This window comes from Falco rusticolus, chromosome W (genome assembly GCF_015220075.1).
Source record: "Falco rusticolus isolate bFalRus1 chromosome W, bFalRus1.pri, whole genome shotgun sequence".
NCBI lineage: Eukaryota > Metazoa > Chordata > Aves > Falconiformes > Falconidae > Falco > Falco rusticolus.
In genome coordinates, this window is record NC_051209.1 from 10,613,987 (window position 1) to 10,686,075 (window position 72,089).

The window sequence follows — 72,089 nt, forward strand, 5'->3', positions numbered from 1 at the left end:
TCTCAGCACAAGCCCACATTCCCACCTCTCATGAAATAACCATGCTTGAATGTCCCACCCGCTTGGCACCCCACGAGGTTTCCAAACTGAGATCCCTCTCTCAAATCCTGAATAAAATATATAAAGCATCCAAGAGCAGAACAAACCCCATGTTTGTTTACTGCATTTCACCCAGACTAGCTTGGGTGACTCTAATCAGCTGGTTTGGATTCCATCTTGAGGTTTTCTCTACATGGAATTAATATTAATTCTGGTTTATTTTCCAGGCACCAGTTTGATAAGAAGAATGCAGCTTCCTTCAGATGTGCTCAGCCTCTGCCAATTTCAGTCCTGACCTTCCACTGAAAGCCTCCTGGCTAGACCCTATGTCTATATAGGAAGCCAATTAAATTCTCAGCAAGTGCCTTAATATATTATGGGAAGTTCTGGAAAACAGAGGCCCCAATTTGAAATTCTCCCTTGCTGATATGGATTACAATTAGAATAGGCTAAGTGAATAAATAGCTCCATTTTAAAAAAATCACATCAAACCCTACACTAGAGTATCTTTAGACATAGCATCATAACTATTTAAACAAGGATCTCAAAAACTTAGTGCAGAATAGGTCAGAAGTCTTTAAAATTGTTACTGATTTCTGTTGCACACAGATATATGAAGAGGTATTCTGCTGCACTGACCAATAATAAATAGAGCACATTAGAGTGGTTTTATTTACTCAACTTTCACATGAAACCAATCCACACATACATTATTGATAAATAATGCACTCCTCTCCAGTTCACAGCATCTAAATTATGCAGAATTAGGAACAACTGACAAATCAATATACATAAATGCTTATCCTAGTAGATATCACTGTATTTGTTCCCAGCATACTTGGTGAACTTCAGTTTTGGGTAAAACCTATATAGGTGGAGACTTTTTTCCATAGATGCCACAATGTTTGGCATTCAGATCAATACTATTCTTATTACTCTTTTGCTCAGATAAAACGTATTAGAATTAACTTAAATATATACAGAAGCATCATTTGAAAGCAATAATAAAGTTTAGTGCTTTTAGTCAGCCTTATAAAAATAAAAAGTTTTGCAGTAGAGTATATTATTTTGTAGATGTTTCAACACTGTATTACACTACAGTTGTTCCATCAACAATAAATAATCTTCTACCAATGCTCACTCCTGTGTTTATTTTCATCTAGGAACTAAACTCAACATTGTCAAGCAACATTTTTCAACAATCATGAAGTATTTAGCACAATATTCACCCAAGAGCATTACCTAGCACAGATTTTCAAAGCAATAATCTCAGGTTACATTTTCATTTGGTTTCCAAGAGGAAGTATGATTTTTTCTATGCAGATACACAAGACCAAATTCACCTCATCAGTTCACTTAATTAATGTATAGAATTAATTTTTGCTATTCTCTATTCAACTGTGTTGAACTAGACTTTGCATAGTCAGCTTTATTTAAATGGAAGTAATTACTGAGAAAAGCCCCACAGAATATTAATCGTTTAATATTATAGTATTACAGATATGTAACACTATGTTATGAATTGTTCACCATAACTGGCATAGGTCCAACTACATGCATTGTGGGGTTTGGGGCTTTTTTGATCACTGAGGCAATACAAATATGAGACAAAAGCTTAAAACCCTAAAAGCAAGCCATTCTTCAAATACTGAAATCTAAATCCCATTTTATTATGCTGTTAATGAATTGCCAAGATTCTCCTTTGCTTGTTAACATGATAGCAGACAGATGAGAAGAAATAAAAAGTATTGGCCTGTGAAAGGCAAATCAAAAGGGGAGACTGAAGGGATTTCTCAAGTTACTCAAGTGAGTTTTTATGCCCCAGCCAGTGGTCAGAACGGCTCAGAACACTTAGATACAGTATACAGTTGTCTGCCCAAAAGGATGAGAATTTGCAGTTTCTTTGTAAGCTTACTGCACAACAAACAAAAGAAGGGCATTTGATACTAAACAGAGAATGAATAGTCAATAACATTGTATAAGCTTTTTCAAGTCACAAATCTTTATGCAACAGGAAAACTTTGCATGTTACTGGAGTCTTTTACTGCAAAGATTGCTTCTTTTGTTCCCTCCACTCATGTTTTTTAGGTGTAGAATATATTTTTCTAAAATTAAACCCTCATCTGTTGGCAGATAATGGCATCAAATCCCTAGCTTCTATGAAGGAAAGATAAACCATAGATTAAATAGACATTAAAGTAAATGAAGGAAACTGAGCACTACAATTACAGAGATACTTAAATATCCTGCAGAACTGCAAAATAATTATTTTATGACTTTCAACATGGGTGGCATAATGTTTATGAAATAAAAGATTCCAATAAAATAATGTATACTTCTTCCATTGTTGGATCTCTCATTCTTAAATTTGAAAAAGAACTTGGAATACCACAGCCAACATTTTGAATAAAAAATTAAAATATGTAACAAGTTCCATGCTATCATAACTCAACAACTATGAAATAGGGTGGCATGTGAAGAAGAAATACAGAGGACAAAATGCAAACACAATGATATTTGTACAATTTTAAGTGCAGCTGTCAAGTTTAAGTAATACCTTACATGCCCTTTTTGTAACTTGCGGAATTACCTTTATGAAACCCAACTGTTCAAAATAACTCCTGGACTAGCAGTGCCACCTAGCATCTTTAAAAAAAAATCCTGTGCATTTACAGAATTGGTAGGCTAGCATTTATTATGACTATCAATGTTCATAATAGATCTATGCATCAAGTCGTAACCCTCAAGTGAGCAGCAGGACATGTTTTGATAATCAGTGTATTACTAAATATAACATCTGTACACATCACAAATCATGTGGACAATAAAAGTGTAGGACAAAACTCTAGCCTTTGAAAAAGCTGAACTGAGACTGGGAAAGAGAGGGCTGCATTTACTCATGCAATGTTGGGTTATAATACATGGATAGCATAAAGCTGTGATAAAGATGGGAAGAAGGAACAGCAAGAGGTTTTCTTTCTTAAGCAATATAGAATACGTAGAATGCTTTAGATGACTAAAGAAAATATTTTCTTATGGCAATAAAGAGAAACATCTGCTTTGCATGGCTTAAATTCCCCATTCTGAAGTCTAAATAGACTTCTGCTTTGCACAGGTATATATTGACATGTAATAATGCATATGAAATATATTTATTTGCTCCTCTCTATATGGATTTAAAAGGCTTAAGATTTGCAAAAGTATAACAGTGAGCAAAAATTCACCCGTTTTTATCATTCTTTGAACAGAATGAATTGCTTGGCATTGCATAAGACAACATGAATACTGCCTCTCAGTGCCTACAGTAGAGAAGACAGGCTCTGAAATGACAGGATGTACTGGGAAGCCTTGAAACAGTCAATTATCATCACTGTTAGGAACAAGCCTTTAGGAAGAACTTAAGGGCAAACAAGGATGAAAAGGCACTGTAGCATAAGGAGCTGCAGAGAAAGAGAAGCGAGGGGAGTTATTACAAGCTCAGCCATAGCAGCCCCTTGGCACAACAGTGTAGAGATCTAGATATAGGCACATACCTTTGCCCCATAGCTAAGAATCATTTCTATATTGCATAAAACAAATACATTAATTATATCATAGGTATGGAAATTAGATTACAAATATTTCGGTTGAAAGCCCCCAAAGAACTGTTACATTGTGAAAAATTATGAACACCTTGGTGACTTTCAAACAGATTTCATCTTCCACTGTTTTCCCCTGTTCCTGTGCATTTTTGTGTGGATATTCCCTGAGAAAATTTTCACCGATTAGAACTGTATATTTAAGATACAGCTTGCAATATTCCAGATTATTCCATACCTTAAGGGTATATTTTACCTGAAGGTAAATTATACCCCAAAAGGTATATTTATTCATCCCCCTGCCCCCAAGAAAATTTTATTGGGATAGAAATAAAAATAACATGCAAAGATTTAAACAAATACCCCTGGAGCAAAATTAACCCCACTGAGTCTAGGCGCCCAGTCACCCAGTTCAGATAACCAATGTGACCAGTCTGTGACACATCACTAGTAAAGTTGGTTTCCACAGAAACATGCACAAAAACCAATCAAGAGACAGTTTAATATAACATTCTGCATCTGGCTTACATGGAAAAAAAATAAACTAACCTATGTCAATATAACTGTTTGGCAGCCACTGTAAAGTCACCTGTAACTATCTCAAAATTATTGTTCTGTTAGCAGCCTCAGTAGAAAATTACTAAAGGTAGATATTTATTTAGGTGATTCTCTTTCAGAGAACAAGTGACTTCTACCAATCAAAAGTCCCACTTTACTATTATCTACTTATAACAACTGGTATTATGTAACATTTTGTGAGTTTCAGCTACAGCACAGCATTCAGCAGAATTAGATACAAACACTAAATACATATCCATGATATTCTCATTTTCTATGTCAGGACTTGACCTGTGTGTTGGCAACACTAATTATGTATTTCTCCAAAATACTTTTTTCCCGTAGTGCAAAATGCTACTTCCCTGTAAGAATAGTTATTTTAAAAATATAACAGATTTGCAGTACTTTCAAAGAGACCAGCAGGTTTTACCTAGAGAATTAGAAAAGCAAAGTGTCAGTGCTTTAGTCTGATAAAATGTTTTCACCCTTGTTAAAAAAAAAATATATATATACACAAATGGTGGCAGCATGCCATGTTTTCCAGTAGTCACGCTAACTTTAAGCCTACCAACAGAAAGAAACAACATGCACTTTGAAAGAGAGTCCAAAGGAATGAGAGTCATTGGAATGGAGATATGACATGTTTTACCGAGCTCCTTTCTGCCTTCAGTTGCTTATTTCCAGTGCACTAGAATGGAAACACTAACAGGTGGTAGCCCAGAGAGAAAATATTTCTTTTTCAACTTTCTGTTTAAATGCAAGTTTATATCTTACCTTTTTGCTATGTTCCAATTAAGAAACTTGTATTTTCCCTTATTTTTCTTCTGTTATGGAAGGCTGGTGTGATTGGGAATTCATCCCTACTACATAAGTCTCTGCTTACAGATCTAGGGAGGCAAGGTACCTTATGCACACTAGTATAGCTATTTATGCAGACCACATCAGTTTATTCAAAAGACTTATATCCCTGCAGAAGTTCAGGGCTTGATATGATAGTGCTCTCATTTGTTAAGCATGAACCTTTTAATGCTTAAAGAGTAAGAATGTTTCCAAAGGAGAGCAGCAGCAGAGACTAAAATGCCCAATTAAAAAGTAGGGGAAAAATACATTCAAACCAGACACCCCACACTCTCACAACTAACCCACAGGCATAAAATTGACTAGCTGTCTAAGGCTGCTAAGAACAGAGACGCAGGATATCTTCCTAAAGGAAAAGGAGTCATTTCAACCTTTTAATTTACAAAGGGAAACCACACACCTAGGTGTTGCAGCTCTGCTCATGAGGAGCAATTAGAACATAATCTGGGTTGTTTATTTTTTTGTGTTAAGAGGTCCATGCTGAAAGATAAAAAAGACTTATAGTCATTCAGTAAGCTCTATGTCTGTGATGCTTTTCAACTGGCTTTTGTGTTGGTACTATCTGCTTTTTTTTTGTTGTTTGGAAAGAATAAACAATCTCTTTAAGTAGGTAATCTCACTTGGGTTAGTCTGCTACAAAAAAGCAAATTGTCCCTTCGTGTTAAAGTTGGATTTTAAAGGAAAAGAAACTCGAAAAGAAATCAGTGCCTGTACAGCGAGCAGCAGCCATTCAGTTAAAGGTATATTCTTAAAACTGATACAGCCAATCCTTTCTAGATGAATCCACTTTTATCAAATACTTTGTGACTTAAGGTATATTGTTATAAACAAACTTAGCAAAGAGGTTGATTTAGTATATTTAAAACTAGTAACAGACTTCAGAGGCTAGAACAATTCTGCTTGCTATCTAAAGAGAAGTATAAAAGAAAACATATAAGCCATCAATTACAACAGGTGCCTTGAGGGACTTTTATGGCCAATAGTGACACCAATGTCACAGTCAAAGTTGCACAATTACCTCTGCATCTTTCCTAGAATGAAGGAGTCAAGCTTGCATGGCTCTTCTGACCCAAACTGTGCCAGCATGGCAAAGAAAGTTGGGCAATATTTCAAACAAGCAATAAAAAAAATATTTCTCATGCTGTCAGCACAGAACCAGTAGTGAGAGAAATAGAATATGCTTTGGTGTTCCCAACTTCTGGTATCTTGAATCTCTCCAAAGATGTATAGGTGCTGTCCTAACAGTGCTGCTTGTTAGTGTGGTCTCGGGTTTGTTTAAAACAGTCCTAAACCATAGAAGGTGCACACAGTAGACCCCTTTGCCCATGACATTGGTTCAAGGATAAATCTGACTAACAATTTAAGTCAGTTGTGGGTTTTTTTAATAAAGGTGGAAGATAGTATTTAAAGAATGATTGCTTGTGTCATCCACCCAGGAAATGTAGGTCCCTCTGTGGGACAAGACCTATAATTTATTATATGGATATTCAACTTTTAGCATATTGTAAGGTCTTGGACAATCTTCAAGCAAGAGATTCTTCCCCTCTACTAAACTGCTTGGTAGTTGATCTGTCATCAGCTACCCACAAGAGAGAAGGAGGGTAAAAATAGCCATTCTTCACAACAAATTCTTTTCCAAATCTTTCAGATTCTCTGTCAATGCCTTTTCTGTGGCTACTGTTTTTGCAGCTACAGAGGACCTTGGTCAACAGGATGGCAGGCCAGCCATACAGTAGAAACTGTGAAACCTTGAGATTGGCACAGAAAGATGTTAAAACTTGCCAACAGAGTTATATTACTGCAATGACTAACAACAGACTGGGTTACTGCAATCTGGTCTCTACTCTTGCAAAGACTTGTATGCAACCTCAAATTAACACATTGTTAGCCTGATCCAGAAAAGACTGATATTAACGGAGACCTTTTTCCAGCTGATGTCACAGACCTTTGGCTCAGGAATTCTAAATGCATCTGTTGGTTATGAGCACAAATTAAGCTGAGTTTTTGGGGTTTTTTAACTGATGTAAAAGCTTTAAATCTCAAAAATATAGTAAGAGCAGAAAATAAAATATAGTAGTTTCTTCAATATTTCATCAAAAAATAAGTTTCCTGAACTTAAACACTATTTGCTTTACTTTTATATGACTGGAACATCTTTTCATTGTTTCAATTTTGATTTTGGGGAGGTAAGGCTATTGTATAGATTCATTAATTACTAGTCCCTAAGCCAATGGATGTCATACTTGGGACTTGTTCCTCCTCACACTGCTGACTAGCATCCACTGTTGGAGGCTTCTGGAAAGTTACTTTTAACCACAAGTTATTGTACTAGCTGCAGGAATTGTGTGGAAGATAGATATGAGAAAGAGGAGCCTTCTGTAGCATATATTAGAAAGCAAGTTGGATTTGATAGACATAATAGTTATTCCTGGCTCTAATGTTTGTGAAAAGAAACTTTAACAATAACGAATGTAAATTTTATTCCATATTTTAAAGAAAGCCTATCATGTACAAAGCTGCAGAGCTACAAATCTGGTAATAATTTAAAAAGAAAGGCAAGATGTAATTGAGAAATAGAGAAGCAAATTAAATAATTTATTTCTTCAAATTTTAAACTACATCAGATGATCAAAATAGAAAATGAACAAATAAGCAGATGAGCAAAATCTTATTTTGTCACCTATTTTACAATCCAAGGTAAGTGGACACTGCATGGGAAGAAAGTCTGCTGCATAGATGGAGTAGCAGACTAGGATTCTGGAGATTTGGCTCTTACCTCTTCTACTGGCCTTCTGGATTGCCTTCAGCAAGCCACTTCCACAGCTTGTACCTCTATGTCCTAGTATGTAATGTGGATTTCCTCTGTAAAGCATTCTAAGATCTCTTGGTAATACTCTCATAGTTAAATTGTATTATTTTCATATTTTAGAATCATAGAATATCTCAAGTTGGAAGGGACCCATAAGGATCATTGAGTCCAACTCCCTGTTCCTCGCAGGACTACCTAAAACTAAACCAACCATATGACTAAGAGCATTGTCTAAACATTCCTTGAACTCTGACAGGCTTGGTGCCATGCTCCCTGGGGAGACTGTTCCAGTGACTGACCACTCTCAGTGAAGAACCTTTTCCTAACGTCCAATCTGATCTTCCCCTGATGCAGCTTAATTCCATTTCCTCATGTCCTATCACTGGTCACCAGAGAGAGATCAGCACCTCCTTCTCCACTGGCCCTCCTTTGGACACACTCTAATAGTTTGATGTCCTTATATTGAGACACCCAAAACTGCATGAGAAGATCAGAAGAGTAAAAGTGAGAAAACTCTTGGGTTGAGATAAAGACAGTTTAATAGGTAAAGCAAAAGCCATGTACGCAAGCAAAGAAAAACAAGGAATTCATTCACCACTTCCCATGGGCAGGCAGGTGTTCAGCCATCCCCAGGAAAGCAGGGCTCCATCATGTGTAATGGTTGCTTGGGAAAACAAACACCATAATGCCAAATGTATCCCCCTTTCTTCTTCTTCCCCCAGTTTATATACTCAGCATGACATCATATGGTATGGAATACCTCTTTGGCTAGCTTGGGTCACCTGTCCTGGCTGTGTCCCCTCCCAACCTCTTGTGCCGCACCCCCAGCCTACTCACTGGTGGGGTGGGGTGAGAAGCAGAAAAGGCTTTGACTCTGTGTAAGCACTGCTCAGCAATAACGAAAACATCCCTGTATTATCAACACAGTTTCCAGCACAAATCCAAAACATAGCCCACAGTAACTATTATGAAGAAAATTAATTCTACCCCAGCCAAAACCAGCACAGATATAATTTATGCCACAGCACTACCCTTGGGCAAATAATATTAACAAAGGGTTATTTGCAGTATCCAAAATGGGATTTAATGCAGACAGGCATCTAATCAACTGAGCTTTTGAAAACATTTGTTCAGAGATTGTTTAAAGTTCATAGGAGCCTCAGGCTTCAACAAAGGTGCATTGGCAACTTCTAGTGTGTACACCTAAAGCACCTAAAACTGGACAGGACTAAGCAAGTCAGCACACCAGTGATTCCATATATCATAGTGTGAGCATATATCCTGCTGGAATCCTGAAACTAAATCTGCTTATTTTCATGAGGGATTCAATCCCCAGTGAGTGTTAACAATCATACCTGTGAGAAGAGACACTTGAATTTCAGTGCCTGTTAGAACTGCTGCTTATTTATTTTGCATTAGTCAGTCATAAAATACATAAACAGACCATGGAACACTGACTGAAACCCACGTCTTTATAAAGAGAAATGCTTTAATCCTAAGGTACTGTGTTACAGTTGATGTTTTTCTGGACACTAGTCCATGCAAAGTGGAAAAGCAACATTAGGATTGAGTAAGAAGAAAAAGAGAGCTTATTTCACCTAACATGGCTCAAGCACTTTGTTGGACTGGAGATGTGGACCTAAATCCTCTTCAGGCAGAGGGATTTGAACCAAAAAGTCCTATCACATTAGCAAGAACCTGTGGATGAAAGGCAATCTCCACTTGTGCTTTCACCTCTGTTTCACAGTACTGATTCTTACTTTGTTTAAACAAAGATTTACCTTCAGTGTCTATAAATTCAAAGGAGGAGAAGGCGGCATCTTCCTCTAGTACGGAAACAGCACTTAGGTTTCCAACAGAGTGATAACAAGGTCAGAATGTTTTCTCTTAGATATACAGACAACAATCTAGATGCAACAGGCTGTAGCTTCTTCTAGAGGAACCAAACATCTGATACTTAGGGATCATGATGATGAACATCACAGTGCCAAAATCCTTTTTTTATGAACAGATTCTCATGGCAGTTATATTGCACAGAAACAGGAGCTCATTTGTAGACATGATGATGTCTCCAGACACAGCAATTTCTGGCAGTTCTGACAGTGATTCAGTTCTGATTCCAACTTTGTATTGCATACATTTTCTCAGAAAAAAATATGTAGGAAGAATATTTTAGACATCTTGCACTTACCAGTAAGAAATAACATTCTGACAGTCACATAAAAACATAACCAGCAACTATTCTGACATGAATAAAACACTGTCCATGTCTATTTCATGTCCTTAGTACCTTAACCTGCTGACATATTTATTACAGGTAATTTCAAGAAAGTTGCAAAAAGCCATCAGTGAAAGGGTGGTGGTGGATTGGGGGGTATGGGAGGTGTATGAACATACATTTCTGAAGAGGTTGATTCACTCAGGATTTCTGGCAGTATAAATTAAAACTTCCAGAGTTTTTATTATTTAATTATTTATTTGAATGCCAACTAACAGAGGATATGATTCTTGGTAGAGTTCCCTGGGTTTCACATGTTTTATCTGTACAGAAAATACCACAAAATCTGGCTCAGTAAAAGAGAAAGACAAGACTACTTAAAACTGATGGAGTATTTAACTTTTTGACACAATTTAAAGCCAGCAGGAGCTCTGCAAGTAAACAGGCTGCAGAATCAGTCTAGGTCCGTTTAGAGGACGTGAATTTTTAACCTAGCCTTGAGCGACAAATAAACAGCATCACGACAGAATCACACAGCCTCTTTTGAGTCACACAGCCTCTCCTGACCTCCCCCTCCCCTTTTCTATAAAGAGTCATGATATCACCAGCAAAATATCCTTTCCTTTAACTCAGCACCAGAGGAGTAAGAGGAGTTTAGTCTACCTATTCTGTTACCACCGTCCCCAGCTAAATACCTTTTGAGCCAAGCACATGCACACATATCTCCTACTTACTGCTGCCATAGCAAACCAATGTCCAAAACACCAAAATAAGGGTAGCTGAAGAGGTCCTCTTTTTCTCAGCTGCAAAGATGCATTCTTCAGACTAATTGATTACAAATGTTCACTTAACAAGCAAAGTTGTTCATATATAACAGTCATGCAATAGTGAGTCTTGAAGACTTTAAATGTTGTTCACTTGTCTTTCTAAATCAAAATCACCCAGTAATTATTGTGAAAAAAAACAACATCCAGTACTTAAAGCAAATTTCATTTTTAATCTAGGGGAAATTTGTATCCCAGAATTTAATGGAGTTAGCATTCTTTTATTTTTCCTTTTCTTTTTTTTTTTAACAGAGAGCAAAGCCTCTATATGAATGCACAGCATAGCTAAAAAAATCAAGGATTAGAAATAAAAGTAGAAGCCTTTTGCTGCTATGCTATTGATTTTTTCACTCAGTTGTGATCAAATAGTCATACTGTCTGACAGGTAGTCAGTGCGCTGTGTAAAACAAACTGCTAAATCAAGCTCCTAGTAGATGTGCACGTGACACAAATATACTACACTGGAAAAACTATAGGTAGAATGAAAAAAATCAGCACACATTGAATGAGCATTAATTACTGTCTCCCTTAGTCTGCACTGGGAATTTCCAGGGAATTTCTAGAATTGCCATGCCCTGATGTATTTTCTGCAATTTGGTCAGTGCAGGAAAATCACATAGAATCCATTGAAGTCAGCTGCCCACACTCAACTGAAATTTGAGTCCTGTTTATTCTCTAATTTTTGAAGAATTAGTTTTAGAGAGAAAGGACCCTCATAAAAAGAAATGGAAAATAAATTATTGTGAAAGGATGAGAGAGCTTCTTGCTTAGTTTTGCAGATGTCAGTAATGCAAGCATTTTGTTAAGCTTTTAATCGAGATTTATTTAGTTTCTTCAAAATAATGAAAACTATAGAAAAAGACTTTGGTAATCATCTAAATTGATCCCTGCATCAGATCAGATCCACTGGCATTTGGCATTCCTTGACTCGTTTCTGGCAGAGCTGCCTCTCTGGCAGTGACATTCCTGGCCCAAATCTCTCTCAATGAAATCACTGGCAAATTTCCCAAAACCTTGAATAAAAACAGAATTTGGTCCCGTGACCAGAAGATGCATGTGCATCTCTCATCATACCATAAGCAGCAAATAGTCATGATTCCTATCTAGCAATCCAAACAGGGGCTGGTGACATCTGAGAGCGAGTTGATTACGTTAACAATCAAAGGCATAGACAGAACTTATTTACAACACCAGAAAAGATAATGACTTGCCTAAGGGAAATCATACAAGGCAAAATTTATTCTAACTACCTTAAAATATTCCTTCTCTGATTCTAGTCATCTACTAACCACAAGGGGGAAAAAAAACCAAAAGCAACTCAAAAACATCCCTCCTTGCTGATCAAAAGACAAAAACATTATATAAGCAATCACTAAAAGTATAAAAATTATTTTGTTCAGACTATTTTTCATTAAAATCCTCCTGTGTGATTTATTTCCCTGAACACTCTTTGGAAAGAAAAGAGCCCAAAAAGGAAATCCTTAAAATATATTTTCTATTTTTTGTACAGTTTTTAGAAAGGGTTTTCATTATTCTGGACAAGTCAATATAATTCAGCATTTATAAAACTTAGTGCAGGAAGCTTTTCACAAAATCTTAAAGCAGTAAGAGGCAAAACAGAAACACTGTTTTAGAAGCAGCAGGTACCATTTCTAATCTAGGACCTGTACTGAAGGTCAAACCTTCGCAATGGAACAATTAATAAAGGAACCCATTACGGTCTGATTGTTGCTCTTAAAAAGGAAGGTTGAATTTCAGGCCTCGATATAGAGATATAATCTACATTCATACATTTATGTTAGTGGTTCAAATCTATTGGGACAGACTGAATTCTGTTAAATAGTGCATCTTTCCCCCGGAACTTTTCTTAGGTTACCCGACAATACAAAATAGTGGGGTATTTAGGTATTCAACTGTGCTATAAAAGAAAGGCTATACAGAAAGTAGAAAAAAGAATTAGATATAATCTAAAAAGCTATGTCAGCTTTTCATTTGGACTCTGTTTTGTAAATGTCCTCCCTGTCATCACACAGGATTGAAAAGGACCCTATGTTGTAGTAGTTTTAAGTACTGCACTGAATATTCCACCTGCCAGAAGCAGATTTAATACAAAATTCTGGATATGTGGGGTTTGTTCTTAACCACAAGATCTTACAACCAACATACAGCCAATCACAAGCTAGAAATAGGTCTAAGCAGAACTCTTCTTGAGAACAATACATTCAAGACTACCTATTTTTTAAAGGATTAGGGGTTAAACGTATCTGTTTGACCCCCACACTGCTATTTTCTCCTGCCACCAGAGATCCTAAAATGCCAATTAATTGTATTTTCCAGCATTTGACAGGAAAAAGAGAAAAAATGAAAAGTTTATTCAGTGTATAGTTTTAAGACATGGTAATTATTTATGATTTAAGCTGTTGGAATCAAAACAACTTCAATTTTAGAAATAACATGTTGTGCCTTTCCTGACCTAGACAGCAAGCAAACACTGGCATCAGCTTTGCAGACATACATGTAAGCTGTCAGGCATTCATTGAAGAGTAGGCTTTTGCTTTTCATTTTGGTTTTATTTCTTATTTTATTAGTTGCCACAAAAGGAAAGCCTAAATCAGATTTACCAAAAATTTTCTGAAATGCTTTGTACTCAGTGCAAATACATGCAGAATAAATACTCTGAAGTACCATAAACATCATAAAACATTGATTCTAACATTAAATGGTTTCATATTTAAGGCTGTTTAAATGTCACCCTTCAGAAGCTGAACACATAAATTTAGGAGCTGTCTCTCTCCAGAATAAACACCATAACTGGAGAAAATAATTTCTAATTTCTGTTGTTAACAATATATTTAACACCCTAATCTAATGAATCAGTCTAATTTTAGAACTTCGTTCTTTGCTGCATTTTCTGTTGTTTAAGATTGACTCCAAATGCCAAATGTAATTGCATAGGCAGTTTTCCATTGCATTCCACTGATCTGTGTTATTAAATTGCCTCTACTTCAAAAAAGTTCTGGTTTTACGTATTGAGTAACTTACTGTGTTTCTGTACCACTTCTCCGCTACTCCATCCTCTTAGCAAACATTCTACCTACTTGCATTCCAAATCAGTTATTTTACAATACTAAATACTGAACCAAAATTTAATATCTTGCATGCTGCCCATATCCTGTCAGACCCTGATGCCTTATCTTGGTGTTAAAAGACAATATATCATATGGAAGATGCCTGTTAATTACTGGGAAAGTTGACAGTTCAGTGATGGGCCAGAAATATGAATATGTCATAACATTCAGTATGTGAAATGAGAAATCCATTAGGAAAGATGGAATAAAAGGAAAAAACCGACATATGCCCCTCTAGGAAAATAACAGCTTGAAAAATTGCTTTAAAATAGCCTTAAAAATGGGGAAAAAAGTTTTTTTTCTGGCAAAGGAAACTGTATTAGTTTAAAAAAAACCTCCAGATTTTATGGGGAAACCTTTGCAATGCAAAGCCCCTTTTGCTTTGAAGTCAGACCTGATTCAGTAAATTACTCATGTTAGCAATTAGAAAATGGTCATTTAGGGCCCTGATTTCTTTTGAGACAAGAATGGTGAGGGTGGGGAAAGACACAATAAATCTTTAGAGGCTTAAAAGGAAGAGCAGGCTAAAGCATGAACTTTTTATTTCAGCAACAGAAGTGAGAAATCAGTGATTCATTAAAAGAGGAAGAAAGACCTCCATGGAAGCTAGCAAAGAAGGAATAAGAGCTAATTACATCTCTTTTTACTCTCTATGACTAGCATATAATCTGCTTTTCCAGGGTCTGCCTGTAGCATATACATCTTTCCAACCTCTCCACCCAACCCCTCCTCCAGCGGGGTGGGGGTGGGAGAGGGGGGGAGATCTAGTAGGCAATAAGCTAGCTCCAGGTGACTTTCTCAAGCACTTCACTGCCAATAAAATCAAATCCTCCGCTAGAAAACAAGTTTCTTGGGGAGGGAGAAGGGAAATTAGTAACGCATAAGTCTCCAAGCCATGCTGGTGGCTGGTGCTCAGAGAAGAATGCGTTAGGAGCAATTAGCAACACAGCCACTGCCTTTGGCTTATCTGCGGCTGAGGAGGAGAGAGCATGAGCAACTCCTAAAGCTCTCTCAGCAACAGGCACCACTCACTCCGACTACAAAAGGATTTCAGATGTCCCACCCCTGCTTGACCCCACTGCAAATGAGGATTAACTAATAGAGCCATATCCCACCTCTGAATTGTAATTGCTGACATTTAGGCTACAGATTCCAACCTATTTACAACTAAAGGGGGAAGATAACTTGGGGTTTCTATTTCTCTCTCTCTCTTTTTTTTTTTTTTTTTTAATACCATTCTGAAGAATTCAAAGCAAAACAAAGAAGCTGTCTCCTCTAGGGTTGTCAGTGAGAAAGGATGAGTTGTGCAACTGGTTTGGGATTTGCAAAAAGGCAAGGAAGTGGGGATCAGCAGGTGTAAAGCCACAACGTGTGTGTGTGGGTAAAGGATGGGGGTGTGTGAAAAATCCCTTCCAACACAGTGTTCTGCTGGTTATTATTTATTTTTGTTGTTGTTGACTTTGCTGTCATCTGTTTTTTTCAGACCTTTTTGCATCTAAGATGGCGAAGAAAGGAGTGAGGAAGAGAATAAAATAACTAACTGGGAAGTCTCAAACCAAGTTGGGGAGTGTATGTGTGTATGGGGGGGGGGGGGGAGGAAAGAGAATTAACCACAACAACCCCTCCAAAAAACCCCTTCAAAACAACAGGTTTGGTGGTGTTTTTTTTTCTTGAGGGAGGACTCAAAGGCAGTAACTTCTGAGGCAATTTGTCCCCTGAGTTATGGATGTTGGTGCGCTTACTTCATGCCAGATCAGAGCTCAGAGGAATCTAACCAGAAACAGCAACCGCCGGCTCTCCACTTGCCTTTTACCAGGTTTTACCCTTCCAGTATGTTTCATTTGCTAAGACATTTTCCAGCGCCCAGAGTTTCAGTACAATGTGCAAATGGATACTGACAAATGGTGCCTTAGCCTTTTCCCACCTGCCTTGTTGCTGCTTGCTGCTGCTCTTCTTGGTGTCTTCTGTGCCTGTCACCTGCCATGACCGGGGTCAGGACATGCTGTCCCCGGAGGCCACCAATTCTTCATCATCATCCTCCTCTCCCTCCAGTGTGGGGAGACACGCGTGGAGCTATAGTCACCGCCAAGGAGACGTGCGCAAGAGGAAGCTCTACTCTTACATCAAGTACTTTCTCAAGATCGAGAAGAACGGCAAGGTCAGCGGCACGAAGGAGAACTGCCCCTTCAGTAAGTACGGTTTTGCCGCCGCGCTGCCGGGCGGCGGCTGCTGCCTCCCCCCCACCCCGAGTGCAGCAGCCCCGGGTCCAGAGCGTCTGAGACCTCTCGTTGGGGAGGGGTCGCGGGGCAGAAGCGAGATGTGGTGGGCTCGGCTTCTCCGGGATGTCGCTTCTTGCCAACCTGTATCTGCAAATGTCTCCGGTTACATTTGTTTTGCAAGTGGCTTAGCCCAGCACAGTTTGTTTCTTTGCCTGGCAGAAGAGCAAATTGGAAAGATTCGTAAGGATGTGGCGGGGGGTGGGAATTGTCTCCCGAATCTGAAAATTATTATCCCCTGTAATTAAAATGCCTTGACGAGAACACTATTGAAACAATACATCGATTTCTCCCCGAGCTGCACAAGAGTTATCTGCTCCGCGCTCCCTCCTCCCCGAGCCTGGAAAAAAGGGGATTTTCCTTCGGGCTGGGATTTTGCCTGGGTTTACTCTTCGCCGTGGGAGCGCCCAGCGGGCGCTGGAATCCGGTGCGCAGCCGCCCACGGTGAGGCTCGTGCCTGCCGCGTCCCTGGTGTGAGCGCCGCTCCTGGGTTGCGGCGCCGCTATACTACCTACTACTCACCCCATTGTAAACATATGGGACTGGATTCTCACAGAACTCACGCATTTCGTTGTCTTTTTTTTTTTTTTAAGATATTATTTCAAAATAAAAGTCGTATGGCAGTTTCTATGGCTTTAGTTTCAAACTTTTCTGTAGTACTAATTAGGCTTTTAGTAATAGCATGCTTCTGGTAATGTATTTTTGGCTGTTAGTGCTAGAAATGTACCTTTTATTATTTATTTATTTTCCTGCCTGTGCAATCTCAAAATGGAGTAACTGTAGTAAATCACAATATATTGTGCATTGTAATTTAAGTGACTGCATCCCACTATGAGAGTATGCTGAAAAAGTAAACTTTGTTATGGAAGTGTTGGAGGAACTTGCTTCACTGGTGGAGAACTGTTTTGGTTCTTGGACTGTCTTACATAAATCCAGGATAAACCTGGGAATAATTTTTCTATTAAATTAAAACAACTTAAAGTAACTTAAGTACATCCCTTGTTAGCTAATGTATAAAGTACTTCAGCAGGTTGCCATGCTGTATGATAGACGTTGTTAATTCCACTGTATTTTTATTAAATACCCATAATATAGGCTTGTAAACAGGGAGGAGAGGGCTGCTGTATCATATTGTCACTACTTTATTTGCTCCACCTTGCAACTTCATACTTTATTATGCACTTAACATTTGTAAAAGCTTTAGATGTCAAAGCAGCTGAATCTTAATACCTCCCTTTCTATATTTCATAGAAAGCCAAATTATTGAAAAACAGAGCTTCTCTTTGATGAATTTGTGTGGAACTCTGTCCTAGAACTGTATTTCTTAAATTAATTTGTGGAGGACAGTGTCATTCCCCTAAAATGGGATTCTGAAAGCTTTGGGTGCATCTCTGAGAACACCAAGCCATTCTATGTAGAATATCACTGCCAAAAAGGCTATAAGGGGCCCAATCTGACAACAGTGTATTCAGAGCAATAACTACTCATCTGAGCAGTCTCACTTAGCCAGCAGAACTGCTCAGTGACTAAAGTTGCACGTGTGCATGAGCTTCTGTGAGATTTTGCTAAGAGGTAGAATACACTGAAATGCACATATAAATCTTTCTACTCTCTCAGCCTAAGTGCAAGAACAACCTCCTGTAACTATAGGGTGTGATATATATTCCCTCCCCCCTAGTTTTCCAAGCAGTACATCAGAAAGAGAGTTGGCATTCTTGGTGATGTCACGGTTATTTTCACATCTTCAGAGTATCTACTGAAAGAGAGAAGAATGTAATTTTTTTTTCATATAAATGCAAACCAGTGCCATTAATATGCATACTTGTATTCTGTCCCTCAGGTTTATGTCCAGTGAAGAAGACTCCCATTGTCATAAAACTTACAATTTGCTAACCACGCTTATATCACGAGGTCAGACATAGTGTACAAATCTTTAAATACAAAACAATTAGATCTTCCTAGCAAAAGTTAGGTCCAACAGTTGTATGTTCTTTATCAGTCATTATAATTTGCAGTGGGGAATTGTTTTCTGTAAAAGCACATAAGCTGAGACCATTTAAGTAAATATTTACTGTGCCTTAATTTCAAGGGTGTCTGTGTAGCAAAATGTTGCAAGTGATTCACAAAATCTATGCTTTTCATAACCTCACATGTAGCTGTGCAATCAGAATGCTGCTGTAATCCCTAGCTGGACTGATTCCATACAAATATGTGGTATCATTAAGGTAGTAAAAAAAAAAATTACATGCAAACAAATTTCTGCCATGCATAAAGGGTTATTCAGTCAGCCCACTAAATTGTAGCTTGTTTAACATTAGAGGCTATTTAATCTCTAATAAAATTCCTCTTTCAAAACCATGCTTTCCTAAACAAATAATAGTGATTATTGACACACAAGACTTTGTTTGAAATATTCTAATTTGGGGGCTAATTTTCTTTTTTCTCATATTATAATGCTTAAAATCCATTTATGCTGCAGTAAAGCCTTATCTGTAGGGCTGTAAGATCATGATATGTTGTGTATTTAGACAATAGCTTTCATGGCTGGCTGCCAATTAAGCACTGTCAAGTAAGAAGAACAGTTGGAGAAAGAATAAACATTCAGAAAACATAATTTTGTCCCTGGCCCTTAAAATGGCTCAAGTAGCATTCATAGATTTGCTCTATAAATATTGTTTTGAGTGCACTGAATAAGTTTACTTTGGCCGATGTTTTCCAACTTGATTGCTTGGAACTATTCCATCAACCTTTCTCTACCTATAGGGTAATGGAAATAGAGGTGGCTTCTGACTGCTCTGTCAGGAGGCTGGGGGAACTTGCAGCATTTGGCATAGATGGAGGGTGTCTGTCACTAGGTAGAAGTAGGACACTTTTTAGTTTTGGGGTTTTTTTTAATTGTTCCTTACATTTGGAGTTTGTCCTCAAAATGCAACTACTCAGTACTAGTAGCTGAAGAACAGTAATGCAATATGCAATGCTTAATTAGCAGCAGCTAACCTGCAGTCTGTAGGGGGAGTTCTGCCTGAGTGAGGATTGCAGGATCAAGACATTATTTAAGTACGTGTTTAGGGAGTGGAGTCTGTGTCATTGAGCCTGGATATTAGTAAGAAGAATTGCTGGAGCGATTCCTGTGGGCTTTGGACCAAGCAGTGCTATGCAAAACCTACGGTAGATGGCGGCACAGCTACTGTCTGGTGTCACCTCTGCTCGAAGTAGGTGAACAAGAAGGGGCTGGAACCTCAGCTGTATGAGCTAATGTAGTTTAAGCAAAGCTAAAAGGCCTTACACCAGCTGAGAGCCTATTAATTTGCCTTCTGAGCATCCACAGTGGATTAATCCAAACAGTGCAAAGGCACTGCAATTGCAGAATGTGTGTTTACTGGGGGAGCTAGCATGAAATAATTAGCTGCTACTCACAAATTAAGCTATTCCAGGCTTTTCCCCTGAGTATGTGATTATCTTTTATACATATCTTTAGGACCTGCTGAAGTCCCTGATAGTCTTTGGTTTTGCTTTAGTTAGTGTGGTATCAGATTAACACCACAGTGGTTGTGTAGCAAGAGCCTTATTTTGTAGCCCAGAAGATTGTAAACAACCACTCTGCTAGAAATGCTGAACGTTACTACTGAGGGATTTAAGTGTGTGCGTATATATGTGACATAAATATAGATTTATACTGTGTATTGGGTTATATGCATAAAAATAGCATTAAAAGTGTTTTGATTAAATATACTTGGTTTGATACTCAGTTTTTGATTATACCTCAGGTGTAATAAAATCATAAAGCTTGATAGGTACATTAACCTTGGATGTGCAGCTCAAACCAGGTTAGAATATTTGGTAAGATATGTTCTTTTGCTACTGGTTTTTTGGTTTGTTTTTTTTTTAAGTTAGCTTTTTGTGGTTAATTGACTCTTTACAAGCTGGTGTTTGTAAATTAATGTGAGAACTTTTCTCTATTTTTCTAAAAACAGATTAGTGAGCGTATGTGTTTTGTTGGTTTACTCTCCATAGAGATCTAGTTTATTATTTTACTGATTAAAAAGACTTAAAATAGGAAATAATACTGACTTAGTGAAGTTATTTGAATCTTAGGTTCTTTAATATTAAATGCATATGTTTTTATGGAGATGATTTCTCACTTTAAGTCTTTTTTTTTTTTTTTCCTCTACCCTGTAGAACTCAGTTACTTTATAACCAGCAGTATACAACCTTAGGCATTTAGGATTTATGAATGTGGAAAGAATTGTACTATTTAATGTCTACGTGTGAAGAGGGTCCCCCGTGGAGAGTCAGCCAAGTCACGACAATCACACCAATATGGCTACATGCCATGCTCACTTTATTAAACAAACAGGTCATATTTATAACTTAAACCGCTCACCCGACTTTACACACAGGTGATTGGATAAAAGTTTCTGGTCACACGGGCAGGCGAGATCGGTGAGCATGCTGCAGGCACCTGATCAGAGTGTGCCGATGAGAGTGTGTTACCTGATCAGAGTGTGCCGATGAGAGTGTGTTGATTTTGCGGTTCCCAGGACTTGCTCTGCACCTGGCTTCTTGTTTGTGCATAGCTTGTTTTCCTTCTCCCACTGCTTGTTCCCAGGACAATTTAAAGCTGCTCTGCAGCTTCAACTAACAGGCCTGGGTTGTCCAACCCAGACAATGGTAACATATGTCCTCGGTCCTTTAAAAATCCCTCTACATATCCCCCTTTTTCTTTTTGGACAACCCATGTCTGTTTCACAATATACGTGATACTGTCCTGTTACCCTTACTGCAATTCCTGCCTTGTGGACCCTCCATGCTGGTACTGTAGCCCTATCATAAATCTGTTCAACATACAGTTACAAGAAGTCTTTTTGTCTTCATAAATCTAACTTATAGCCACTTGCAAAAAAGAGTTGGGGCAATTGGAAGTTTGTTCTTAAAACCACAGAAGAATGATACCAAGAGGCATACAGACTTATAAATGCCATGCTGCTGTTTTAGTGGGAGGGTTCTCAGGTAGTGGCTTGGTCAAAGCTTCCCTTGAAGATGGCATTAGCTGAGTGAGCACTATAGAATGTGCTTACACTTTTGAAACAGCTTGTATGCGTTTAGTCGTAGGATAAGATCCTCTGTTTTGAAATAAGGCATTTTAAGATGACTTTCAGATATTTTTGAACTGTGTGTGTGAATAGATGTCTTTTTACTTCAAATGAGAGTCAGATCAGGTCCTGTAATAGGGGACTTCCACAGAGCCTTTCATTTTGGAAAAGGAAAACCCCTTCTATAAGCAAGTCTTATTAACCTGTGTGTCTTAAGTTAAAAATAGCAGATACCTGTATGAACATAGGACATCTCCTCTCATGGAGGATTCCTGACTTTTCCTCTGAATAATAGAAACACAGCAGGAGGGTTCTAAATAGGGGAAAAAAAAAACCATTTTTGTAAGCAATATTGTATTGTTATTCTTAAGCTTAATATTTATGATGATAGAAATAGCATCAGCAAAGCAAAGAAATTATTTGGTCAGCTTGGGATTTGTTATAATGCTCCCTTCATGGCCTGTTTTTATTTGTTTTCTCAGTTTTCTGAAGAGCTTTCTGAATCAGGTTTTTAGTCCCTTCTTCCCCAAAATAGCACTGAGATTAAATTTCAGTTAGCATATTTTGAACACTTGCTACCATTGCTTGCAGTCACCGTAAGATGCTGAAGTACCTTATTGTAGTATTCTGGGGTTTGTCATCTAATGACCTCTTTGACACTTTGAACAGCACAAATAGTTTGAATGTTTATCAGCATTATCAACCAACATCAGCTTTTTGAGACTGCATGAAGAAGTAAGCTTTGCTTGCTTTGGGCTATAACCAAATTGTCAGAAATGGAGGATGCATTTAGTCAATGTGAGCGCATTTATGTTTCTTGGTCAGTGGGTATACTAGTACCTCTAGTCTAACTGTATGTACTTATCAAATTTTCCTCCTTTGGCTTCAACAACTTATTTTGATGCGTTATTTTAATATCTTGCAGCCTTTCATTGTTCAGATACTTTGAACGCAAAGAAGTAGTCAATGGTACTTGCAACCATTAGCTCTGTTAACTGGAAAGATCTTTTTCTAGCAGCATTAACTGCTTTTGTTGCTAGTGTCAATTTGTCTCTGTTAGTTACAACATAGTAAAAAGGAGACAGAAAATGCTGTTACATGAAATTTTGAAAAGTCAGCCTGGGAAAGCTCTCTGTGTTTATGAAGAAAACTAAAATATTCAAGGGGAGGAGTGAGGAGGAAGTGGCTTACACTTTAATCATTGAAATGATATTAAAATTAAATTTATTAGGCAAGTGGATTAATAAAACTGATTATGCTATTTCATGAGTACAGTGCAACAAATGGAAGTTGCAAGAGAAAAATGGTTACAAGTGAGCCAGGTCATGTGCTAAATAATGGCTTTAAAGACACTCTTTGCTTTTAAATTAGGTCCCTTGTGTTCTTTCTTTGAACATTCAGTTCTAATTGCAACAGTAAATCAAAGAATACATTCAAAGTAGGTTCCCATGTAAAGTGGACAACTGGACAGTGCTTTTCACTGATACTAACATGTGCATCCAATTACTGGGTTGATATACTCATAGTGTCAGCAGTAAAGCATTCCCCTGTTTTATAGTTAGCCTGAAAAATTATTAGCCTGTCCCTTTCACATTTACCTCTAAATAATCTCAGTAGTGTATATCTTCTACAGTTAAAGAGGAATTTTCACACACATCAAAGTTTATTTTAAAAAAGAAAATAATTAAAACTACACCAAAAAGTTTCATTCCTTTTCTTCCTTCTCTTTTCACAATATCTAATGTTGTGCAAGAGAGGAAAAGGCTACAGATTCTAGAAACATGAATGCTTATGAATTTTATATAAAAGCAAAAATCGGATCTTTCATAAACTTTGATTTAGTAAAGCAGTATGCTGCCTACTCCTTTTCATGGTGGAAAACATATGTGAAGGACAATAAACTTAGTTGTTTTTTGCAGTTCCCAATTCTTCATCCTACATAGGGAGCAGAGGTGAAAATGGGGGGCCTGAGGAGTCTAGTTGCTCTTCCTTCTTCTGCCACTGATATTAGAGGTTCAAAACATTGCCTAGAAATAAAGGAAATATAAGTTTTCTTTCAGGTTCCTGATGCACATCTGTGCAGTTGTAGTCAGTGTGTGTGTGAGTTGGGGAGGGAATGCTGAAGCATTCAGGATGTTGTTTAATTGTAATTAAGGCATTGTGCTAAGTGGAGGCTGGGTATAAATCAATGATATTGTGCCTGCATGAGAGGAAGGGGAAGTGTGACTAGTGCCAGAGCAACACTAGAAAGGATGATAAGAAAAAAATAGGGGCAGCATGTGTTATGAGTGGGAGAGAAGTGGGGAGAGGGGGAGAGTGTGGCCTACTCGTTTTGGCAGCAATGAACTGTCGGTGACTGAATTGTCCTGTCTCATCTCACTGCATCATCAGTTTGCTCACAGCCTGAACTTATGAACCCATGAAGGTGACTGTTAAATTTGTCTAAAAGTATGTAATTGGTGTTGGGATATAAACTCTTCCCACTCCCAACTTCGTTGTATCTTCTCTGACCCAATTCTAGAGATACTATTTGGTAAGTACTCTGGGATTCTCTTCTTCAGATTATCCTCTTCAAGAGGATTAATAACCGGCTTTATTCCTAATGTCAAAGTCAGTACAGACTACTTGCAAGCAGAAAGGTGGGCAAACTTGCCATTGGAAGTAATAAACTATTTTAACACATTTGCTTATAGTTGCTTGTCATGGTTTAACCCCGGCTGGCAACCAAGCACTATGCTCACTCACCCAGAGAGATGAGGAGGAGAATCAGAAAGGAATGTAAAACTCAAGGGTTGAGATAAGAACAATTTAATTGGTAAAGCAAAAGCTGTGCATGCAAGGAAAGCAAAACAAGGAATTCATTCACTACTTCCCATGGGCAGGCAGGTGTTCAGCCATCCCCAGGAAAGCCGGGCTCCATCATACATAACGGTTACTTGGGAAGACAAATGCCATAGTGCCAGATGTCCCCCCCTTCCTTCTTCTTCCCCCAGTTTATATACTCAGCGTGATGTCACATGGTATGGAATACCTCTTTGGCTAGCTTGGGTCCCCTGTACTGGCTGTGTCCCCTCCCAATTTCCCGTGAAATTTCCTGAGAAGAGGAGAGGAATGAAATCCAAAGGGAAGGGAGGAAAGAAAACAAGTGATGCACAATACAACTGCTCACCACCCACTGACTGATGCCCAGCCAGTCCCTGAGCAATGATCAGCAGGCTCTGGCCAACCCCACCCAGTTTATATACCCAGCATGACATCCCATGGTATGGAATACCTCTTTGACTAGTTTGGGTCAGCTGTCCTGGCTGTGTCCCCTCCCAATTTTTTGTGCCCCTCCAGCCTTCTTGCTGGAAGGCAAGGCCTGAGAAACTGAAAAGTCCTTGATTTAGTATAAACATTACCTAGCAGCAACTAAAAATATGTGTGCTATTCAACATTATTCTCACACCAAAGCCAAAACACATCACTGCACCAGCTACTAAGAAGAAAATTAACTCTATTCCAGCTGAAACCAGGACATTGCTTTAAGAAGAAAAAAGTTGGGGGGGGTTGTTTGTTTGGGTCTTCAATTTTTCACTACACTGGTACTGTCTACTATATCTGTTATGAGAAACATATACCTGAAGGACATCAAGATATCCTGAACTTATAAGGGTTTTAATCTTTTGGGTATGGAACAGGGTATTTTTATGATTGATATGTTTAGTGTTATCAAGTATGTAATTTTTTAAGCTTGTCTTTAAGTTTTGAAGTAGTTACATAGTTACAAGCTCATGTATTCAGTAACTGTTACTACAGTGAGCAAGGGAATATACACTCTAGACAAAGTGATTATTTAATATGAAGTGGATTTTATAAGACTGCGGGTTTAGTGCAGCCTTTTCATACATTTTTATGACATTTTAGGAGATGCTAAAGCTCCTGGTGTTCACTGAAACAATCTTTTTACTTCAACAGAACAAAGTTTGTTCTCTGTGTGTTTCCCAGATACTTTTTTTTTTCCCGTATGGTTTTCCTGGGGGTAAACATTAAAAGTGTAAACTATATTGATCTGAAAGTACCTTTCCCATCCACATGTAGTATTCTTAGTACCTGTGGCACCTGTTCCTTACAGGCAAAGGAAGGTAACAAAAACCTTACCCTGAACTGTCATCTTAGCTGACTTCAGTGTCTTCCTCCCCTGCCTCAGGGGAAGCAGTGGTGCACATGGCCCATGTTCTGACGACAGGACACCTTTCCTTTGTCAAAATGCTAGTGCTCATAACTGAAGTACAGAAATTGCATGCTCACTGAGGATTTGTAGCTGCAAAATTAAATAGTAACATGAAAAGAAGTAGCAGAGAGTCTAGAGCTAACCACATGAGCTGAGCTGTGGCTGCTTTTTGCTGGTCTGCTTCAAGGTCTAGTCCTGGTTGCTCAGCTAGCTCTCTAGATGCTGAAAAGATAACCTCCTCCTGTAAGAGATACATGTGTGGTTTTGGTGCTACCCTTACCAGGTATCTGGGTCAGCAGTAGATAATTTGGCCAAAGGGCTGTGCTTAAGGCACCACCATGTATAAACTGGAGCTGAAAGTATGAGCTGAGTTTCACCAGATGGTACAACCAGACATCCAAACCACTGCAAGCTCTTTAAATTATCAGTTTACCTGGTTCTGACAGAAATAGCTTGGAAAGTGAATAGCATGTAAGAAATGGAAAGAAATTGTGATTGTTTCAGCTTTTTTACTTGCAAGTGGAGATAGTGGGTGAAGGCACGTGTGCAAGTATGCTGATTATTAAAACAGTAACATTTACTGTCATGTCTGTTAGCTTTTATTCACAGACCAGCATCACCTCTGCTTCCAGACTGGTGAGTCCACACAAGCAATGAGTTACTTCTTAGGGCAATGCATAGTTTAAACCACTTGAGCAGCCAAAACAAAATTTACTGAAGTTAGCAGTGGGAGGTGCAAATGATGCCCTTTCTGAGCCCTAGAAGTGGGTTCAAGTGGTTTTGCCACTTCCCTTGGGTTTTGTTTTGTGGGCAGGCCAAGTCCTAGGCCAAGAAGGGTGGAGGGAGATGCTGAGATCTTGCAGACTGGCAATTCTATCCATCCTGGCAATGATGATGTTTCCTATTGCCAACATACTGTGGGAGATGCTGCAGGACAGGGGAAGGGGGACAATACTAACAAAAATCTCTGCTCCAAGTACTATGTAGAGAAATGAACCATTTTTTCTCAGCTTCACATGCCCAGATAACCTGAGGAGTGGTAATTGGAACCCAATCAGTACATCCCATGGCATTTAGACTATGTAACAGCTATATATTAGTTATTCTTTGGTACTTCCTTTTCTCATATGGCATAAACCAGTCAAGAACAGTGAGTGATGATTGCTTGAAAGCTGATGATAATTGCATATTAAGGAGCTACAAGACTGAACCCACTGACATTGCTAAAAACATTTTAAGGTTGCTGTATGCAAGACACACAAAGATTACTGTTAGTAAATGCAGTGTGTAAAATACCTTGCTTTAGGGCAGGGGTCCTCAAACTACAGCCTGTGGGCCAGATACGGCCCCCCAGGGTCCTCAATCCAGTCCCTGGTATTTAGAGAACGTGCCCCCCCCGCCAGGGGTTGGGGGGGAAAACCAAGCAGCTGCAGATGACTGCCTGCCACTTCATCCACACTGGCCCCCTGTTTAAAAAGTTTGAGGACCCCTGCTTTAGGGCTTTGAATGAGGAAATGCATTTCAGCTGGAGGATATACCTTACAGAACAGCTACCCCTTCAAGGCTGCAACTAAATTGCTTGGGAAAGAAAAGGTCCAACACCAGCATTCTTTGTAGAAGAGTTTGGGGATTTTTCGAACTTTAGAAAGGTTCTTAATGACCATGATGTATGATTTTTTTTTTCTTATCAAAACAAGACTGAAATGCATAAGGGCTGGAATAATGACCTGAGACTGTGGGGAAACTAAAGGCTCATGTCCTTCACCATGGGCTGTGAAGATATCATGAGCATAAAGGGAGCTGGGGGACTCTTCCAAGTTCTCCATGCTCCTCTGGCTGATGGTTAAGCAACACAGAGGAGGAATCTACTTAAAGGGAAAGGGAAGAAGTCTGAACAATTATGCACAAGGGTAGTCTGTGGGAACTAAACTTTGAGTATAGGAAGTGCCATAAAGTTTTAGGTATTATGAAATATTAGGACTATATATGTTTGATATCTGTTGTACCCCCCAAATTTATAAATGTATTTGGCTCTAATCTCTCTGACTCCTTGCTGCTTATAAAATGAGGATAGTAATACTTCCTACATGAGCACAGGTGTTATGAAAACAAATTGTTTATGAAACGCATCAGTAACACTGTGATGAATGCCAGAAAAAAAGCCCACCAGGAGAGTAATAATTCTCTTTTTACATAAAGGTTTGGTTATAAGGAATAGCAAGGGTAGTTTTGTCTTCTTTATAGAAACAGAAAGAGTAAGCTACTTCTTAACTCTTCTCTTCCCCCCCCCCCTCCTTTTTTAAAGGAAACAGACTAATTCACTTAAATATAATGAGAGCCATGCCTGCCGTAGCCTACTTTTTAAACAGTGTCAAGCTCAAGGAAGATCTGTCTCATTTCTTCATCTCCTTTTCTTGGCTCCAACAATTAAACACAAAGCTGAAAAATACAGGTTTTAATGACAGAGCTATTTCATATGTCAAATGAGAAACGGAGGCTGCCATTTTCATAACAGAAAAAAGTGTTAGGGCAGGGAAATTTTTCTTTTCCTTTGTGGCCCCCTTCTAAATTCTCATCAGCATCATGCAAAAGATAATGTTAAATAGGGAGACCAGATGTATGTCTAAACTCTTGCCCTCATTTTTCTAACTGGCTTTCATTAGGAACAAAAATTTAAAATACTTCTAAAAAATAACCAATATGGTAAGGTGAACTTTTCAACTAAATAAGAGCTCTTTATAAAAAGACAATATTAGAGATTCCTGTGTTAGGCCAACAGACTGTTTTACTGTAGTGATACATCTATACATGGAGCAGTAACTCCATGTTTACTTTTGATAAGTAGTGGCAGAAAGTTTGAGTTGCAGCAAAAATGAAAGTAACAAGCAGTCAAAATTCTCACTTGTTAAAGAAAATCTAGAAATACCATGCTACAGATCTTAGGTTTGCTGTCCAGTGTTAGGCTTTTTCATCTCTACAGACATTAGCCCAAACTTTAAAATATGGCTAGGTTATTTTCCCCTTTTTCAGAGACAGGGACTGAGGCAGAGAGTTTAAGGACCTGGATTTTATCTTTATTTAAGCTTATTCCACCATGAATCCCTGGATTGCTGATTCTACTCTGTTCCTTATTTTGTGTTCGCAACACAAAGGCTGACATTCATGTTCATAGTAGAAATGCATATTGAAGGGTAAAGCGTAATTCTGTTTATTTTGTATAGCAGAGTATGTCTCCAACATAGATGTATATGTATGATAGATTAAATGATTACTTTAATGCTAGTTAAAGATACAGAAAATAGAAGAAAAGTTTACAGATGTGATTGAAAATAGACAATATGCAATTCTGTCTAAATACAGAGGTATTGGAATGTGGCTCCTCTTGGTAAGACACCCTTCAGCCAGTGGAGTCAAGAAAATTAACACTGAAAATTAATTGTTCTTAATGAGCAAAGCTAGGAGCTGCTGGTAACCCATAAGCTATCCTTTGGAAGAGTTTGGGAACAGTTTGTTTTATCATGAAAGTTAAATGTTTTAAGTACTGTTAATATATTCACCACTGATACCAGCTGGAGAAAGCCTGTCCTTTAGGGAGTGCACAGTCTGAAAGCCAGCAGATTTTGCATATGGATTCTAAATTCATAATTTTAATTGCTTCCTTCTTACATTGTTCAGCTTTTATGGATGAATTAGTGTTTAGGAGAGTTTTAACTGAAGAAAAGGTATTCACTCAGGAACAAAATAAAAATCCCTACAGAAAGGCAGGAGAAACAGGTCTTACATTGGAAAAAATGAAGAGACTATTGCAATCAGGGATTCAGGGATTTGAGTAGATATTTGCAAAGACAATGAGAAATCTAAGGCTGTGGATGTCTCTACAAGAAGTGATACCTCTTCTGGAGGTTACTAAATCTCACCAGCTCATGTGAGCATTCTATGCAAAATCACCCAGATTAGCTTTACTAGCTTAAATACAAGATTTCAGCCATCCTTATTGATATTATCTAAAGTGTACACTGGAGTGTTTGAAGAGCAGCTAAGCTCCATCTGGGGGCAGTGACGAGCAGCTGGAGACAGGAGGCTGTTCTGCCAGTGCAGGAAAGAATGTTTTCATTCCTACTGAAATCAGGGACATTTGAATATCTGGATTTCTCAGTACTTGAGATGTAAAATTTTCTAGGGACACCGAGATCAGACTTCATCAGAGTGTATTCAGGAAGAATTTTAAAGCAGAATTTTTTAGTCCTTTGAAATATCTGGTACTGCCATTGAGAGAGGTAGGACATGAAATCATGTAAAGACTGGCTGGTATAGATTATTGGGTTTTTTTCCCTTTAGACGTGCTTCATAACAGATCTAGGATGTTTTAGAAGGAAAAAGAATTAAAGGGAGTGTTAAAAGGAGTGTTATTTGATACAAAATACTAAAATAATTTAGACTTTGAACAGAGGATGGAATTTTGACCCCAAAACCTAAGTGCAGCAGTCCAGGATCTCGGTTATGTATTCCTTGTATTTCTCTCAAACTGACAATGTAAAGTAGCCAATTTATTCACACTATCATTTTAATTTCTATCAAGAGTATCATTTCAGCACCTTATAAAAGTAATACTACCATAGAACCTAGTCCAGGAGAAAATACAAGTTGATTTTATGGATTGTGCCAATCCTGGAAAAAGTTGCAGATGTCAGTTTTACAGAAGACTGAAATAGCCAAAGGAAGAAGTCAGTTGTGGGATAAAGAGGAAAAGAAAATTTTAAAAGAATTCTTTGTACTGCTAGCTGCAATGGGGAGGCAGGAGCACTCTGAATTCATATAAGCTCCTCATTTTATGTGCCCTGCAACTACCTTATAAACTCCTCCTTTTATCTGCATAAATTTCAGAGCTAAAACACTAGTATTGGAACTGTTCCTACTGGATAGTTTCAGCAGACAGTTTCTGTGGAACAGCAGTCTATCAGTGGCATCTTTACTACATTTCCAGGATGCTCCCTCTTCCACAAGATGGGCACTTTCAGAGGGCCTCTCTCACCTACAGACATCCAGTCTGTGGCAGTTTGAGAGCTGTAGGTAGGCGTGGTTTGTAGCTCTTGGCCTAGAACAGGGAAGTCCTACAAAGCTATGTCACATGTAACCAGTGAACTTACGGTACAAAAAAAATAAGTCCCTACTCATTTTTCTCTGGCTGCTTCTTTTATCAGCTTTTGGTGGATCACTTCAAAGCGGTCAAGCAGGCCATGCATCCCAGGATCAGGAAGCAGCCAGTATTGCTGTGTGGCTTATGACTGAGGAGCTCTGCTGCATGCACAGCCTCACCATGGCCATTTGTTACACTTGACACTTGGTTGGTGTGTGTCCATTAATTAAAAATGTGTTAAGGCACAGGAAAACAGGACCGAAGAAAACCTTGTGGGAATCCTAATATAGCCCCTGTTATCACCAGTGCTCATCATACAAATTTGTTCAGAAGTTTATCAAGTTCAATTAAAACCAGGTAGGTTCTGCTCACCATACTACTTAGGTGAAGGCTGTTCCACAATCTCACTCCTCTAAGGGCTACAAGTAATTCTTATTTTCAGTCAAAATGCATTCATAGTCAGCACTACTCTTCCCACTCTTTTGCCAGTAGTGTCCTTCACTGCCCCACAGCTTTTCTTCTTTAGAGTTCATTACCACAATGTACATGTGGGGAACAGTTATATTATCTTCCTTTTTTTTTCTTCTGCTAAACTTAATATGCCAAGTTCATTGCTAAACAGAGAACAGTGGGGAAATGTAGCCCACCATCTTCCTGCTGGTTCTGGACACAAAGCAATGTAGCTACATCCACATAGGCTAATAAGCTATGCATCTTTGTGGAGCATATTAATTCCTATGTGACTCCCTGGAAACATAGCTGTCTTGCTTTCCAAACCCAAATTTAATATCTTTTGGGGGACAGTTTAACTTGAAGTATTTTTTTGTGGTTTTCTTGTTGGTTCTGTGTAGACATGCTCTTTTCTTGTAAGATAACACTTTCATTCTCCTGCCCTTCTAGAACTGCTTCTAGGTGCCTGGTATTAAACCAGAATTACACACCATGTCCCAGGCCTAAAAAGAAGAATTCTAAGACTGCCAAAACTAACAAATTCTCCAAACAAACCTTACATGTGCCACTTGTCAAAGGCCACCCTCTGCCCAGTAAGTAAAAGAAATGTGGACTATAGAAATGGGCCTGGTTTACAGTGTGTTTGACAGGGCAGAGTGTTGGAAAGGTTGAAGTACTCTGTTAAGAGTGATGGTCAGTATATAGCTGATGTAGACAAAGGTGAATTGAAACAATTTATCACATAATGTTTTACTTTCATTGGTTTCCATATGAGACTTCTCTTTAAATTTAAAAGAAGAGTATTGGTTTATGGGTGTTTTTGGGAAGGAACTAATTTTTCCCACTTTCTGAAAAATGTTGAAATGTCAAAGCATTTTTCAGAGTCAACATGAAATACTGAAACAGACTTTCCTACAAAATCAAAGTCCAAAATAATGTCACTTTAGAGTAAGCAGGGCATTTTGTGGGAATTAGAAATATATAATGAAAAATGTCAAAATTGAAATATTTCTTTACTATATTAATCTTAACAAGATGTTTCTATTTTTCTTTTTAAAAAGTAAGTATAAAAATAAATTTTATTATAATTTTTAGAAAATTAAATTCAAGATTTGGTTGAAACTCATTACTTCTATAGGAAAATAAAATTGAATGATATTTTCAAATGAAATAATGTTTGGTCTTAAAAGTTCTCTATATAGCTTACTAATTTCAAAATCAGAAAGGAATTGGTGAGTGAGCAAATAAATGCTCAGAAGAGAGTTATAGTATTCTTTGCCAAAATAATCAGGCTCTTCACTAACACGATGCTAAACAAAGAGAATGACTATATTTTGTTTTGCACAAGCCTGTGTCCAAGTCCTTGGTCCAGACAAGCAGTTTGACCGTCTGTAAATTGTCTGTTAATACTTGAGGCTCAAGGCACTGTTGTCTGTATGACTGAAGGAATAGACAGTTCCAGCCAGTCATTAGGTAGCTTCAGTCCCTAAGAGTTACTGAATTACTGAATTAGAAATACCAGAGAATTAGGGGGCGTACCCATAATGGCTTAACACTGCACACAGAACTGTTGCTTTCCATCAGAAACCTGCCCGTGCATCTTTGTCTTTCTATCTCACATGTAGAAAGGAACAGGCAGCACTCTACATTTACTTCCTTGGCTTCATTCCCCAGTATTATCAATGGGGTTAGGGTAAATGTTAGGAAATATGCTTGTTTTCTCCTCCCCAAGCAAAGCATTGCTTCTCCTGAATTTTTTCAGGAGTAGCAAGACAACTGCCATTTGTTCTGGATACAGTGCAAGCTGAGGAACCAGGACTTATTCATGAAGTTGTATCTTGTTTTATGCTAAACACACATTTGTATTTAGAAAAACACTTTAGGAAACAGTGTTTTATGTGTATTTGCATTTAATATAATCTACACCGTTCTCTTGCTTCTGTGTTGAGGAGGGGTGAAAAGAATGTGTTGACAATTTTTTTTTTCCATGTTGTAACAGATCTTTTCACTATAGTACTTCCTGATGCCTTTAGGTATAATTTCACTTGTTCCTGCCATTCTAAGGTAGATACACATAGATGCGGTGCTTAGGGACATGATTTAGTGATGGACTTGACAGTCCTGGGTTAACAGTTGGACTTGATGATCTCAAAGGTCTTTTCCAACCTAAATGATTCTATGATTTTATATATCAACCAAAGCTATTCTTAGCACTCCCCTGATGCATCAAGATGTCATAAGAGTGTGGACTGTTGCAGATGATATATGGAAATAATGGTCACCACAAGACAATTTTTTTTTCTGTTTTCCTTTTACTGTCTGTATGTCTGGCTTTAATCAGTGACTTCTCTGTGAAATGCTGAATGTGAAAAGCTCTTTCCTCTGATATGAGCCTGCAGATTATAGGTGAAACTGCATTAAGCTACTGTTCAGAAAGATATGCCAAATAATTTCACTCTGCTCACATATATTGCAACAAAATAGTTAGAAGTAGATAAGAAAGGCAAGACAAGGCCCAGAACAATAAGATAAGAGATGGGAGATCTGGTTATTTAAAATTATAAACAAAAATGTCATTGTTGACATGCATCTCATGAGTATTTTCTTAGCAAAACTATTTATATAAGATGACCAGGTCTGACTGCTCAGCTGTAGAAGAGCATTAGGTGACTTGCAGTGCTACAAGTGTAGTGAAACCATGAGAATTAAAAAGAATAGGAGTGTATGTGTGAGTGTGTGTTTACAAATAATAGATTAAATAACAGATCCTATCCCTGGAAGTGTTCAAGGCCAGGTTGGATGGGACTTTGAGCAACCTGGTCTAGTGGAAGGTGTCCCTGCCCATGGCAGGGGGGTTGGAACTAGATGATCTTTAAGGTCCCTTCCAACCCAAACCATTCTATTATTCTATGATCTTATTTTACTCAAGGTGATTTACTGAAAAATAACTTTTTGTTGTTTTGTTTTGGAGTGGTTTTTTAATTAATCATTTGGCTTGTTATCTAGCTGCCTGGTTTTGTTGTCATGGCTACAGTTGTTTTGCCTATATACACACATGCACGAACATACATTGTATGGGATTTGGAGGAAAGATTTAGAGTGGTTTATGGAATTTAGCCACGTGAAAGCAAGGGCATTCCTGTTAGAAACCTGGCTTCAGCTAGTGTCTGCCTAACCCACTGTTGAGTCTAATGAATAGCAATGGAGCCTGGTATTAAGAAGTGCAGGGAATCATCAAAGGTAATAAAATTGAGATTAGACCAAAGCAGCATCTGGGAGCGAAGTTTTAAGTAGCAGGCAGGAATGTGTACTAATTATTGCATTGTTAATATGTTACATGTGTTGGTTGAGTAGAGATTGTGTGACTAAGGGCAGGCAGTAGCACAGCCTGTAGCCCTGGATTTTATCTATCACAGATTCTGTAATAAATTTCCAGCTGCTTTATAACTTTCCTAATACGACATATTCCCATGCAAAACCTGACTGAGCACACCACTTCTTTCAGATGTTACCAAATTTATGTAACAACCATTTGGCTTCCTGCTAAACTGGATTGAAAGCTTTGAAGAGACAGATTGACATGTTTCACTGCTACTAAAATATTTACATTGTATACATCAGACACTCAAGTTTGTCAATGTGCTTTGATGGTTTCTTTCCTATATATACAGGAGGAACATTTAGTTGAGATGATGTTGCAGTGTTGCCTTCAAACACAGCATTCCAAGGTGTCTTTTATCCTTAGAGAAGACTGTTCTTCCTTTTTATAGATCAGGAGGCTTTGGAGACAGTATTGTTTTGTTTTCTGTACAAGGTGTACCAAAGAAATACATAGCAAGCACACTTCACCAGCTAAAAAATCCTCTTCATCCTGAATTTTACGTGTATATTTTCTGAAGTATCAAAGTTGTGAAATTAAGCATAATACTAATCAACCTGTTGAACAGAATAATATTTAGTGTTTGTCCTTCAAGTTTTCAGAGCTATAGCAACATTAGCTAATTAATGTTCTGGAAGCACAAGAAGCAATAAAAGTCCTGTAGTGCTTTGAATATGATGTAGCAGGATAACATAATCAGCTTACATGTCTGCATGAGAAATAGTCTTGAATATTAGCTGGAGTAATAGTGTAGTAAGTGAAACCATCATTTTTCTCTGTGAAGTCTTCCAAAATTGAGGCTTGATTTTGCCATTAATATCTGTTTAAAATGCAGAAAATTTACCTGTTATCATTATTGCTGTTTGCATCATTCTGTTTATGTCCTATTCTGCTCCCAAACTTCCTTGGGCTATCTTCTATCAATGAAAAATCATAAGATTATGCCAAGTGTCAAGGGAATTTGCCTCTCACACCTAGTAGCCTTGTGAAGCTCTTATGGAAAATTTTTATTTCTTATGTCAGTCTGAATGTTGCCTTAATGTTAGGGAAATATTTTAATTGTTTTTAAATTATACGAAATAGAATTTGTCTATCAAGATTATTTGTAGGTATCAAATACTTCATGGACAGTCTACTAATGTAGTTGTCAAGCCATTATGAAAACTTTTGGTTAAAGTGAGTGAAAAGTAGAGAAGCACTGAAGGACCTCACATCACCATCCCTTTGACCTGGGAATGGAATTGCATTTATGATTTGATCAAGAGCATATGTCAGGAACAGTCACATTTTGTTGTGTCTCCCATCACAGGACTATTGAGAAAGAAGGTAGCAGGGTACAGGCCACCAGCTTTATTATGGTGGTCTGGACGTGCCCTATGATATTTGGGATTTCCTTACCCCAATCTTAAGCTATCCAATGATCAGATGCTATTACACTAAAGAATTTACATTTGAAAAGAGAACAGAGAAGTATGCTGTAGCTCTTTTGGGCTTTGTCCATTCTCCTGTACATTATTTTTGCCAGGCTACTGGGACTCTGATTAGGTCTTTCCTATTCTCATTTTGCTCTCAGACTCTAGTAGTAAGAAAGTGTGATTTCTTTTCCCCAATTTTGTGGATTTTGAAACATATCTTGTCACTATCCATTTTGCTTTGTAACATATTTTAGACACAAATACCCATCTGATTTCAGTGGTAGCAGTGGCTTGGTCAGCCTCCTTGTTGCATAGTGGGAACACTTCTGAAATCTTGAAATGTTTCCTGGGCTAGAGAGATGGTTTCCCACCCAGCTCTTGCTAGCAGTCACATATTTATCCTTGGAATCCCCATATGGCTTTGTGGGTGGTAATGTGTAGAGGGTAGCTTTCCCACCACAGCAGTATTCCCCAATACAGATTTATTTAATACTATTTATTAGGGCAATGAAGCTGGTGAAGGGTCTGGAGCACAAGTCTTATGAGGAGCAGCTGAGGGAACTGAGGTTGTTTAGCCTGGAGAAAAGGAGACTCAGGGGGGACCTTATTGTTGTCTACAACTACCTGAAAGGGGAGGTAGGTCTCTTCTCCCAAGTAACAAACAACAGGACAAGAGGAAACGGCCTCAAGTTATGCCAGGGGAGGTTTAGATTGGATATTAGGAAAAATATCACAGAAAGAAAAGCTATAAACTCCAGCCATTTTGTACAGCCATTTTCAGATGCCACATTTCATAATTACATTTCACGATTCCTTTTCAGCAAAGCCAGCCAAATGTTTCATTGCAGTCTCTTTATTAATGAAACGTCCCAATACAGACCAATTTTTTCATGATGCATTGGTGATATATTTGCAGTCAGTCTGTGAGCATGTTGTGTGAATACATTTCAGCCCTATGCTGAAGCACACACTGCAATGTAGTCCATCAATTTCAGTTTTCATTTATTCTCTTTTCTGTCACTTGACAGTGTTTCTGCTTACTTACAGGATTAGTGGAAAATCATGCATTGGGATATATGGTAGAAAATTTCTGTGGCACGGAGAGTGATGCAAAATCAATTAGATTATTATTAGTAGATATTGTTATTTTTAGGGATATATGGATGTAAACATATGTTTTATCTGATGTCACCAAAAACAATCATGTTTTCCATAGATGTTAACTAAAAGTTGGCTAAACACAGCTGAGCTGAAAAGATACACATAATTAGTGAAAAGCTTTGAATACTTTCTGAAAGACATCCTTCTCTGGTTCTAGCTGTTACTTCTTTTGTTTTGCATGTCTCCAGATGGAAAATAGTTTAGACCAGATCCATCCATTAGACAACATTGACATCTGTCTTGTAGGTAGAAATATGAGAAGGGAAGATGAATGGTGCCTCATGCCTGTGCTGAAATATATAAAACTTAAGAGAAGCAAATTCACCGTGTGCCCTTGGACTACATGAAGTATTTACAAAAGGTCACTTTAATTTTGCCTGCATGTATGATCCTGTAAATTTTCTACATCTTTTTCTATATCAGAAATATTAATTACTAGCTAGTGTGCTTTATAAATGTTAAATATAATTTGAGAGTATGAACAATTTGATAGCTATGCAACAATTTGGCTTCTGATGGAAAATATACCAGGGATTTCACATCCAGTTATATGTACTGAAGAGTTTAGGAGTACATTTCTAAATTATATGTGAAATTCTTAATATATATGAAGCCTTCATAAACAGTATTTCAGTAGCTAACATCCATATGGTTGGATCTATATTTTTTCATCACAGACATAGTGAGGTACATATATATATGATGATATATTTAGTACATGTGGAATGGCTAGAAGACAACGGACATATTATGAGCAATCCAGACCAAGTAACTTTGTTGTAAGAGCAGGCTGAAGCTGTAACAAGCTGCAGGTGTTGTGAAGGTCATATGCAAGGCCAAGGAAGACAAAGAAACTGTGTATTCACAGAGAGATAAGAGAGTTGGACAGAAAGATGAGGAAAAACAGGATGCCTGCACAAGGGGGGAGCAGTGTGTGGGCACCACACCGGGACCAATCACAGGGGAGGTGGAAGTGTGTGAATGAGTAGTTTTAATCTATCACCTTTTACATAACAAAGCGTGCGTAGCGTATGTATTTTTAGCTGAGAGTATAAATTGGTGTGTGTCTATTAATAAAGTGGCAGTAACTTGACCACATTGGTCATATAAGTTGTGTCCGAACCTTCCGCATCAACAAGTGGTGCCCGAACAGGGACCCTCTCGTCCATGCTTCCAGGAGCGAAGAGGCAGCTCAGAGGGGGTGGAAGAAGCCGGCTGTAGTAGGCACTGCCCCGGTGCCTGGAAGATGCGCGCGCGCAACCTTTGGAATCTCGCCCTGATCAGGTGAGCGGTCGGGGAGGAGATGGGGTCCACGCTAAGCAAAGAAGAAGCAGCAGTGGTTAAGCTCCTCCAACATATCCTCTCTAAGAGAGGGCTATCTTATGATGAGGGAAGCCTGAGAAAGTTGCTGTCATGGGCTTGGCAGCGAGGACTGATCCCCTCAGTGAGCGCGGCTTTTGAGTTAACGACTTGGGATAAGATCGGTGCAGCACTGTGGGAGGACATTAGTTCAGGCTCTAAAGAAAGTGTAAAATTCTCCACAATGTGGAGGTTGATTTTAAAGACTTTGAAAGAAATGAAAGCGGTCAGCAGACGATTGTATGATGCTGCCACAGAGGGGAACTCCATGTCGGGAATGCATTTAGCACCTTGGTGGCAAATTCTGACTATTCTTTGCCAAGTGTGGACTAATTCTAATAATGGTGCTAAACCAGAGGAAGCTGTAAATTCCATGAACAGTGCGACTCTTCTCAACACACTGTCAATGATGGCGATTCCGTCCACACCTCCTCTACCCCCAAAGCTTCTGTCACTGATTGCAGCAACCCTCACAACACAGGAGCAAGCGCAGGAACAGGACAACTCGGACAATGATTCCATTGACACTGATAAACCTTTTGATCCAGGTCCTGTAGATCTGGAAAAGGAGCTAGACACCCACCACCCTGCATCTCCCCCGATGCATTGACTGTATTTTCAGGGAGGGTGAGGTCTGAGGGATTGGTGGCAGGAATGTAAGTGGGAAGCGCTTAAGCGAGGGGATTTGGGAGTCACTATGGCATGTTCAGTATTTTGTCAGACAAATCAACCTCGAGAGTGGCAGCCTTTGCAATACGAGGCTGTTAAGGAGTTAAGCAAAGCAGTGCAGGAAGGGAGGATTCATAGTACATTCGCTATGTCCCTTCTTGAAGTGATGGCAGAGCCTTATACGCTCACACTGCATGATTGGAAGTCATTGCTTTGTATGGTACTAACTCTGATACAGTATATGATGTGGTTATCTGATTTTTGTGAGCTATGTGTAGTGGCCTTGGTTGAAAACCTTAATTGGGGAATTGCTGTTAACTAGGAGCAGTTGGCTGGAGAAAATAATTGTGCTGATTCTGTGACTCAGGCAAGGCATCCCAGGGACAACTATTTGCAAATGAAGGAGATGACTATTAAGGCAGTCAGGATGCAGGAGTCTTGCCACAGTCTTGCAGGGTTCTAGAGAGTCACTAACTTTAATACTACCTTTATTGATCGGCTTCAGAATATTTTGCAACAACAAGTCGAGCATGAGGAAGCTCAAGGGTTGCTTTTAAAACAACTAGCTATGATAATAATGCCAATGAAAATTGTAAACAGGCAACTTTCACAATTGCAACCCTAACGTGTCAAATGATTATAACGCAGAACTCACAGCAGACTGTAACTCTCAGGCTGAGTTCTGGAATGCAGCATAACACATTTTTTTTTTTTTTTTTTTTGCTTCTCTAATCTCTTCTGTAGAGTAGTACACACTCTTAACTTGCTTAGTGATAAATAGGTGTCTGCATGCTTCTAGTGATATATAGCTATGTAACTGCATGAATGATTTCTGCCCTGAGCCTGGTGGTACATGCAGCTGCGTTTTTTGTCCGGGTCGAGATGTAAATATGGGCATCTCTGTTATGGTAAAGTGTCTCTGGTTGCATATTCAAAAAAAAAAAAAAAAAGAAAAAACAAAGGGAGAAATGAAGGGAATGACCTCAGAGGCATGTTCAGAGAAAGCATGTTATGTTTTGAACTTTTTGAAAATCTTTGTTGATCATGTTGTGCCTACCATTGTGTGGCACTTTGTGTCAATTGGTGACAAGCAGCAAAAGCATGAAGGTGTCTTAGTATGCATGAAATGCTCGTACCAGGCATTGGTCAGGACCACATGAATTGTTAACTTGGGGGAGAGGTTATGCTTGTGTTTCTACAGATGAAGGTCCGCGATTGATACCAGCTTGCTCTGTGCGGCCTAAGCTTAGCGTACCAGACTGTGGGAGCTCTGCTGCCGCCAGTCAACCCAACAACTAATGTGTGGTCTCCTTACTGAACCAGGCCTTGTTTGGTGTGCCCTTCCTGACTAACAGATGTTGTTGCAAAAAAGTGAATGTATGTGGGGAATGAAGAATCTTACTGAAAGCCTTGATATTTGGGATAATTGATTACCTCTGTATAATGTTAACCCAAAAGAAGTTGATATTGTTTGCACTTTGAATGTTGATAGTTGTCTTTATGTAGATGCTAATGCAGTGAAAGGCTATGATGAGACCATGACACCCACATAAGTCAACACATGAACATGCTGATAAGCATAATGTGTTTAAACGCAATATAACTTTGGATGAAGCATGTAATGATGTAGTTGATTTATGGAACTGATGGGAACGTATTGCAGCGGTTCTTCTCTTATCCGGAGTAACAGCAGGGAAAGCATTAAAGAATTAAATCACCTTGTTTGTTAGGCAGTTAAGAATGTGAGTCAAATTTGCCACTGCTTTTTGTTGTTGGCTCAAGGACATGGCTGTGAGGATTTGGATGGTATGTGCTGAATGAATTTTAGGTGCCCCATTGCAGCAACATGTTACCAAAATCTGAGAAAATGTCAGCCATTTTGGCATCCATTCACTCAATTGGCAGTATTGTTTGTTTGCTATTGTCTTGGTTGCTGTCATGTTTGCAAGGGTCCTGCAGAACATGGCAAACCTGGTACTAGCTGTTCAAAAACAAAAAGGGGAAATTGTAAAATTATACAGAACAGAGACAGTGGGTTGTTTTGACACTGATAATGTGCACTTTTGGCCTTGCTTTGATGATGTGCAGCTGAGATCCTGCAGCAAAGAGTTAAATAACTTTGAGGGAGTATGAGAAGAAAAACTAGGATGAGACAGAAACAAAAGAGGAATGTGATCTCACCTCTAGAAGATAAGGAAACAGCATGAACAGTAGAGAATAGCCTACAGCGAACAGCACTAAGGAAAGTGTTTTATAAACTTGACTGATCACTTGAACTCTATTCATAAGCAGCTTGCTGAGTTAAGAAAAAATGTACAGGCCATAAAGATTGAGAACGGGTTAATGGACTGGCTTTCAAGCCTTGGGTTAGGGGGCTGGTTACAAAATATAATCAAAGGAGCATTGATGGTATTGACAGTATTGTTGGTTTTAGTATTATGTATTCCTTGTTTGTTTCAATGCTTACAACGAGAACGCATGTTTAAAACAAACGGGATTTGGATTGCTCAAAAACAAGAAGGGGGAGATGCAGGAGGGGGCCTGGAAATCAGGACCATAAGTATCAATCAGTTAGCTGAAAGGAATGTGCTCAAGCTTGTAGGCCACAAACCCTGGGAGGACAAGGAGGGTGAATAGATAACAATCAACAGGATGAGTTATGCTGAGAAAAGATAAGGGAATGAGGAACAGATGGCGCCAAGGAGAAGTAACAGGATCTGTTTAAAGCGCGCAGCTTCTGAAAACATATAAACTCGTGATTGTGTACAATAAATTGACATCTTGCTTGCATTAAGCGCCGCAGAGTTGCTTATCTTTCTTCACTGACTAGAGGGAAAAATGCAGACTAATTGTGCTCCTGAATTAATTGTTTCTGTTACGTGTCAAGATGTATACTAGTGTAAAGTGATTCCTCTCATTCTTGTAACTAAACTTAAACTCCTTTTGGAGGACTTTAAACTTATACTCCTTTGCTCTCACTATTGCATCACTAATGAGGTTCTCTCTTCCCATGTATCCTAGTGCTGCCACCTTTCCATTTACTTGGTCTACAGAGGAGTGCTGGTTGAGTGGTCCTTGCTCTGCTCTGAAATGAAAGTCATAAAATCAGTAGATAAGGAAAGGAGAAGTAGCTTATTTTTCTTTAATCCCTTTGTGGGTCTGAGAAAGGTCTCTAATAATTAGTCTTTTATATGGTCTTTATGCACCATGGAGATTTCACATTTCATGTTGATATTGTGCTAATGCAGGAAGGAGCAGAGGTCCTGTTTCCACAGCCTTCCACAAGTTTGGATGCTTATCATCTGAGGCTTATCCAAACACATTAGATGTGGGAATTGGACTGGAAAGCTCATGGGATATTCACATTCTGGCTATAGTTGATCTAAATATGACACATTAGCAGCTTGTTTTGTGGTCTTTCAGTACTTTCACTTTTGATTTAGAGCAGGAAGGGTGGAGGTCTCGGCAAATATTAAATAATAATAATAAGCACTGAATTGATTTAAACTTCAAATAATATTTTTAGGTTTAAGTCAAAGCTCGAGTTATGGTTCAGGTTGGTTCTTATTTGAGATTTCTGCCCATAACTGTGCCATCAGGAGTTGTGAGATTTGTATCTTAAACTGCCTTCCAAAGACAACCACAAAGTCTATAAGATTGGATTTTAGTGGAACTACTTTGCTTCATTGAAAAAGCTTCCAAAGGCGAGCCTTGCTTAGACCATCTTCAGTTTCTTAGGTTTGTTTCATCTTCTACTCCACCATCTTCTTCCTGTTGTCAGCAATTCTTATGCAAAACAAATAAAAGATAGGAATAACAGTATAACTTCTGATTTGGGGATGTTTTCAACTTGCTTTGTACATATGTAAATGGTGAAACAAAATGGAAATAGTCAGGGGCACTTTTTCAAAACCTCGTGCAACCAATCTTCTCACTGCCTCAAATCACCCTTTTTCAAGCCACCTACTAAGAGCAGCTTTTTGAACTAGCAAATCTTTAATGTTATACCTTATCACCAACTTTGACCCAAGCCAATGCTAGTCAAAGGAACCCCTTCAGAGAATCTCCCTGGAGGGCAACCAAACCAAAGTTCTGAAAACTCAGTTTAGAGGAACACTACCAAGTTCCCCCCTCTCCAGTTACAGGCCCAGCAGCTTCTTGTCATGATTTGGGAAACTGGACAGTTTCAGAAGCTCTCAGTCATCAACACATTCCATTCAGCTGAACTCACTCTTCATCTGCAGTATTTCTGCAGACAGAAGAAAAGGCAAGGGAAGGGACTTCCTGTGGATTGTCACGTATATGGGATCATTTCTGAAAGGGGAAGGCTCAGAATGGGGTAGGAAGATGCAAGGTGGTCCTGTTTCTCTACATTGAGGACTGCAACTAGGGTTGCAAATGTTTAAAGTGCATTTTAAGAACTTATTACACAAATGATGCAGCTACAGAAAAATGGTCACTGCCTCACACTGCAAAGAAGCTGAATTTGGTTCCAGAATCCAGCGGTTCTCATTGCAGGGTATGTTTGGATCCATTGCAGTACTGCCTTGATAATATATTTGATACTCTGTCAAGTTGTCTGTTTCCTAACAAATTGCTTGACATAATTTCACACAAGTTCTAGGACATTTTGTAATTTTTTTGCTTCATGTTATCATCATTTTTATAAGAATATAGGACATTTGGAATTAGTGTACAGAATGATGTAAGAGCAATTTTTCACTTTTATTTTTTACAGTCCCTCTGTGTGGAGCAAGACAGCCAGTTAGCTTTCTCTTGCCTTGTCATTTATATAATGATCACTTTTATAAACTATAAAAATTAGGTTTAAGTTAAATATATTTGGTTTCTATTGGGAATATGTTTCTAAACTTTGGGACTTGTAAAGAGAGCATATACATAGCTACAGGGCACATCTCAAGTTGATATTTAAAATTTTTCTAATTATAATGAGTTGGAAATGGTTTGGGTATTGAAAACCATGCTTTTAAAGTGGATGTGGTCAAAGTGGATTAGTTGTAATTGTTGAAGTTTCCAGAGTTATGGCCGTAAAATAATAGTATGCAATCTGTTTTAAAGCCATAATGGAGGCTGCAGAAATATTATTATTATTATTATTATTATGCTTTCCTTTCCATGTTCTTAAAGAGCATAGAACCAGAAACAGTTAACTACTAATGAGAATTTCCCCCCCAAGAATATTAAGTTTTTGTAGTGCTTATTATCAAGCCTAATTACAAGTCAAATTATACCATGGAAATTATTTACTTTACACATTTTCTTGGAGTGAAAAGATTTAAGCCATAGAAATGCCTGAGCCCAAGCAATGGTATAAATTCAGATACAAGAAACATATAAAGTAGTATTTGAAATGCCTTTTTTGTTTCAGTCTTCACAGAAAAGAAACAAGAGCTCCAAAGAGAAGCTAACATAGTTTGGAATACAAAAAGAACAATTCTAAAATGAGTTGGGTGATTTATCTGTTTTTTACTTGATAAAATTTATTTGCTCTACTAAGTAGGTTGGCCAAGCCTCTAGAGATTCATTCTGAAAACTTGAGGAGAAAAATGACTCCTCCAATGACTGAGGAAGTAGTAAATATAATACCTCTCTTTATAAAGGGAAAAAAACCAAAAACCTAGAGACACGTCAGCATATCCTGAGAAAAAATATGGGAAAAGTAATTTTTAAATAAATGTTATAAGCACCTAAGAAATTATTAACTAAAGAGAATTAATCAAATAATTAATCAAAGAGGTAATACCAAACCAACCTAATTTTCATCTGTGATGAGATGAAAATCTTCATGTATAGGAGAGAAGCAGTAGATACCATAAATTTGGGAAAAAATTTTTAAACTAATGTCTCTAATAATATTCTCTTAACCAAGATCAACAAGCAAAATGTAAGTGAAAGTCTTATAGTATGGAAAGCCATACTCAGGAATTAGCAGTTTTTCACTGCCAATCTGAACAGAAGCATCAAGTTCCACAAGTCTCTTCAAGGTATCTCCTAATAAAAAAAATTAAAAATTTGAATGAAAGAATTGAAAATATGGTTATAAAAGTTGAAGGCAATATGAAACATGGAATAGTTGCAAGGATTCTGGAGGACTGAATAAGAACTCAAAACAACACTGACAAATTAGAGAAATGATAAAATAAATAAGAACACTTAAAGAATATGAATCTTTACAGAGTTAATCTTGAGAACCCATGGAAATTATGTTTTTTATTGCAGTAGTATAGAAGTCCAATTGCAACCCATGACTCTACTATATAAACCTTGAGGAAAATACAAAATTTTGTGTGCCCTCAAAAATTCAGTTTCATTAGATGGTGAAAAAGCTACAGTTTTAAGCTTCATGCTGTATGTCTCAATTTCTTTTTCTTATACATTCCTGCTGAATTTAATAATGTCTCAAGAATAATCAAATACATATTTTCACCATTATATCAAAGTAATTTGGTTTAAATCCAGTCTATTTCAAAGTTCTGGAAAGTCCTTATGACTTCTGCTTGTAGATCCATGTCAGATGAGGTAGTGCTCTCACGCTGACCTCTGAAATTTGTGTCTGTATCACTGACACCTATGAAAAGATTCCTATCACACTCATGACAGAATCTCATCCTGAGAAAAAGTGTAAATAATGCTGAATAATTTGCAATCTAGACAAAAGCTAGTTCTGTGCTTGTAACTAGCATGTGCCTCCAGTGAAGTCTCTGGGGTGCACAGATAGTAGCAGGTGAGATAAGTACCAAATTAGATCCCTGTTATCCAAGGGGTAATATATCAAGAGTATTGTATTTATTTGAAAGAAAAACAGCTATTGAAATCCCCCCTTCTCCCCTCAAAATACTGCAAAGGTTAGAATATGCAAAATTATCACTAAAAATTATATCACATTTTTCAACTTCCAAATACACAAAACACACTCAATGAGAATAAATCCAGGATAATTGGTGATCAAAATGATCCAAAGAATCCAGCTATGTTTGGCTCAAGTAAAATAGTATAAGTAGGTATAATCTAGCTAGTTACTGTGGTATATAATGCAAATATACTAACATTTCTCCTCATGACCTGATTTCTGCTGCCTTATTTGGGATATAATAGAGTGAGAGACTGTAACCAAACTTTATCAGGAAAAAATTAGTATATTTTCATTAATTATATTAATACTTCTGTTGCTTTAACTTGGGTATTGTATTGAAGACAAGTGTATCTCCATCATTCAAGTGAAAAACAGTAAAACTGGGTTAATTGAGTGCAAGTTTCTTATGTAAGCACTGTTCTCTTTCAGCTGCACTCAAAAATTTCACAAATATAAGAGTCGATTGAAATGGTCTAATATGCTGTTATTGTTACAAAGATAATGTTACCGAAATCTCAGAATGAAGAACTTATCGACACCAATGTGATGTAGATAAGCAGACACTTCTTTATTAACGGCCGGGTGCGTGAGTGAGTCTTCTCACGATCAACGCACACCAAGTCTCAAAATCAGACACCATATATAGAACTTATTCATACATATTCATTAAGTATTCATGCATAACCATGATATTTCCCGTAAATCATTAACATATTCTCCTCCTATATCCGATTCTGCGCAGTAGTGCTTAGAAAAGTCTAGAAATGGTTCTGGGGTACGATTTGGGTAGGTGGTATATGAGTCGGTGGTCGCGATCTCCCCCTGCCGGAATTACCCTGTACTAAAGTTCACGGTTTCTTGGCAGGTAACCACAAGCTGTTCCAGTCGACTCTCCCCAGTTTCCATTAATCTCATATTCTGACATTTCAATACACTTTCTACATACAGAAGACTGGTCAAATACAAAGAAACCTTTCAAACCCTAAAGTTATTACCTAAGTTTTAACAATGATTCTAGCCCATTCTTCTGGCCTTGGTACGGGATGTACAGAGGATCTCATAGCAGCTTTTACTATATAACTGTAAGTTTCATTAAAATATATTTCTTATCCTTCTATATTTCTATTTTATAAAATGATTTTATAAAATCAATTAATCAATCCAATAAAGTCAATCAATCTTAACTTATTAGCAAATCTGTAACATTTCCCCCCTTTGAAAGTGTTGAAAATCATTTTTCAATACTTTCACATTATTTACATATCATTTGTTTCAACATATTTTGGTGGTGGACTATGTCTTGATGGAATAGTTGGTACTTCTCTCATACGATTGACTGAAATTCTATTGGTAAACTGTTTCTTCAAACATGCATATACTAGCATGATCATCAGAAAGACAATTAGTAACAGAAACAAAGTTTTGATTAGGGATTGTATCCAAGAGCTCAAATTCCATCCCAGTTTGTTAAAAATTTTCCCTAACCAGTCTTCTGACATATCTTCTTGAATTGATTCTGTTTCTTTTTCAATTTTATCTAATAAATCCAAATCATGTTCCACATCTTGTGTGACGTTTGAAATGTGGATACAACAGTCGTCCAGCTTATCCTTGAGATATCCACATACTCCATGTTCTTTAAGTAGGAGCATATCTGGTGCCATTCTATTTTATAAAGTCATTCTGGAGGCCGCCTATAATTGAATATTCAATTCCTTAAACCCCTTTTTGGTAACGTTTGCTAATTTTTCCACTCGACCAGTTAACTGATAGAGCCATGCTCTGTTTCTGTATGAAGCTATAGGATTTAAAAGCGATTCAATTGCCCAGCCAATTTTCACTCCTGTAGATGGTTCATTCCAAATATCATCATTTGTCTCAGATCTCTTTGTTCGTTTCAATTTTAAATTCTCTAGGGGTCCTCTAAATGGTGATTTCTTCCAAATTGGACACAATGTTGGCACGCCTAAAGTAATTTGTTTCACCTTACCATCTAATGGTAAATGAGTTGTCCAGGTTCAATCACTTAATGCCCGAACTAAATGTCCTGGACTTTGAATAGTAGATTTTCTGCAACTAAACAGAGTTCCTTTCCTGAGTGTAAAAGTACCGGTTAAATTGAGAGTATTCTTAAGATCTCGACAGAAACAACCATATTTCAAAGCAGCAGCCAAAGGAGGAATTCTTTGAATTGTTAAGTCTGCATTGCTGCAGTCATACACTTTTTCACATTTCCACCATGGTACTATCTTATTTTCCTTTTCTCTCAATAAAGTTGTTTTATCATTAACTAAGGGTAACACTGCAAAAACTTTTCCATCCCAGGTGAAACACCAAAAAGTTCTGGCCATGTACTGAAATTGGGAAAATATGGACATAGACTATATAGAGCCCCATTGTTCTACTAATTGCATACTTTGGCCAGTTTTGTTACACTTCCATTCCATGATACTTTTGCTTACATTGGTTTTAAGTTGTTCATCATAAGAACACCATCCTAACTGGGGATTTGGACCCCCAGGAAGAAGAACTCGAGCTATGGCACTAGGTCAGGATCCTGTTATAAAATCATAATTCAATAGTTTTTTACAATCTGTTTCTTTACCTGGCGACTTCCACTGTTTTCTAATAACCTTTACTTGTTCATACCATTGAGTCACTGGCCTTTGTTCACAATAGGTGGTTTCATTTTTATGTTCCAGATTGGTCAGATTCATAGTTAAAATTCCCCATGGAATAGATTCACCTACTGCCCTCGATATTGGCAAACAAGCAGTGATCTGCGTGACATTTTGTAAATTGGCAAATCCTTTAATCAATCCTACCATCAAATTTTCCTCAGCCATTTGTTTGGGAATGTCAATCACTTGTTCTGTTTCTACTTGTCTTTTGTTCCTGTCCACCAAGCCAGCCCATGATCCCACCAACACTACCGACCAAAATAAAATCCAATATAAAAATTAGACATGTTTCAGTGTCAATTTTAAAGTCTCTGGGTCACGATTGACAATCTTCCATGGAGTAGGTGCTTTCTTCACTCGAGTATAATGTATCCAAGCATCTGATTCTGCTATCTTGATAGCTGTAAAAGTGGTTAACAGTATCTGGAAAGGTCCTCTCCAGCGCTCCTGCAAAGGTTCGGAGGTCCAGGTCTTCACATAGACATAGTCTCCTGGTTGGAAATCATGCACTGAATTTTCCTGGAATAAAGGTCTATTCCAACTTACTGCACTCCGAATTGCAGCTGAAGTTTTCCTTAGAGAAAGCAAATAGTTATACACATCTTGTTTTCCTTTTACATGTATGTTTATATTTGGTTCTGGAGACTCATATGTTTTTCCATATAATAATTCATAAGGACTGACTGAGGTTCCACTCTTTGGCTGTACCCTGATTCATAATAATGCCAATGGAAGTGCCTGAGGCCACTTTAGACTGGTTTCTTGACAAATTTTACTTATTTGTCGTTTCAAAGTTTGATTCATCCTCTCCACTTTCCCACTAGATTGTGGCCTCCAAGATGCATGTAAATCCCAATTAATACCCAATGCTTTGCTAACACTTTGGACTACTTCAGCAACAAAGTGTGGACCTCTGTCAGAGGAAATTCCAATAGGAACTCCAAATATCAGAATTATTTCTTGTAATAACCACTTCACTACTTCTTTTGCTTGTGTGGTGCGACAGGGAAGGGCTTCTGGCCATCCTGTAAAAGTATCAACCCCTACCAGGATGTACCGGTACCCATTTTGTCTGGGTAGCTCTGAAAAATCTACTTGCCAATAATCTCCAGGTTCTGTACCAGATTTCAATCTACCCATTTGAACCTTTTTCTTAATCACTGGATTGGTTTTCAAACATAGTTCACATTTTGCAGTTACCATTTTAGCTATTCCCAACATTTTAACTGATATTACTTGTTTTCGTAAAGAAGTTACAAAGGCTTCTGCCCCCCAGTGACATTCCTGATGTCTTGTTTGAATTATCTCTCTCATCAGAAGAGGTGAAATTACTACTTGTCCATTAGGAATTATCCACCACCCAGCTAGGTTTTTCTTAGCATTTAATAACTGACCCAATTTGTCATCTTCTTCTGAATATTTGGTTTTTCCCTGGGAAGGGTTACTGTTTTAGAAAGAATTATTGCCATCTGTAATGCTTGTTTCTTTGCTACCTTTCTTGCCATTTTATCAGCCAAATTATTTCCAGCTATTATTTTTGTATTCCTAATTTGATGTGCCTTACAGTGCATGATTGCTACTTGATCTGGTTTTTGAACTGCTTGCAATAATTGTATAATTTCCTTTTGATGCTTAATGTTTGATCCTTGAGAGGACAATAGCCCTCTTTCTTTCCACAAAGCCCCATGGACATGCACTACCCCAAAGGCATATTTTGAATCTGTCCAGATATTTACTTTCTTGTCTTTACTTAATTCTAGGGCTTGAATCAAGGCAATAAGTTCCGCTTTCTGGGCTGATGTGGTACTCGCCAATGCTCCTGCTTCTATAACTGTAGTCTCTGTTGTTACCGCATATCCAGCGTATCGGACTCCTTGTTCCATAAAGCTGCTTCCATCAGTATACAATTCCCAGTCTGGTCGCTCCAGTGGTACATCCTTCAGATCTTCAGGACTGGAATAAACATACTCGATGGTAGCCAAGCAATCATGTTCCAGTTGTCCTTCTTCCTGTATGGAACTTAAAAACACTGCAGGATTTACCAGGTTAGTTGTCTTTAGAATCACATCATCTTGTTCAGTCAGTACTACCTGGTACTTCATCATTCGGCTGGGAGACAGCCAGTGTCCCCCCTTCTGTTCTAGGACAGTTATCACCATGTGTGGGACATAGACTGTTATTGTTCTTCCCAAAGTCAATTTCCGAGCTTCTTGTATGAGCATCACTGTTGCTGCCACTGCTCAAAGGCAGTTTGGCCACCCTCTACTCACTGTGTCCAGTTGTTTAGAGAAATATCCGACTGGTCATTTCCAGCTTCCTATCCTCTGGGTTAACACTCCCAGTGCAAGGTGTTGCCTTTCATGAACAAACAACTGGAAATCTTTGGTTAGATCCGGCAGTCCCAAAGCAGGTGCAGACATTAAGGCACGTTTCAACTCTACAAAAGCCTTTTGCTGTTGTGGGCCCCATACAAAGGGAGAATTCTTTTGGGCCTCATACAGCGGTTTAGCTATTAGCCCATAGTTCATGATCCAAAGGCGACACCACCCAGTCATTCCCAAAAATGCTCTGAGTTCATGAATATTTCTCGGCTCAGGTATACCACAAATAGCTTCTTTGCGATCTTTTCCTAATTGTCGTTGTCCTTTTGAAATCTCAAAGCCCAGATATATCACAGTCTGGCAGGCTGTCTGGGCTTTCTTCCTGGATACCTTGTACCCATTTAGTCCCAGGAAATTCAAGAGGTCGATAGTCACCTGTATACAAGTAAATCTTTCTTCTGTAGCAATCAATATATCATCCACATATTGTAAAAGTAAATGTCCAGGTCTTGATTTATCCTGTTTCCAGATTTCAAGTTCCTTTGCTAACTGATTTCCAAAAATAGTTGGACTGTTTTTAAATCCTTGGGGTAATCTAGTCCATGTCAACTGCATCCTTCGCCCGGTTTGAGGATTTTCCCATTCAAAAGCAAACAGTTTTCTGCTTCCCTTTTCCAAAGGTATACAAAAGAAAGCAGCTTTTAAATCAAGCACTGTAAACCACTGATAAGTCTCCCTCAATGCTGTTAACAGTGTATAAGGGTTTGCTACTACAGGATAAATGTCCTTAACTATTTGATTTACTGCTCTCAAGTCTTGCACCAGCCTATATTCACCCGAGGGTTTTCTGACTGGTAAAATAGGAGTCTTATACTCAGATTCACATTCTTCCAAAATTTTATACTCCAAAAATTTACCAATCAATTTCTTCAATTCCTGTCTCACTTCTGATTTGATTGGATATTGTTTAATTCTCACTGTTCCTGCGCCTTCCTTCAAATCTATTTTAACAGGCTCTGCTAGTTTCGATTTACCAGGAATATCTGTTTCCCATACAGTAGGGATCACTGCCAAATCCACCTCCGGTGGAATTTCTTGTTCCTTTACTCTTTCTTGTATCATCAAGATTTCTCCCGTTTTTGACTCAGGTATTTTCAAGAAAAGTTCTCCTTCGTCAAAAACAATTTGTGCATTTAATTTGGATAACAAATCTCTTCCTAAGAAGGGTATCGGACATTCTGGTACATACAAGAATTCATGTGTAATTATCTTATTTCCAAATTTCAAATCCAGGGGTTGCAGGAATGGCCTGGTTTTGTTCCAATTTTTCCTTTACAGGTATTTAATAGAAAAAATGTCTCTCTTGTATCCACTCCCAATCTCACAAGTTGAACAACATTTTTTTTTCCACTTTCTTATTATCAGAAGTTATAGCCATTACCAAATTATCTCTAATAGTTAGCTTACATTCATCCTGCCAATCCTTTCTTTGTCTTAAGTAAAAGAACAAATCCACATTTGGCATTTTATTCCATTTCCCTTCTCTTTTACAATACAGCATTAACTGCAGAATAGTGTTATAATTCAGTGTCCCATTCATGGGCCACTTTTCCTGATCATCCAATATATACAAAGGCCACCAATTATTACAATACTCAAATTATTACAGTACTCAATCATCTGGCTCTTTTGCAGATCATCATATAAATTTCCCCAATGTGCCAATAAACATCCCAACAAAGAATTTTTCGGGATTTTGTCATTTACAGCAAGATTACCCATGCTTTTACTTTTAAACAACCTAGTTAACTTAGTTGCCATGGTGTAATCACTCACAGTACATTACACAATTATTCAACTCTGTCACTCCGATCCGCGGATCCACATTCCACACTCGCTTTCGCGCTCAATTGCATGTCTCACCCTTACAGCCACACTCACACTTTTCCACAATTACTTTAAACAAAGACATAAAACACAATATTATACACTTCTTAATTTTCTTCTCAATACACAGACACAATAAACAATTCCGTATCCAAAGAAAACCCCCTCCTAACTTCTTGTTAGAGGCACTACCTTAGAGAACACTATAGCATATAGTTTCTTTTGTTTCCACTTTTGTCCAACCCTGCAATAGCTTTCACTTATGTCTTACGGGCAGACTCTTAGTCCTACCCTGCGCAGCTTTCACTGCGTCTGACAGGCAGACTTACTCAGTGGGACTCAAACCCACTGGTGGGACTCCATCCCACTCCTTACCATACACTTACTCTAATGGGACTCCAACCCACTTCCTCCAGTGCACTTACTTTAGTGGGACTCTAACCCACTTACTGCAGTTAGAAAAAGAAGTGTCTTACCAAAATCCAGGGAACGTCGCGAAGAGCCTTACGGATCGGGGATCGATGGGTATCCCCGAGAAATCCTCGGTGCCAGCTGGAACCGATCAGGTCCCCGACTCCTCCGGTCTCCTTCAGCGAGGTCCCATCTGGGTCGCCAAAACTGTTACCAAAATCTCGGAATGAAGAACTTATCGACACCAATGTGATGTAGATAAGCAGACACTTCTTTATTGACGGCCGGGTGCGTGAGTGAGTCCTCTCACGATCAACGCACACCAGGTCTCAAAATCAGACACCATATATAGAACTTATTCATACATATTCATTAAGTATTCACGCATAACCATGATATTTCCCGTAAATCATTAACATACTCTCCTCCTATATCCGATTCTGCGCAGTAGAGCTTAGAAATGGGTCTAGAAATGGGTCTGGGGTACGATTTGGGTAGGTGGTATGTGAGTCGGTGGTCGCGATCTCCCCCTGCCGGAATTCCCTGCTACTAAAGTTCACGATTTCTTGGCAGGCAACTACAAGCTGTGCCAGTCGACTCTCCCCAGTTCCCATTAATCTCATATTCTGACATTTCAATACACCTCTGCGTACAGAAGACTGGTTAAATACAATGAAACCTTTCAACCCTAGAGTTATTACAATAGTTCCAGGCCCTTCTTCTAGCCTTGGTACAAAAGATTCCATAACGTCTCTTATTGCGTAGATGCAAGTTTCCTATAAATTTTTTTTTCCCTTATCCTTCTATATTTTAATTCTATTAAATGAATTTATAAAATCAATTAATTAATCAAATAAAATCAATCAATTTTAACTTATTAACTAATCAGTAACAGTTAGGCTGGCAGCCCAGAAGATGAATCTTTGTTTTCCAGACATTAGTAGATTATGACACACCATTAAAAATTATTCTTCATTTTGTTTATACTCTACTAAAAGTGAATTACAGTTTCAGAACACATATATACTCTTCTTCAGCCATTTAGAAGAACCATTGCATATAATCAGTTAGCGTATTTTCACACTACTAGAAAAGCAGGATGCAAATATAGATCCTTACCATATGAACTGATATTAATCAGTCTGGCATTAGCTTGTGACATCTGGAAGAATGGTATCCTCCTTTGTAGGAATGATACTGTAATGCTGTGGTTTTATCTTACTTTAATTACAATGGATAGTCTGTCAAACCACAAAGATGTAAATAGTTATACTTTACTTTGATCTTTTAAGATGGTTCTATCTCATTAAATAGATATATTTGCAGTTTCCACTTCCTTTTCAGAGATGATATAACTTTCTTTTACTTACATGTTAATTAAACAAAAAGTGTGCTAGATAGGAAACTCTTTCTTGAAGTACATTTTTTAACCTGCTAGTTCAGATGATATAAATACATTTATAGATATTTGCCAAGGTTCATCCGATTTATCTTTAGCCATCTAAATGGCAACTGGGACCCCTCTTTAGTCAGTGTACAAAGATACATATTTTCATTTTAGTATGGTATGAGTCACTCTCCAGAGGTGACTACCTCGTTCCATTGACCATCAGAGGGAGTCACTAAGAGAATAGGTGAGAAAAATCTCACCCTTAGCTGAGAATGTGAAATGAAATGTGTACTTTCAGGTATACTGACAGACATTATTTGGACACAGGCCTCTTCTGTGGCCATATATAAAAAAAAATAATCATTAAAATCAAGTGATGCATAATTTCACCACTCTACAGTTTCTGTGGGAAGAATTTTGCAGAAACAATATACACAACCTCCACAAAATTTACAATTATTTAAATGAGCATAAAGAGAATGAGAAAGAGAGATTACTAAATACCTCTGATACATCTGCACTTTGGATACCCCTACGGAAGTCACTTCTAAGCATATATCTATTCTGAAAACAAAAGTCTTGCTCCTTTGGGGTGACAAAAGTCACCCCAAATAGGTGAACCGGTTAGATTTTGAAACCCTGCATAAAACCCCCGTTCACCTTGACATGTTAGCCGTAACTGCCACGGGTCACCAAACCAAATTACTCCAGTGCCATTCATGGGTTGAAGTGGTGATGACATGTGGGTACAGTCTGCCATACCAGTTGCAGTAACATTAACATATTCAACAGGTACAATGCTAGCCAATAGGTCTAGCCCCTGCAAAGGTAAATGATGTGGTCGATTTAAATTCTCAATAACCGTTTTCTGCCACACTGCATTATGCATAGAAGGCCAAACAAATTGCCCATTCGGACTCAGGCATATTCCCTTTTCATTGGAAGTCAGATTCACAGTCGCAACATTCCAAAAACCATCAAAATCTGTTTCATTCTCCTGCAAGGGAATACCAATTAAACAAGTTCTAAAGGGGTTGTCAGCTTGCTGCAAACTTAAACAAAAGTCTGTTACCCCTGTAATATTCGCCCATGTCACCCATATGTTTGTCCTAGGCAAGATGTTAAAAATACCTTGGCCAACAGGTAGAATATTCATCAAGACCATAAACCGAGTCCACCATTTGAGCATGTCTAATCCTACAGAAACGTTACCTTCTGTGAGCTCTCCTTGCCCACTCATTCTGGGCCTTCCTCCACTATTTGGCAGGGACAGCATATTGTCGAGGTATAAAAATACCTTTACCACACTCCCTACTTATAATTTTAGTCTGGCGTTGCAGCCTGAGGCAGTCCAAATATCTGCAAGCCCGCCACTGCCACTGTGCTCGATTCGCGTTTTCAGTAGCTTCAAACAGGGCAAACAGATCTTGGGCAAATTGGTGGTCTCCTCTAATCCATTCTTGCAATTCCCAAAAAGGATTCCTTGCGGCAAATGAAGAGACGGGACGCAGCTTGATGCAAGCAAGTTGTCGATTTATTGTACACAATCGCGAGTTTATATATGTTTTCAGAAGCTGCGTGCTTTAAACAGATTGGTTCTTTAAGCTAAGAATTACATACTAGGCAATCCCTGATTGGTGGTTAACTACCATCAATTAACAGCAAGGTGTTATCTTTCCTTGGCGCCATCCGTCTCCCACTCCCCTGTGCTCTGTAAACATGCCTCATCATGTTAATTGTTGTCTAGACAAGCTCGAGCACATTCCCCTCAGCTAACTGATTGCCATGCATGGTCCTAGTTTCCAGCCCGCTCCTGCAATTCCTCTCTCTAACTTTCCATTTACATTGTAAACACCCTAAACCCGTTAGCAAGGTATATACAGAGACCCACCATTCAAGTTTACATAAGCCACAAAGTAATAGAACCCAGCCACATTCCCTTTGATCACAATCACAGGCATTTAGGGAATAGTACAGAACTTTGTTCTCTAGTCCCGCCTGTAGCTGGTCACATGCATCCCTTGGGGAGGCCCAAACTGTCCTCTTCTGTAACAGCAGCGATGCCTCCAACACCAGAGGCTGTGTGGCCAGTTGCCACCGATGTAGCTCCCGCTGGCGAGCTTCTGGTTTCAGTTTTATGACTACTGGTATCAGCACGTGTCCATTTACTGGGTACCCACACTGGACCTGTAGGGGTGGAAACACACATATAACCTCGAACATTAAACAAAATAGGGGCAGGACCTTCCCATTCCTCTGACCGTGGACTTCGAGGATTTCAATAATAGACAGATAATTCAGTTCTTGGGGCTCTAGTATTTACACAGGTAGCGTGAATAATAGCTGGGGGCTCTGAGTCGTCTCCAAAAACACAAGTGATTGAGAACAAACAAGGCTCTGTGTAGGCGCTCCTTTGGGTCTGTAATGTCCGCAAATTTCTGCAGATAATCCTTCAACGTTCTGTTTGTTCTTTCAACGATGGCTAGTCCCGTGGGAGAATGAGATATTCCAGTCTTATGCTGTACTCCCCACGTGATAAGAAATTTCCGCACAACTTGACTGGCATAGGCAGGATCATTATCCGTCTTAATCTGTTCTGGGACTCCCATGATGGCAAAACAGGCTGTTAGATGTTTACACACATGCAAGGCTCTTTCTCCAGATTGTACAGTTGCCCAAATAAATTTTGAATAGGTGTCTACCGTGACATGTACATATTTCAACCTGCCAAACTCAGGAACATGAGTGACGTCCATCTGCCAGATCTCTAATGCCCTCAGACCTTGGGGATTGACCCCCATCCCTAGGCCAGGACCATGGTGACTGCACTGCGGGCAACTCCTAACAATACCCTGTGCCTCAGCATGTGTTAGCTGAAATTGTCTTTTTAATCCCTTAGCATTTTGATGGAACTGAGTGTGGGAGATTCGTGCGGCTTCAAATTGATTGATGGGTGCAGTTCGTGTCAGGCTAACCAATTGATCTGCTCTGTGATTACCTTCTCCTAAGCCTTCCTACCATTTGTGGCTTCTGATATGGATGACACAATATGGCGCAGTCCTCTGCTTTGTAGCTCTTTGAAGTTGCTGGAATAACTCATTTAGTCGTGGGTTTGCTACTTCTCTCAAAAGTGAATCCTCTATCCTTTGAGCTACTCCTGCCACATATAGTGAATCGGTGACAATGTTCAGCGCCACCGTGCGCCAGTTTGCCATAGCCCAACAAACTGCAAGCAGCTCCAATGTCTGTAAATTATCTTTAGGGTGGGCAACAATAATGTGTTGCTGCCAGAGTTCCTTTTCCTTCCAGACCACAGCAGCCCTTTGAGTAGCCTTGCCTGCATCCGTGAATGCTGTAAGACCATCCTGAAGTGGAACAGATGAATGCTTAGGTATTTCCATCCATGAATACATTCTCAAAAACAGATATCTTTCCCCTTTAGTTGTTCTCGTGATATCTGTCCAGTATATCCTAAGAGTGCCAATTGTAAAGCAGCAGAGTTTCACAAAGCCCATTCTAGGTCTGCTCCCTTCATTGGCAGGTGAATACTAATGGTTCTTCCCCTGAAATAGCTATCATCCTGTCATGACCTTTTCGAATGACTTCGGCCATTGCTTCCATACGAGTCTGAACTGTTTTCTTAGGTTGAAGGGATAAAAATATCCATTCCAAGACATGGAAGAGGTTATCTCCCCCATTTTTCTTTTGCCACTGCATGATAACAGCAAAAACAAAGACAGGGCGAGAAACCACCAGTAGTTGGAGGGGGGGGGTAGCGTCTCGTCGAGCTACCCATCGCGCTGATACTAGGTGCCCAAGATGCTGTATACATTTCTGTTGTTCATTAGTAAGGTGAATGGATTTAGCTGCATCTGTGCCTTGTAAAAGAGGCCGTAGAGGAGCTAGATCTTCATTAGTAATGCCCAGAAGGGGACATACCCATTGTAAATCCCCCATCAGCGTCTGCGCATCAGTAAGGGTTTTGATCTCAGTGGTAATGGTGCTTTTCTGTGGCGTTATGATGCTGTCATTAATCTTCCATCCCAGGTATTTGAACGGAGATTGCTTTTGAACCTTTTCTGGTGCCACTTGTAATCCTGCCTGCGCAAGTGTTTGCATAAGTTGTTGTAGGTTCTGTTCCGTAAAGGGTTGCGGTTGAGCTATTAAAATATCATCCATATAATGGTAAATGAGAGCATGCGGCCACTGTCGACGTAAGGGTTGTAATGCTGCAGCAACAAAAAGTTGACACATGGTGGGACTGTTGCACATTCCCTGTGGAAGGACCACCCATTCATAATGGTGAGCTGGTCGATCCTTGTTAATCGCTGGCAAGGTGAAGGCGAAGCACGTTGTATCTGATGGATGTAATGGTATGGTAAAGAAACAGTCCTTCAGGTCTACAATTAATAAGGCCCAGTCTTTAAGTATCATAGTAGGAGTTGGTAATCCGGGCTGGAGCGCTCCCATGGCTTGCATTTGTTCATTCACCTTGCGTAAATCATGAAGTAAGCGAAACTTTCCAGACTTTTTTGGTATAACAAAGATGGGGGTGTTCCAAGGGCTGGTTGATGGCTTAATATTGTGAGCATTTAGTTGTTCTTGTACCAGCTCATGCGCTATCTGCAGCTTCTCTTTTTGTAGCGGCCACTGCTCCACCCAGACAGGCTCATCTGTAATCCAGGTGAGTTTTAGGATGGGAGGCTGCCCTGCAGGGGCCGCTGCCAGAAAACCGTACCGGGGTAGTTAACACTACTCCCAACTGAGTCATTATTTCGCGGCCGATGAGGGCAGAGATGCCATCTGGTAAAGGTAAAATCAGTACATGTGCTGATGCTATTTTGTCTTCCACTTGAATAATGATTGGCTCTGTGCTAGTATGTGGCAGTGAGACGCCTCCGATGCCGCTGACTCGTCCTGTAGCCAGTCTAGTAGGCCAATGTCTAGGCCACACCTGTCAGGTGATGATAGTAACATCAGCTCCTGTGTCAAAAAGTGCAACAAAGGTACAAGATTCATTTCCTCTCCGTAATGTGACTCTAGCTTCTGGGCGGTTGTTCATTGACATAGTGAAGCATACAAATTCGTCTGTAGATCCAGTTATTATTCCCACGATTCGGTAAAGAGTCACAAGGTGGCGCACATACTCCATCTGTGAAATTTTTCACGGGAACTAATTGAGCAGTTTTACTTCCCCGCGGTATGTGGAGAGGCGGATACAATGTGTAAACCACAATAACAATCTGTCCCGTATAATTAACATCAATTAGCCCCGGAATTACAAAGACAGCTTTTAGTCCAGCTGAAGATCGGCCTATTAGGAGAGCTCCAAATTGCTGACACGAGGAGTGTATCGGGCCAAAGGTCATGGATGGAACCTTTTGCGGTGTTGTGTCAAACAGAGTGACATCTACTGCTGTCGCAAAGTCGATTCCCAAGCTTCCCCGGGTTGCTGGGAGACTGGGGCCTGCGTTGGCGGGACCACTTTTGTCTGCAGCGGCCACCGTTCGCGCTCTGTTTGTAGTTTCCTGGACGCCAACAGACTTTAGTAGCATGAGAAGTAGTCTGGCAATTGTCACACCATACAGACACTGAGCAGTTACAGCACTGAGACAAGTTTTTTGTTTGGTTCGCGGTCGCGCTGCAGGTTTGAGGACAGCTGCCAGCACCTGGGTATGGTTTTGCATGGCTGTAGATACAGCAGAACTTACAGCAGAACTTACAGCATCAGAGACAAAGGTGGCTTGCTGGGCAGATGCGCTGTTTACCATTCGTTCCAGCATTTCCTCTATCGGAGCTGTTTGGGGAAGGGTGGACAGAATCGTCTTGGCCCTTGGATTAGCATTTTCAAAAGCTAGCATCCGGAGCATTTGTACTTTAAGGTCCTCTGTCATACTGTGGTTTTGGTCCAAGGCTTGCACTAGCCGGTTCACAAAACTATCAAATGGCTCCGTTGTTCCCTGTTTGACTGTCGTAAAAGAAGGGGCCTTACGTTCCGACGGGACAAGCATCAGGGCTTGTTTTGCAGTCAGGGCGCAAGCATTATGCATTTCCATGGAAAACGTTAATTGTACCTTAGGGTCAGCATAAATGTCACAACCTAACAGCATGTCCTCTTTAACATCACACAGGGGATGCCCCTGAGCCCTGGGCAGAATCAAAGTCTTATGCACTTGTCGTTCCCATTCCTTTTCAAAAAGCAAATACTGTGCCGGTGTAAGAAGCAATCTGGTTAGCGAAGTACAGTCACCAGGTATCATAATTTCAGAGTCAAACAAATAATTCAGCAAGTGTTTGACTGGTTCAGATTGTAATCCATATTGTGTAACGGCTTGTCGTAGCTGCTGCATAAACTTCCAATCAACAGGTTTCCACGCTGCGGCTGCTGAACTATCTGGTAAAGTGGTAGTCCGCACCGGACATGCAACAGCAGAAGCAGCTTGCCACTCTCCCTCCAATATAGCGTCTCTTATAATCCCAGACCAATGACTTTGGGGAGCGGCAGGGTGGAGGATAACGCCTTCCTGGGTCAGGACCTGAAGATCACGACCGGCAGTAGGCAGATGGCATTCGTTCAATTGCTGCTGCAAGCGGTTTAGGGTCCGGTCGGACGTTTTTGTTCGGGGACGGGGGATCAGGGCAGCTGCAGCTGGGATGGGTTCATTTTCTTTATCGGACTCTGCACTCTCATTCAGAGGCACGCTCGGACCCGCTCTAGTACCCTCATCCTCATCTAGCATGGGGGGCGGCTCTTGGTAGCTTTCAGGTCGGCATTGTGGACCACCCGTTGCGGCGGCACCCTCCGGAGACGGTGTCGGGTGTAATAGCTCTGTCGCAGATTTTTTAATAGGCACAACTATGCCTTTCGCAGACAGAGTGCCTTGACCAAATAATCGGGTAGACTCCGACTCGGTTTCCTGACCGAGGAGGTCTGAGGCAGCCATAGTAATTTTTTTCTCCGCAACCATTGATCGTAAATGGTTTATAACCTCCCGCCAGGTTGTTCCCAAGTCCTTGGCCGACTTGCTGCCGCTAAGGATCGCATCGCAAAGGGAATCCCCGATCTCTCCCCACTCAGTCACACTAAACATCAATTGCGGGTCTTTTAAGTGTCCTTTTTCATTCGCCCACCTACAGAGCTCATGGAGCTTCTTTGTGCTCACGCTAGCCTCTCGCTTAGCAAGAATATCAGTTAATAGCATGAGTGCCGCCTCCCTTTCCATTATCGAGGGAAAAACGGTCTTACCGGTGCAGGTCCGTGCAGGACGTCAATGCCGGATTCAGACGCCTTTACTCCTTACGGACGTCTTCCTGCTCGAACTCCTCTCTAGCGACTCTCAATTCGCAAAGCCCACCGTCAATATGCAAAGGCAGAGTTTTTCCAGATTTCCCGTGGTTTGGGCTCCAATTGTTGGGGAGAAGGGTTCAGCGGAGTCAAGAAATCGCTCAATATGAGTTATGCATCTTGCTCAACTTTATTAGTTTCTAACACTACTTATATAGACTCGATACACATGTATATTCGTAAAGCAAAAATATAATTGGTTATTAGCCTCTAAGCGCGCGTGGTTCTCACACCCCTAATTATCATGACTAAAATAAGCATTCTATCCATGTAGCTATTTGCGTTGCTATGCTTCAGCCTTGCGGTTTGCTACTCCCTATATTCCCATACCGCTCCCTATCTTTCTTGGCCTTGCACCTGCCTTCCCAACAGCTGTAGCTTGTTACAGCCACGGCCTGTTGGCACAACATAATTACTTGATCTCAGGATTCAAGAATAGCTCAAGGCTACCTTTCTTGTTAACTTCAGCACAGCAACTTCAGCACAATTCTAATTACAGGCCTATTCTAATACCAGGCCTGGATTGTGCAGATCTTTAGAGATTTTATGGCCACGCTTCTGCAGCCTTTCTTCTACACTCCTAAGCACACAGTCATTTATTGATAAAACCACAACTGATATGCATTCTTAATAAACACAGCAGAGTCCTATAGTTAAATGCTTTGCTCTATTTGCAAACCGCTCCTTATATTGTCTAAGAGATTCATGTCTCATGTAACTTACGTGGGAGGTCAGATTCTACTTTTAAGTTCTTTCCTGTGTTCTCTGCATTGATGGATAGTTTTCTTACTTAGCTTGGAAGTTGAAAAGGGAGTTTTCCCATGAGGCCCAAGTAGGAAACAGTATTAATCCACTTAAGAAAAGCCAATGTAAGAGAAAGAAAAGATGAACGGAGTTGTAACAGTGACAATTTATGGGACAGGCCCAAGCCTTTGTCCTTTCCCCCTTCAGAAGTGAGGCAATTAATAGTCACCTCTGAGTATTATATTTTTCTAACTGTGGCTGTGCATAAAGACAGCAAAAGAGGAAGCTGATTCCTTTTGGACTCCCACAGAACGGATCAGGTGTACATCCATTAACTGGACTTCCAATAGCAGAAAATCAATTAAGTTATTATGGAATATGACTTGGTCAAATTTTGACATTTTGTTAAGGAAAGTATACTATATTCAAGTTTGTAAGGAAAGGTCCTTGTTGATGAGACGGTTAAAAACACTTCAGCCTAGGTATCCACCACTGGGCACGTAGCAAACTAACAGAAACACACACAACTTTATATGTAAAAGCTTTAAAAACATGACAATTTTAAACTACACAATGAAGTAGCAAAAAAAATAATTGTCTGAACATGTTTCCAGGGTTTTTCCATCTTCTTTAGTTCAGAAGCAAGATATGGCACTAAAAAGGAAAAGCATTTAAAAGGTGTAATTAAAATTAAATTTTTAAAAATTAATTTATATTTATATAAATCCATTTATATAAATTTTATAAATAAATATATTTTATATATGAACTATTTTATATAATATAGATTTTATATAAATAGTATATAAATAAATTTTTTAAATTTTATAAAATAAATTTAATTTGCAAAAAAAAATTTTAAAATGTTCTGGTTTCAGCTGGGATGGAGTTAACTTTCTTCTTAGTAGTTAGTACAGTGCTGTGTTTTGGCTATGATGTGAGAACAATGCTGATTAACAGCACTGATGTTTTTAGTTGTTGTTGGGTAATGTTTATACTAAATCAAGGACTTTTCAGTTCCTTGGGCCCTGCCAGACAGAGGGATGTAGGGGCACAAGAGACTGGGAGGGGACACAGCCAGGTCAGCTGACCTGAACCAGCCAAAGAGGTATTCCATACCATGGGATGTCATGCTTAGTATATAAACTTGGAGGGTTAGCTGGGGGGGATCATTGCTCTGGGACTGGCTGGGCATCGGTCAGTGGGTGGTGAGCAGTTGTACTGTGCATCACTTGTTTTCCTTTCTCCCTTTCCCTTTGGATTTTATCCTTTTCCCCACCTTTTCATTACAACTGTTGTTATTATTATTATTGTTTTTGTTGTTCTTGCCTTTTTTATTCTGTTTAAATTATTAAATTGTTTTTATCTCACCTCTCGAGTTTTACATTCCTTCCCAATTCTCCTCCCCACCCCTCCATGTGTGGGGGGGGGGGGGAGGGGGGGGTGGGGGGGGTAGTGAGCAAGCAGCTGCATGGTGCTTGGTTACCAGCTGGGGTTAAGCTATGACAAAAAATTAAAAAGCATTAAACTTAAGTGTACATGGTCTAGATTCTAGTTTTAAAAAATATGGACTGTCATTAGCTCACCAATCAACTAACACCAATGATCTTTGTAAACGCTGGCAGCTCTGATACATAAACAATTTTTAGGTAAGAGACACACAGAGTTTATGAGCAATGTGTAAGTTTACATGAAACCCGCCAAAAGAAAAGCCTGTAACTTTCATCAATGGATAACAGGACCAGCAAATGCTGCTGTGATGATTTGTGCTGGAAAACACTAAGATATTTGTTTTTAAAAGTACAAGTGTCTTGGCATTAAATTCACTGGCACTTTTAAATCCATACTATTAACTATGGAACAAAGTACAGAGTTATAAGGATTTGATCACTGCTACCTGTTCCGTGTAGTTATTATTTACATATGCAAATATAGTTTCAAAGTTGTAATAAAAATTAAGCTTCTACCATGGAGTGAACATATTACATCCAAATCACAAGTTTATTGTCAGTTTTACAGTATTGGTTGTCACTTCCTCAGGCATGGACTCAGTTAGGGGAGTCAAAGGAAGGGGTTAAAACCTTGTTTTTTCTTTAAGAAACAGTTTATTATAGCACATTTATGCATTCACAGAAAAATCTTGGACATGTAAAATCAGAAGACTCAAGCAGCAGAAGACATAAAATCCCAGAAGGCATTTTATTACATATTATGATTTTTTAGACAGTCATATATTTTAATGAGGCAAAAGTATAGAGTTTTGAGTGTCTGAAAGAATATTGTATATCTGATTGCTGCATTAAATTGTGTTTTGGATAATGAACAGAAATCCAAGTGATAAAGCAGCTATATTTTTGCCCTCCGAAGTGACTCAAACTCTTGCTGGCAAAGTTGAAGGTGCAATACTGAAATGCATCTTTAGAGTCAGGGATGTGCTAGAATTCCAGGCATCCATATAACTGTTCTGTATTCCAAATGCCTTTTTCAAAGGAAAAGCAATACCAGAATAAGCAAGAAAATGGAGATCTATGTTCCAGCCGAAGGCAATTTCCTTATAATTTTAAAAGTGAAACATGAGATTTCAAAGTTGTGTGACTGAAGACAGAAAGAAATTAACCTGCTTCAGAAGGTTTTAAAAACACTTGGCCTTAATTTTCATGATCACACACAATCTATGTATTCAGTAAATGACAAAACTGTCTAAAGATAACCACATAGGAAGGATAATTTCCTCCTCTACATAACCAAAGGCAATTCTCTTCACAATACTCTTTGCCTCAATTTTCACTAAAAATACAAGATGATACCTCCAAATTTCATAGAAGCCTTCTGAGGATAAAATTCATTCACGAGAAATGTTCTGACACTACAAAACTGAAGGCTATGTACCTTGTTTGCAATTACAATGAAAGGATGCAAAGGTCTTTTTTTTTTGCCAGGGGCTGTATCAATATTGTGTTGGCATGTCATGATGTCAGGCCATTTTTTTTGATTAGTCTTCTAAGACAAGAGAGAAGTGACTGAAATAGGAGTGTCTAAAGTGCCTTCAGCCATAAAAAATAAATCCCTAACCAGTAGTATCTTGTCAGAGCACAACACAGGTCTCTTAGAGCCAGAATCCTCTCTGAACCTGCAAATTAGGTCCATTTACAGTACTCCAGTAAGAAAGAGCTGGTCTTGTTGGAAAGGTCACAGAAGGATCATAATACTTCCTTTTACTGCTTTGCAGAAATTTTCCAATATCTTGACTTATGACTTAGTATGAATAATGCCTTGTCTTTCTAACCTGCTAGGCAAGTGCTAAAAAGTACAACCTATTCTAAATCAAATGAAATAGGTAAAAGCAGCACTGTTTTAGAGCTATTTACTATTCCCTTGTATAGATCACTTCCTCTGCCCTGTTCTTATTCTGTATCTTCTTACAATCCAAAGATAAAATGAGCTATGCAAACTTCAAGGCTGCTCCATGTGTCAGAGCCTTCAGAAACAACAGAAATCTGCCCTGTGTCTGTGTCAGCAGGCATGGGATTGGAAAGATAAAATTGTCAACCTCCATCCACTGGAAACTGGTTATTGGTTTAGTTAACACATCCTCTGGTGCCGCGATGAGAGACGGGACGCTGCTTGATGCAAACAAATGTCGATTTATTGTATACAATCACAAGTTTATATATGTTATCAGAGGCCGAGTGCTTTAAACAGATTGGTTCTTTAAACTACAAATTACATACCAGGCAATCCCTAATTGGTTAACGACAAACAAAGAACACTTTAAGTAAGTTTCTACAGTCATCAATTAGCACAGACTTGTTACTTCTCTTTTGGGCCATCTGTTCCTCATTCCCTTATCTTTTCTTAGCCTGACTCATCCTGTCGGTTGTTATCTATTCACATTCCTTGTCCTCCCGAGGTTTGTAGCCATCCTCCCAAGGTTTATGGCCGACAAGCTCCAGCACATCCCCGCTTATCAGCTGGACCGTACTGGGAGGCTTGCCTCTCAGGCCCTGTCCCACATCTCCCCCTACCTGTGCACAAAAGAACTTTCATCATAGAGTGTGTTATCCACTTTTGTAGACACTGCAACAAACAGGATAAAAGAGTAACAAGAAGACAAAACGGCTAAGGCATAAACAATCGTCTTCACTAAACTTCTTAACCATCCCAACAGCCAGACAAAGAGGGTCCTCCGTGAAGAGTCGGCCAAGTCACGACAATCACACCAATATGGCTACATGCCGTACTCACTTTATTAAACAAACAGGTCATATTTATAACTTAAACCAACTGCTCACCCAACTTTACACACAGGTGATTGGATAAAAGTCTCTGGCCCATGGGCATCCGTGTCGCTGATGGTGAGCATGCTGCAGGTGCCTGATCAGAGTGTGCTGATGAGAGTGTGTTGATTTCGCGGTTCCCAGGACTTGCTCTGCACCTGGCTTCTTGTTTGTGCATAGCTTGTTTCTTTCTCTACTGCTTGTTCCCAGGACAATTTAAAGTTGCTCTGCAGCTTCACTAACAGGTCTGGGTTGTCCAACCCGGATAATGGTAACATTGTCCTCGGTCCTTTAAAAATCCCTCTACATATCCCCCTTTACTTTTTGGACAACCCATGTCTGTTTCACAATAGATGTTAAACCTTTCTTCAAACAAGAAAATAAACAGCTAAAAACATTACACAATGACTATAACAAAGCATATCCTTCCATCAATAACCTCTTTAACCAACCTGTTATCCCCAATCCTCTCAACCATTCATCAAAGGGATTATCATCAGCAAGAATATGCTTCATGTTTCCCTGCAGTTGTGACAACTTCTTGTGGATAGATATGGAATGATCGGAAAGGTTCACACAACACATCCCTTCAAAATCCTCAAACGTGTCCATGTGCTAATAACAAAGAATTATTGCAGCTCTATTTTGTAATGTAGCATGCCTAACACTATCTACATCAAGCAATAACGAACTTAAAATCTGCGATGTAAGATTAAATTGTTTCTCTCCCCAGAACACTAACTTCCGTATATTCTTAGCATTTAATGCAGTCATTGTTCCTGGCATAAATATGAGGCTAAGGCATTTGTTGTTACAGACCGCTGATTGACTCGGTTCATTACATGTTTCATCAAAGGTGCGCAGGTCCCTCCGTGATCTATGAAATTGTGGAGTCATTTTTAATAAGTCTTTCATAAGTGGAGCAAACAAAGTCGAACGCCCTAAATAACATGGTCCACCGACAGGATACAAAGGAATCCCTGGCCATGCTCTGTCCCCACATCAAAAAGACTCCCGGTGGCAACTGATAACCCCGTGATACCTCTATATGGAAACCCCCAGTTTTCAATTCACCCCAAATAGGTGAACCGGTTAGATTTTGAAACCCTGCATAAAACCCCGTTCACCTTGACATGTTAGCCAAACTGACGGGTCACCAAACCAAATTACTCCAGTGTCATTCAGGGCTGAAGTGGTGATGACAAGTGGGTACAGTCTGCCTACCAGTTGCAGTAACATTAACATATTCAACAGGTACAACGCTAGCCAATAGGTCTAACTCCTGCAAAGGTAAATGATGTGGCTGATTTAAATTCTCAATAACTGTCTTCTGCCACGCTGCATTAGCATAGAAGGCCAAACATATTGCCCATTTGGATCATACACGTACCATCTGATTGGAAGTCAGATCCACTGTTTTAACATTCCAAAAACCATCAAATTTGTTTCATTCTCTTGCAGGGGAATACCAAAAACAGTTCTAAAGGGGTTGTCTGCCTGTTGCAGACTCAAACAAAGTCTGTTATTCCTGTGATATTTGCCCATGTCACCCATAGTTTGTCTAGCAAGATGTCAAAATACTTTGGCCAACAGGTAAAAAATTCATCAAGACTGCAAACCAAGTCCACAACTCAAACATGTTTAGTCCTACAATTTCCACAATTTTTTTTATTTTATTTTTTTTTTTTACATTCCACCCCACAAATCTGTTCTTTCACAGATTCTGATGATGTATACTGTCTCCAGTTAGCATGGTATTACACTAGTTGTATGTTTTCTTGCTTCATGCCCGGTTACTAATCAAACACATACACTCTTTACACCATTTACATTTAAGCTTTGGCCTACAGAACTGTTTTACTCCACATAGCATACATTGCATAATACCTGCAGGTTACATCCCTTACAACATAGACAGTTTATTCTGTCTGCTCGCTCTGAGTCTTCTCTTCTGTCTTCTAATCTTGACATACAGGTCGCACAAACTTGCTAGGGACTCATATAGGTCCTTTATCTGTGGAGATACAAAAATAACCTCTACCGATAAATAACACCGGATTAGGTCCTTCCCATACGCCTGAAGCCATATTTTTATACAAACATTCAAACCAGGAACTGTAGTGTTTGGTTCCCTCGGCTGTTTGGTGATATATAACAACAGGTGGTCCCTCTCTATCTCCATAAGGGAGAGATAGTTTAAGGTAAACAACACCTTAGTCAACCGTTATTACGTCTATGTCCTGCCATACTTTCTGTCTCTGAAGAATCTTCAGGGTACGGTTTGCCCTTTCAACAACTGCTTGCCCCGTTGGGGAGTGAGGAATCCCTTTAAGGTGTTAATTCCCAAGTTGTCATAAACCTAGCGACTCGTTGACTACTAACGCTGGACCATTGTCTGTCTTATTTCTACAGGTAGTCCCATGACAGCAAAACAAGACATTAAGCATCTCTCCACATGTTCACGGTTGTGCAGTGGCCCATATAAATGAGAATAGGTGTCAATTGTGACATGCACATACTTAAGCTTCCCAAAGTCAGGTACATGTGTTACATCCATTTGCCAAACCTGAAGTGCCTTCAGACCTTTTGGGTTAGTGCCCACCCTAAACCAGGTCCATGATGACTACATTGAGGACAGGAGCGGACAATACCCTTTGCATCTGCTATGGGTTTTGATACTGTCGATGTAAAGACTTTGCATTCTGATGAAACATCTCATGGCTGTTACGAGCTTCTTCAAACTATTGTTGGAGGAGTTTTGCCAGACAGCTGACTGCTTCATCAGTTCTAGCATTACCTTCGCCCAATCCAATGTTCCACTGATGACTTCTATATGCATAACACAAAACTCATGTTTCTCTGTCGAAGAGTTCGCAGTTGTATAAACATTTCACCAAGATGTTGGTTCTTGTCTCTCTCAACAAGGCATCTTCAATGCGCTGTACTACACAACTACGTACAATGAGTCTGATACTATGTTACAGGTGTGTCGTTCCAGCTTCCCATGCCCAACACAGTGCTTTCAGTTCCAAGGTTGAAGGTTGGTCGTGTTCACCGGTGATCATGTGTTTCTGCTGATTATCAGATTGCCAAACACACGCAGCCGTCTTCATCTTTTCCTGCATCTGTAACACCGTTGGCCTTCAACTGGTCTTTTGAGCATAATGGTCTCGCAGTCCACTGGTAATGTTCTAATATCTTCCAGAGGTCCTTTTGGCTGGTTGTTGTGTACGACACCTGTATAACCCATCAAGGCTTCCTGTAGGCTGTTGAATGTCTCAGGAGCTACTCATAAATCCTCACACGGACTGGAGAAGAGATCTGCTGGTTCAGTCCCATCACTTCAACAATCCTGTCCCTTCCTTTTCACCAGGTCGCTACTGCTTCGGGCGACTAAATATGATGTCTGGTTGCAATGGCAAAAACAACCAACTCTCAACATCGCGTATTTCCCCCCTTTTTTTTTTTTGCCATTGTAAAAAAGGCAAAAGGTGAAGTGCAACATTACAAACCAAAAAGACAACGGATGATTTGCCATTCGGCGACCACACCAGCCAGTATGAATCTTGTGGGACACAACTTCTAGGCAGCCCGGGTTCTGGTGAACAAATTCGAGGATGTTGGCTTTGGTGCCATGCAACCAGGATCGGAACGGTTGCAAATCATCATTAGCGAGCTCTTGCATGTCATCAGGGTGTAAGGGAATCGTGAAGAAACAGTCTTCAAGTCTATCACAACAATTTGCCAATTATGAGGGATCATCTTAAAAGGTGGAAGAGCAGGTTGCAACACTCCTATCACTAAAATCTGATCATAACTTCCATAATCTCCCAGTTATGTGCATCAAGATTATTAATCAGTACTGGACAAGCTAACGAGCTGGTCACGCCTGCCAATCACCCTCCAAAATAGCATCACGAATAACACCAGACCAATGCTGTAGAATTGGATCTTTTCTCGAGTTCAGCATCGGGGGGTTGTTGGCTTCGGTGCCATGCAACCAGGATCGGAACGGTTGCCATCATTAGTGAGGCCAACTATATTACAAACCCACTGTAGGTCTCCTAAAAGCCTTAAACATCATGCAGATTAGTTATTTGTGTAGTAAGAGTACCTTCTGAGGACGGATTTGAGCATCCGAGATGAGCCAGCCCAAATATTCCATGGGCCGAACGCTGAACCTTCTCAAGCGCCACAACCAAACACATGATAGAAGGTGGTCAACAAGCCATTTCATTTGATCATCTGAAATCCCTTGTTCAGCGGCCAATAATGTTCATCCATATAATGATGATCAGGACGTGAGGCCAACGCTGTCGTACCGGAACAAGTGCCCAACTACAAAAGTCTGACACGTAGGAGAGTCTTCATTCCTTGTGGTAAGACACCCATTCATACCGTTTGCCGGAGTGGCACAATTTATTGATGGCAGAGTGAATGCAATCTTTGCGTGTGTCAGGATGTAAGGGAATCATGAAAGAAACAGTCTTTCAAGTCTATCACGACAATTTGCCACTTCTGAGGGATCATGTAGGAGTTGGAAGACCAGGTTGCAACATTCCCATCGCTAACATCTGATGATTAACCTTCCGTAAATCATGTCCCAGTTATGTGCATCAAGACCATCAACCCCTACTGGACAAGCTAATGAGCTAGTCACCTGCCAGTCACCTTCCAAAATAGCATCACGAACAACACCAGACCAACCCTGTAGAATTGGACCTTTCCCCAATTCAGCATTGGAGGGGTAGTTGGGCTAACTGGAGGATCTACAGGTACTGAAGTAGTAGGCAGGTTCATTTCAACTCGCTTTTCCAGGTTTCTTAATTTATCTATACTCCTGCAAGGATTTCTCTGTATTTTATCACAAGGCTTCTCCCTGCCTTCCTCCTCAAATTTGTCGATGAGTTTCAGGAAGAGGCGCTTTTGCCCTCCTTGACTTGACTAGCTGTCACCACCTCGTTTTGGTCTTGCTCCCATAGCTCCAATTGGTGC

The 72,089-nt window shown here is 39.3% G+C and overlaps 1 long non-coding RNA gene across 1 annotated transcript; it reads left to right on the plus strand.

Annotated features, from left to right (window-relative positions):
- The first annotated feature begins 24,920 nt into the window (after positions 1–24,920).
- LOC119140638 lies at positions 24,921–49,267 on the plus strand. Its single transcript, XR_005101664.1, has 3 exons — positions 24,921–24,932; positions 30,669–30,677; positions 48,621–49,267. It is a non-coding gene; the product is annotated as an uncharacterized LOC119140638 (long non-coding RNA).
- The last annotated feature ends 22,822 nt before the right edge of the window (positions 49,268–72,089 follow it).